General features: G+C 50.1%; 3 protein-coding genes across 6 annotated transcripts in view; 1 reads left to right on the top strand and 2 right to left on the bottom strand.

Annotated features, from left to right (window-relative positions):
* Positions 1–4,382: 4,382 nt before the first annotated feature.
* Positions 4,383–16,926, bottom strand: CDK5 (cyclin dependent kinase 5). The gene is made up of 11 exons (XM_075316895.1): positions 16,841–16,926; positions 12,204–12,292; positions 12,043–12,110; positions 9,117–9,177; positions 7,310–7,366; positions 6,847–6,942; positions 6,524–6,598; positions 6,348–6,444; positions 6,038–6,264; positions 5,440–5,520; positions 4,383–4,919 (listed from the first exon to the last, which is right to left on the bottom strand). The coding sequence occupies exons 1-11, from the start codon at positions 16,875–16,877 to the stop codon at positions 4,833–4,835; spliced, it is 975 nt and encodes a 324-aa protein (XP_075173010.1). The 5' UTR covers positions 16,878–16,926; the 3' UTR covers positions 4,383–4,832.
* A 4,932-nt stretch (positions 16,927–21,858) lies between these two features.
* ABCB8 (ATP binding cassette subfamily B member 8) lies at positions 21,859–31,841 on the bottom strand. The gene is made up of 16 exons (XM_075315771.1): positions 31,603–31,841; positions 30,970–31,264; positions 29,816–29,971; positions 29,248–29,342; positions 28,782–28,887; positions 28,503–28,664; positions 28,343–28,428; positions 28,065–28,162; positions 27,148–27,253; positions 27,027–27,060; positions 26,580–26,710; positions 26,286–26,380; positions 26,048–26,181; positions 23,241–23,388; positions 22,794–23,044; positions 21,859–22,708 (listed from the first exon to the last, which is right to left on the bottom strand). Exons 1-16 carry the CDS (start codon positions 31,653–31,655, stop codon positions 22,616–22,618), a joined length of 2,043 nt encoding a protein of 680 aa, XP_075171886.1. The 5' UTR covers positions 31,656–31,841; the 3' UTR covers positions 21,859–22,615.
* Positions 31,842–41,472: 9,631 nt separating this feature from the next.
* Positions 41,473–60,948, top strand: part of ATG9B (autophagy related 9B) — a 21,000-nt gene continuing 1,524 nt past the window's right edge. The window contains exons 1-14 of one of the 4 annotated variants that reach the window (XM_075315766.1): positions 41,473–41,632; positions 50,933–51,069; positions 51,654–51,699; positions 53,229–53,291; positions 53,531–53,698; positions 54,207–54,348; positions 54,632–55,380; positions 55,470–55,623; positions 56,308–56,487; positions 56,895–57,140; positions 57,232–57,446; positions 57,787–57,895; positions 57,983–58,067; positions 59,702–59,853. In XM_075315766.1, coding sequence (XP_075171881.1) covers positions 50,961–51,069; positions 51,654–51,699; positions 53,229–53,291; positions 53,531–53,698; positions 54,207–54,348; positions 54,632–55,380; positions 55,470–55,623; positions 56,308–56,487; positions 56,895–57,140; positions 57,232–57,446; positions 57,787–57,895; positions 57,983–58,067; positions 59,702–59,841 — 2,406 coding nt within the window. In that variant the 5' untranslated portion in view covers positions 41,473–41,632; positions 50,933–50,960 and the 3' untranslated portion in view covers positions 59,842–59,853. Of the gene's footprint in view, positions 41,633–50,279; positions 50,459–50,854; positions 51,070–51,653; positions 51,700–53,228; positions 53,292–53,530; positions 53,699–54,206; positions 54,349–54,631; positions 55,381–55,469; positions 55,624–56,307; positions 56,488–56,894; positions 57,141–57,231; positions 57,447–57,786; positions 57,896–57,982; positions 58,068–59,701; positions 59,854–60,948 lie in introns of those variants that run through there. The other 3 variants (XM_075315767.1, XM_075315769.1, XM_075315768.1) reach the window with 3 other exon arrangements.

The raw sequence follows: 60,948 nt of genomic DNA, 5'->3' as shown, positions 1-60,948 counted from the left end.
GTTGTGCTCTCCCCGGACGGCTGATGGTGGCTGTCTTTCCCTGCACCCTTAGAATGATGTTCTGACTCCTGTGGTTGCCCACCGGTAGTCCGCTCCCCGACGTATAGGTGCTGTAGGAGCCCGTTTTGCCCGCAGGCGCTGGCCCTTGGATCTCTAGCCTGTGGCGGTGGCTGTATATCCTCTCTGGGTGGACGGTTGCCTTCAAATCGGGACTTGGTTGTTGGGGAACCCCTGGGGTTCCTGACACATTCGGATTTGACTATTGACGGCGGCTCCAAGCCTGGTCAGGGTCTGATGGCCCTGCCTGTGTGCTTAGCTTCACTCCGTTCCCCAGTCCGGTACCGGTGGGCCGACGCCCGACCCCGGTCCTTAGGGCTCTGTGGAGTTCCACCAACTCCTGCAGACGGCCACCACCGTCTGCCAACCTTGCTGTCAGTGCCTGGGCTCCGTCCCAGACACCTAAAGTGTTACTCCTCTCACTTTCACCTCCTGAACTAAACTCACACTTTCCCCGCCTCCAGGCCTGTGAACTCCTCGGTGGGTGGGGCCAACTGCCTGGCTCCGCCCCACCTGGTGTGGACATCAGGCCCTGGAGGGAGGCAACAAGGGTTTTTGGTTGACTGTTGTTACTGTCTAGGGTGGGGGGTGTGTGTGGTGTTATGTCTGTGACTACCTGGCTAGTCCAGTCACACAAGGAACAGCGATTTTAGCATCCACACAATATATGCCGTGCAAAAGATGCAAATTATATAAAAATCTACACGTTGGAGGAGTCGCCTTCCAGGGGGCGGAGGGCATGTGCTTTGGCTTCAGGGCACGGTTTTGCTTTCTTGCCTGCAGTTTTCGCTGTATAGATTTCCTCGTCCTCGCAGAACAGATCCAGAAGGTGATGGAAAATATAAGCACAGAGGAGCCAGTGCGTGAAGAGGGCAGACGTCTCCCCGGCACAATGGACGATGAGCCTCCTGGTGGTGTCCGTGTGGTGACAAACTGGGCGCCCTTCTCCCAAAGACTAAGCATGTGATAATCTCGCGGATGGTGTCCATGCTGGATTGCGCACTAGTTAGATTTTTACCTTATGGTCTCACAGTAATAAATGTTATGCCGCCATATGGTGCAAACACAAAACTGTGCCCTAGTGAGTACATGATACAGGAGATCTGGCATAGGGAAGGAGACAACAATCCAATGGCTGAGCTGCCATTATTGGTGTAATTAAAATAATGTAAGGTCCTAACAAGACCTGGGCTGAGGGGCAGCTGCACCCGATACTCACTGCGCATTAACATGAGGGAAAGCTCGGTCTCCTGTGTAATGCTGGTACCGGCCACGCAGGTGGACCGGGTGTATTTCTGATTTGATCTATACTACATTCAGAAAAGTTGTATATAGTGTCCAGAGCTGTAATATACTATAGATACTCTCATACACACACATTAACATACAGTGCCTACAAGTAGTATTCAACCCCCTGCAGATTTAGCAGGTTTGATGAGATGCAAATAAGTTAGAGCCTGCAAACTTCAAACAAGAGCAGGATTTATTAACAGATGCATAAATCTTACAAACCAACAAGTTATGTTGCTCAGTTAAATTTTAATACATTTTCAACATAAAAGTGTGGGTCAATTATTATTCTACCCCTAGGTTTAATATTTTGTGGAATAACCCTTGTTTGCAATTACAGCTAATAATCGTCTTTTATAAGACCTGATCAGGCCGGCACAGGTCTCTGGAGTTATCTTGGCCCACTCCTCCATGCAGATCTTCTCCAAGTTATCTAGGTTCTTTGGGTGTCTCATGTGGACTTTAATCTTGAGCTCCTTCCACAAGTTTTCAATTGGGTTAAGGTCAGGAGACTGACTAGGCCACTGCAACACCTTGATTTTTTCCCTCTTGAACCAGGCCTTGGTTTTCTTGGCTGTGTGCTTTGGGTCGTTGTCTTGTTGGAAGATGAAATGACGACCCATCTTAAGATCCTTGATGGAGGAGCGGAGGTTCTTGGCCAAAATCTCCAGGTAGGCCGTGCTATCCATCTTCCCATGGATGCGGACCAGATGGCCAGGCCCCTTGGCTGAGAAACAGCCCCACAGCATGATGCTGCCACCACCATGCTTGACTGTAGGGATGGTATTCTTGGGGTCGTATGCAGTGCCATCCAGTCTCCAAACGTCACGTGTGTGGTTGGCACCAAAGATCTCGATCTTGGTCTCATCAGACCAGAGAACCTTGAACCAGTCTGTCTCAGAGTCCTCCAAGTGATCATGAGCAAACTGTAGACAAGCCTTGACATGACTCTTTGAAAGTAAAGGTACCGTACGGGCTCGTCTGGAACGGACACCATTGCGGTGGAGTACGTTACTTATGGTATTGACTGAAAACAATGTCCCCACTGCTATGAGATCTTCCCGGAGCTCCTTCCTTGTTGTCCTTGGGTTAGCCTTGACTCTTCGGACAAGCCTGGCCTCGGCACGGGTGGAAACTTTCAAAGGCTGTCCAGGCCGTGGAAGGCTAACAGTAGTTCCATAAGCCTTCCACTTCCGGATGATGCTCCCAACAGTGGAGACAGGTAGGCCCAACTCCTTGGAAAGGGTTTTGTACCCCTTGCCAGCCTTGTGACCCTCCACGATCTTGTCTCTGATGGCCTTGGAATGCGCCTTGGTCTTTCCCATGTTGACCATGTATGAGTGCTGTTCACAAGTTTGGGGAGGGTCTTAATTAGTCAGAAAAGGCTGGAAAAAGAGATAATCAATCCAAACATGTGAAGCTCATTGTTCTTTGTGCCTGAAATACTTCTTAATACTTTAGGGGAACCAAAAAGAATTCTGGTGGATTGAGGGGTTGAATAATAAATGACCCTCTGAATAAACTTTTCACAATTTAAAAAAAAAAAAAAAAAAAAAAAAAAAAGAAATAACATTCTTTTTTGCTGCATTTCACACTTCCAGGCTGATCTACAGTCCAAATGTCACAATGCCACGTTAATTCTGAATGTGTAAAACTGCAGGGGGTTGAATACTACTTGTAGGCACTGTGTAATATATATATTAGTTTTTTTAGATTAGAAGACGCACTTTTAAGCAAGGAAAAAAAACTTGCTAAAAAGTGTGTGCGTCTTAAAGGCAGAACATGGAAACAACATCATTCCCGATCACAGCTCTGTCCTGACACTGATCTAGGTGATCGGTGCAGGGCAGGAAAGGACGCTGCCAGGATCTGCACACAGGCAAATTTAATGTAGCAGAGCAAGGTGTGCATGTACTGTGTGTGTGTATATACGGTGTATGCAGCAGTGCTGTGCACATGTCTGTGGGCACGGACAAAGACATCCATTACCTCCTATTCTACCAAAGTGCATCTTATCAGAGATTTGGACGTGTCCTCTTCTTTATACCAAGACGTGTTACTTATTTCCTAACTTTTTTTTTTCCTATTTTCTACTGTGGAAAACCAGGATGCATCCTCTAGTCTGAAAATATGTCCAAAGGAGTAATGTCTGCTCTGCAGGATTTCCTTGATGTGACCGTACCTTCAAGGACGCAGCATAACATTCGGGTAAGGAGGACTATACATTTGCATCTTTGCCCCAAAACACTCTGCGGGACATTTATTACTATTGTTGTAAAAGCCTGAATATACATGAGCCTGTCACCTAATTCCACCCGTGCAAGCAGAGTATTTTCCCGGCCGGTGCCTTCACTGTGCAACAAGAATATATTTTTTGGACACATTTTACAGAGTGAATGCCTTATATTAATGTGATTAGCTTCCCTATGCTCCACGGTCAGCGATGGCCGGATCCTGTGTTGCTGGGGAAGACATATAAGGCTGCACAAGAGTCTGCGCCGCAGAAGATGTCGCCCCTAAAAGCCCTGGACCCGTTAAGACGTTGAACATGTCCTTTGGAGGAGTGTTCACACAGGAGATCTTTATGGCGTATCCTCCAGACCACCACCTTCCAATAAGCCCCTGACACCAAATAATCAGGGATCGTGATTTTATCGCTGCGGCTGATGAGTTTTGGTGCTCATCTGATAATCCAGAATATTTTATAATCTCGAAGTCACATTCTAGAGTTAAAGGGTTAATTCCTAATGTGACTCCTCCGAGTAATCACTTTAGGGGATGTATACTCTGCTCTCGCACCGTTCCTGCGATGCCAGTGCTGCTACTGCCATAGGGTAGTATGACCGCTGCAGCCAATCACTTAGACATTTGACCTGATGGTGTATTGATAAGCTGTAATGGTCATATGACCCACCTGAAATAGCGGCGCCAACATCTGAGGCGCATCGCAAGTATGGAGAGACCGGGAAGTGTCTATGAATGGACAAGCCCTTTAAAATTTTTGCAAAAATAATAAAATAAAAGACAAACCACAATTGTTTGTAAAATAAATCTGCATTTCTTCAGGGTGAATGGGAAAAAAAAAATAAATGCACACAAACCATCCAAAATGTACATTAAAATATACAAGTGCATCAGATGAGGTAATGAGAGGGGTACAAATAAATTAGAGGGATGATGATGATGATGATGATGGTATAAGGCTGTATGATTGGAATTCTGGAATGATTTCTCGTGCCTGCCCCCTGCTGGGCTGCACCCGCATATACACTGTCCGGAATTATGAATAGGCCCCTCCCATAATTAAGCCCCACCCATTGTCACTATAGTGGGTGGAGACTGCACCAAAAGTCTCCGCCTACACAGATGCAGCCGGTGGTGTATACGGGGTATCCGGCCATGCAGGGTGGGTAGGTGACCAACAGTATGCATGACTGGGAATAATGACAGGAGTTGGTGGGGGAGGGGGAGGCAGGTTTCGGCGCTTATGGGGGGCAGTAGTCTGCAAAGTACGGGTGCTGAAGAGCTTCATCTGCCGAAATCCTCTGGACCGGGTTACACTTCAGCAAGTTCTGCAAACAAAAGAGAGTCGGCGTGAGGGATCATTAGGGGCTTAATGAGATTCTGGGGGGCTGCCCCTAATCAGTGGATAGGACCCCTACAAGGGACAGGACGACCACAATACGGGGGTAAAATAAAACAATATGGGGTCTCGCCACCTTTGATTAAGTTTATGTTCATAAAAATAAAAAATATCTTCTGGAAACCATCAGCAAGTAGGCTGTTTACTGGTTTAAATGAAAATCACTTGCCTAGATAAATCGAGTTTGGCCCTGTCCTGCTCGCTAATGCCTAAACACCGCGCCCCCAGAGACATGTTATCAGGGCGCAGCCAATGTTGGGTGGGGGAATTCATTTTCGATAACCAGAATCCCCCATCTAATAGGATTCACCAATCTGTCCATTCCAGCTTGCTGATGGTTTCCTGGTAGCAAGAAGACTGAAAACAGACAACTGTTTCTCTATGAATGCTGGGAGTTATAGTCCCACAGCAGTAGTAGAGACCACTGCGGTAACCTGTGGCTGAGATACCTGTAATAAGTCTCTTCCGGTCGCGTTCAGCTTGGGTACAACATTCACTAGAGATGTAGTCGCCGGGTACATGGGGTAAGGCTGGAAAAAAGAAAAAAAAAAAAAAAAAAAAAAAAAAAAAAAAGGACAAGATCAAATCAGGACGACAACGGTGAGAGCGGGGGATGGACATGATCAGACTGCAGTACCGGGTGCAGCCACTATCGATGGCACGGCGCTGTGCACAGTACACAACTCTGCTGCCATCTAGGGGTGAAACAACAAACTGCGTCACGAGAAAAAAAAAAAAAAAAAAAGGAAGAAATGCAGAATTTTTAGATAAAAAAAAAAAATTGAACTCCTTTTCTATGTAAATGGAAGTTTTTTAGTTTACAATCTGGGGCTAAAAGTATATTTTTTAATTTATATATATTTTTTAGCTCCAGATTGTAACTAAAATATTTCCATTTACTTTATTTTTTTTAAGTAATTGGAAATATTTTAGTTTACAGTCTGGGGCTAAAAAAAATATTTTTAAATAATAAGTCCCTATCCTCAGCATGGCCGCTCCCTGTGTCTGTACCTTACGGCCAGCCATCCGCCGAGCCCACCTGCTCACCTTATAGTCGGGAAGCTTCGTCATGGCCTGCCACTGCTCCTCCGTCGGGGTCCCAAGCAATGTGTGCCGCGTTAAGGAACAGTCCAGACTATACTGACAGCGCCCCAAAATCTCCTGCCCTTCCCCCGACACATTTGTGGCGCAAAAAAAAGGATATCGGAAAATCCTTTTCAGTTGGTCATCTACGTCGTTTCCAGGAAAGAGCGGCCGCCCGGCATTGGCCAATTCTGCAAAGGGAGGATGGGACATGTTTAGATAATGTATACACTGGAAACTGCGACAATCGAGAGGGTGAGACACCGACATTTACCTGCAAAGATGCATCCGGCCGACCACATGTCTATAGAAGTGGAGTAAAGTTTGGCACCAAAGAGCACATCAGGAGGGCGATACCAAAGTGTCACCACCTAGAGGGATGATACATGGGTGTAAGTGGGGGCAGGGAGGTCCGGGGTGCAACGTATAGGAGATCAATGCCAGGCTCACCTCCGCTGAGTAGCACCGAACCGGGATCCCAAACGCCCGCGCCAGGCCAAAGTCTGCCAGCTTCAGCTCCCCGTTCTGTGCAGACAGCAGGCACATAGGTCAGGATGATGTACAAATGGCCCCGATGGGGCATTACCAGATTGTGCCGACTACAGTATGAATCACATGGTGGTCGGGAAACAAAACAAATATCACTCGACTCCTAAAGTTTTATACCTAGAAGCCAAAAGTGACTTTTACAGTCTGGAGTCGACTACAGAGACAGATCTCCCCCCCGCGGGGCGGTTCGCACGTCTCATTCACCCTATCCATTATTTTCTTACCCGGTTGATGAGCAGGTTCTGGGGCTTCAGGTCTCGGTGCAGAACGTTGCGACTGTGGCAGAAGGCCAGACCCTTCAGCAGCTGATACATGAAGGACTGAAAAAGACAGGAGAAGAGAGTCTCATATACAGATGGAGGGATGGAAACCAATAGCAAGGAGGCCTGTGCCAAGCGAGGTCATAGGACACCCTGCAAAGCCGCAGCAGTAATGACGATGCCAGACTACACCGACTATGGACCGCAATACATTGCAGCCATCCAGACTATGGCACCGAGGCACGGCAGTACATGATGGTGGCACCAGATGTCTTGGGGGGCTGCCATAAAACAGAAAACACCCTGGCTTGTGTTTTCAAAATGGCTGAACCCCAAGGATCATATTCATACACCCCAAATAGAGACAACCCCACATACAATGATGGAAGCCGCTCACACGAGACCAGCGCTGATAGAATGATTTTACCTTCACGATTTCTGGATCCAAGTCTCCATTACAGCTGTCAAAGTATTTCTTCAGGTCCTGAAACAGCAAGAAGAGAAATAAGAAGCAAAAGACACAAATCCAAAAGAACACAGCCCCCCAATACTAATCCTCTGAAGTCGGCTGGATTTGTCCGATTTATATCACAATCACCGCTATCAGGAAGGAGCAAAACTCCCATCAATATCAAAGCAAAACACACAGATTTAGGCAGAAAGAGAGGATTTTTGTGACTTTTATTCTAGTGAATTTGGTGGCATAGAAGACTGCGGGATGTCCCAAACCAGACCCCCCCGGGAGAGGCAGAACCAATCTTTCCAGGAGGAGGTAAAGTGTGCCCTTGTGAGGGGAAGTCAAGAAACTGGGACGCAACGGCCGACAGATTAGAGCAAGAAAGTGGTGGCGAGAAAACGGCCATTAAACCGGTCACTGCTGCGGATGCCAAATAGGTGATCTGGATCAGAACAGGTGTTGTGGACTGGCGGCTATGAAGATTTCAAAGAAGAGTTGGGGTGAACCCCAAGGACGCTCAGTAAGGTCTTCTAGAAAATAAACCAAGGACGTCTGCAAAATTCCTCATGGGGGGAGACAAGACCAGAAGGGTCTCCTGTAGGAGAGAGAGAGATGAAGCACTGGAGGGATCCCGGTGAATCAGGAAAAGACGTACATGGACCGAAGAACAGATCTGGTGCCTGTACCCAGAAACCGGACACAGAGCCGGTACATTACCCTGAATGAGGTGGACCCTGTCGTAAAGGACATGACATATCCTACCGAGGTAGTATAGGGCCGGGGTCAGCAGCAAATCACACCACAGTCAGAAGGACACCCTGGATGGGAACAACAACCCCAAAGAACTGAAGGGGTGCTGTCACTAACATGAGGGAAACGTCCTCCCAAAAAACTGAGAGTTGTGATATTTAGAAGACTTGGCTCAGGGAAAGGACCATGAAGATCAGAACTCGCTGGGGAGGAGGGAAACTAAAAGGTTCATTGTGCCCCAGACAGTGCTCCCCAATATTGGGGGTGTAAGCCTGGCGCTAATCTTCCCCAGTACCCGCAGGTCTCCCCCCCTTCAGTGACTGCCCCATGGTTAAATTAGGAAATTGGGATTTGAGGGAAGAGGGCAGAAACAATGAGGTACTCCATGGCTGTCAGGAATCGGATGAGCTGGGTGGGTCGTTTCCAGGGTGGTCCGCCACCGACCATCACCAGGTCGAAACGAGAGGTGCACACACCGCGCTGGAGGGACGTGTTTTTTGTTATTTTTCTCCTACCAGCCTCCTACAGGCAGCAGAATTATACGTGATGATCTGAGCCCCCAAAAACACAACCGAGGATTGTAAAAAAAAAAAAAAAAATAATATTATCCTGGAAAGAACCAGCCAGGACCTTCCTCCTGTGCTTCATTATTGATGGCTGTGAAGACCCCCCACATAACCCAAGCCATGCGCTGTATCATTACGATGTATTAATCTACACCCTCTACAGGGGAGCGGTCAGTATGGGGGTGGCATGTCGCAGATCAGCTGAAGAAGACCCTGTGGGGTCTACGTCTATTAACAGGGAACAATTGAATGTATTCCTGAGATCTGCCAAATTTTAAAGTAAAGTGAATAAAATACTCCTCCCTGTTATCAGCCATTAGCAGCCCAGACAGTACAAGCTACTGCTCTCAGTTATCAGCCACTTCAGGTTAGGGAAGAGCCAGACCACAGTACATGACACTATGATGCCCTTAGGCTCCTGTATAATAATCCCCGGTCTCGGAGCCGCGGCCTCCACTCACCTGATCACAATATTCGAAGACGAGCGTCAGCTTCTTGTCACTGTGCAGAACGTCGTGTAACCTGCGGAGAGGATGACACCGATAAGTGACGGGAGGCTCCGGCACCACAAGACCACATTCTTCTCTTGTGATTTTTTTTTTCCCCTCTGTTCTTCTAAAAGCCTTAACTTTTTTTTTTTTTTTCTATTAAATATTTCCTTTGTCTCTGAACTCAGAACTTTTTTTTTCCCTCTTACGTGGGGTGAGATGATTTTTTTTTTTTTTAAATTACCACTTTGGGGTAAATAACACATTTTGGTCACTTTTTATTACGCTCCACGTGGAAGGTGCAGCCACTAATTCCAGCCTTTACTCTGCCGGTTGAATAGCTGTATATTTCCAGAGGACGTTCATAAACGCGTTGAGACTGAATTTTCCAATTAGTTTTATTTCTTTTTTAGTTGGGAAAAAAGTGATGAGATTGAAACTTTTTTTTACTTTGTAATATTTTTTAAATACTTTCCCCCCCACTTTTGACTTTAAGTTGCCTAAGGGGCGTGAACCTGCAATTAATTGATCACTTGTCCTATATGTTGCAATATTACAGGACTGGAAAAGAAAAATAAATAAATATTCCAAATTTCCTAGTTCTACTTCACAGGATCACCAAGATTGTGGCTACAGGAGCCCCAGCAGGATTGAGCCACTGAAATGCGGCGGTCACATTGGTGCCGGCAAATAAACGGTTAAACAGCAGCAGCTGGTGCCGGGTTAGAAGCAGGTGTCGGTCTTATACCAGCCCCTGAGCCTGCTGCGTACACCCGCTACACCACTGATATACAGTGCCTACAAGTAGTATTCAACCCCCTGCAGATTTAGCAGGTTTACACATTCGGAATAACTTGGCATTGTGACATTTGGACTGTAGATCAGCCTGGAAGTGTGAAATGCAGCAAAAAAGAATGTGATTTCTTATTTTATTTTTTTGTTAAATTGTGAAGAGTTTTTTCAGAGGGTCATTTATTATTCAACCCCTCAAACCACCAGAATTATGTTTGGTTCCCCTAAAGTATTAAGAAGTATTTCAGGCACAAAGAACAATGAGCTTCACATGTTTGGATTAATTATCTCTTTTTCCAGCCTTTTCTGACTAATTAAGACCCTCCCCAAACTTGTGAACAGCACTCATACTTGGTCAACATGGGAAAGACAAAAGGAGCATCCCAAGGCCATCAGAGACAAGATCGTGGAGGGTCACAAGGCTGGCAAGGGGTACAAAACCCTTTCCAAGGAGTTGGGCCTACCTGTCTCCACTGTTGGGAGCATCATCCGGAAGTGGAAGGCTTATGGAACTACCGTTAGCCATCCACGGCGTGGACAGCCTTTGAAAGTTACCACCCGTGCCGAGGCCAGGCTTGTCCGAAGAGTCAAGGCTAACCCAAGGACAACAAGGAAGGAGCTCCGGGAAGATCTCATGGCAGTGGGGACATTGGTTTCAGTCAATACCATAAGTAACGTACTCCACCGCAATGGTCTCCGTTCCAGACGTGCCCGTAAGGTACCTTTACTTTCAAAGCGTCATGTCAAGGCTCGTCTACAGTTTGCTCATGATCACTTGGAGGACTCTGAGACAGACTGGTTCAAGGTTCTCTGGTCTGATGAGACCAAGATCGAGATCTTTGGTGCCAACCACACATGTGACGTTTGGAGACTGGATGGCACTGCATACGACCCCAAGAATACCATCCCTACAGTCAAGCATGGTGGTGGCAGCATCATGCTGTGGGGCTGTTTCTCAGCCAAGGGGCCTGGCCATCTGGTCCGCATCCATGGGAAGATGGATAGCACGGCCTACCTGGAGATTTTGGCCAAGAACCTGCGCTCCTCCATCAAGGATCTTAAGATGGGTCGTCATTTCATCTTCCAACAAGACAACGACCCAAAGCACACAGCCAAGAAAACCAAGGCCTGGTTCAAGAGGGAAAAAAATCAAGGTGTTGCAGTGGCCTAGTCAGCCTCCTGACCTTAACCCAATTGAAAACTTGTGGAAGGAGCTCAAGATTAAAGTCCACATGAGACACCCAAAGAACCTAGATAACTTGGAGAAGATCTGCATGGAGGAGTGGGCCAAGATAACTCCAGAGACCTGTGCCGGCCTGATCAGGTCTTATAAAAGACGAGTATTAGCTGTAATTGCAAACAAGGGTTATTCCACAAAATATTAAACCTAGGGGTTGAATAATAATTGACCCACACTTTTATGTTGAAAATTTATTAAAATTTCACTGAGCAACATAACTTGTTGGTTTGTAAGATTTATGCATCTGTTAATAAATCCTGCTCTTGTTTGAAGTTTGCAGCCTCTAACTTATTTGCATCTTATCAAACCTGCTAAATCTGCAGGGGGTTGAATACTACTTTTAGGCACTGTATACATCATGAAAAAGGGGTTCAACAAGTTTAATACCCAAAACGCCTTCATGTCCACAGGTTAAGAAATCGGGAAGAGTGTCCTAATATCACAGACCGGGGGGCAGCGCCAGGGGAGGCCAGCGCCAGGGGAGGGCAGGGGCGGCCAGCGCCAGGGGAGGGCAGGGGCGGCCAGCGCCAGGGGAGGGCAGGGGCGGCCAGCTCCACGGGAGGGCAGGGGCGGCCAGCTCCACGGGAGGGCAGGGGAGGCCAGCTCCACGGGAGGGCAGGGGAGGCCAGCTCCACGGGAGGGCAGGGGAGGCCAGCGCCAGAGGAGGGCAGGGGAGGCCAGCGCCAGGGGAGGGCAGGGGAGGCCAGCTCCAGGGGAGGGCAGGGGAGGCCAGCTCCAGGGGAGGGCAGGGGAGGCCAGCTCCAGGGGAGGGCAGGGAAGGCCAGCTCCAGGGGAGGGCAGCGATACTGACGGGTATTAGAAATCCCTTATAGAGGGCAGAGATATGTGATCACCAGCGGCCGTTACCTGACGATGTTCTTGTGCTTCAGCTCCTTCAGTAGACAGATCTCCCGTAGAGCGGAGCTGGGGACGCCCTGTAGAGACAGACAAGGGGGTGACATAGGACAGATCCCTCCCCCCCCCATATACAGTACAGGACCCCCCACATACAGGTCAGCGGCTCTCACCTCATCGTCATCATCCAGCCTCACGCGTTTCAGAGCCACAATTTCATGGGTCTCGCGGTTCTTTGCTTTGAACACGGTGCCGTACGTTCCTGCGGGAGAATATAAAGGGTTAATCTGGGAGGACAATTAGATGAGGACCTGAGGCCCTCCTGGGGGATGGAGAGTGATGATGGGAGACACCGGGGCTGCGTCTGCTGCCCCCCGACATCATCATCCTCCACACGACCGCGCCAACCACCACGACATCATCATCCTCCACAGGACCGCGCCAACAACCCCAACATCATGCAGCAAAGCTCTAGATATCACCATGGTATGGAGGAGGATGAGGGGAGTAGTCTGTGCCTATAATAATACAGAGGAGGGGGATGAGGGGAGTAGTCTGTGCCTATAATAATACAGAGGAGGAGGATGAGGGGAGTAGTCTGTGCCTATAATAATACAGAGGAGGAGGATGAGGGGAGTAGTCTGTGCCTATAATAATACAGAGGAGGGGGATGAGGGGAGTAGTCTGTGCCTATAATAATACAGAGGAGGAGGATGAGGGGAGAAGTCTGTGCCTATAATAATACAGAGGAGGATGAGGGGAGTAGTCTGTGCCTATAATAATACAGAGGAGGAGGATGAGGGGAGTAGTCTGTACCTATAATAATACAGAGGAGGAGGATGAGGGGAGTAGTCTGTACCTATAATAATACAGAGGAGGAGGATGAGGGGAGTAGTCTGTACCTATAATAATACAGAGGAGGAGGATGAGGGGAGTAGTCTGCGCCTATAATAATACAGAGGAGGGGGATGAGGGGAGTAGTCTGCGCCTATAATAATACAGAGGAGGGGGATGAGGGGAGTAGTCTGTGCCTATAATAATACAGAGGAGGGGGATGAGGGGAGTAGTCTGCACCTATAATAATACAGAGGAGGGGGATGAGGGGAGTAGTCTGTACCTATAATAATACAGAGGAGGGGGATGAGGGGAGTAGTCTGCGCCTATAATAATACAGAGGAAGAGGATGAGGGGAGTAGTCTGTGCCTATAATAATACAGAGGAGGGGGATGAGGGGAGTAGTCTGTGCCTATAATAATACAGAGGAGGAGGATGAGGGGCGTAGTCTGTGCCTATAATAATACAGAGGAGGGGGATGAGGGGAGTAGTCTGTGCCTATAATAATACAGAGGAGGAGGATGAGGGGAGTAGTCTGTACCTATAATAATACAGAGGAGGGGGATGAGGGGAGTAGTCTGTGCCTATAATAATACAGAGGAGGAGGATGAGGGGAGTAGTCTGTACCTATAATAATACAGAGGAGGAGGATGAGGGGAGTAGTCTGTACCTATAATAATACAGAGGAGGAGGATGAGGGGAGTAGTCTGCACCTATAATAATACAGAGGAGGGGGATGAGGGGAGTAGTCTGTACCTATAATAATACAGAGGAGGGGGATGAGGGGAGTAGTCTGTGCCTATAATAATACAGAGGAAGAGGATGAGGGGAGTAGTCTGTGCCTATAATAATACAGAGGAGGGGGATGAGGGGAGTAGTCTGTGCCTATAATAATACAGAGGAGGGGGATGAGGGGAGTAGTCTGTACCTATAATAATACAGAGGAGGAGGATGAGGGGAGTAGTCTGTACCTATAATAATACAGAGGAGGGGGATGAGGGGAGTAGTCTGTGCCTATAATAATACAGAGGAGGGGGATGAGGGGAGTAGTCTGTGCCTATAATAATACAGAGGAGGGGGATGAGGGGAGTAGTCTGTGCCTATAATAATACAGAGGAGGAGGATGAGGGGAGTAGTCTGCACCTATAATAATACAGAGGAGGGGGATGAGGGGAGTAGTCTGTACCTATAATAATACAGAGGAGGGGGATGAGGGGAGTAGTCTGTGCCTATAATAATACAGAGGAAGAGGATGAGGGGAGTAGTCTGTGCCTATAATAATACAGAGGAGGGGGATGAGGGGAGTAGTCTGTGCCTATAATAATACAGAGGAGGAGGATGAGGGGAGTAGTCTGTGCCTATAATAATACAGAGGAGGGGGATGAGGGGAGTAGTCTGTACCTATAATAATACAGAGGAGGGGGATGAGGGGAGTAGTCTGTACCTATAATAATACAGAGGAGGGGGATGAGGGGAGTAGTCTGTACCTATAATAATACAGAGGAGGGGGATGAGGGGAGTAGTCTGTACCTATAATAATACAGAGGAGGAGGATGAGGGGAGTAGTCTGTACCTATAATAATACAGAGGAGGAGGAGGAGGGGAGAAGTCTGTGCCTATAATAATACAGAGGAGGAGGATGAGGGGAGTAGTCTGTGCCTATAATAATACAGAGGAGGGGGATGAGGGGAGTAGTCTGTACCTATAATAATACAGAGGAGGAGGATGAGGGGAGTAGTCTGTACCTATAATAATACAGAGGAGGGGGATGAGGGGAGTAGTCTGTGCCTATAATAATACAGAGGAGGAGGATGAGGGGAGTAGTCTGTGCCTATAATAATACAGAGGAGGAGGATGAGGGGAGTAGTCTGTACCTATAATAATACAGAGGAGGAGGATGAGGGGAGTAGTCTGTACCTATAATAATACAGAGGAGGGGGATGAGGGGAGTAGTCTGTGCCTATAATAATACAGAGGAGGGGGATGAGGGGAGTAGTCTGTGCCTATAATAATACAGAGGAGGAGGATGAGGGGAGTAGTCTGTGCCTATAATAATACAGAGGAGGAGGATGAGGGGAGTAGTCTGTGCCTATAATAATACAGAGGAGGGGGATGAGGGGAGTAGTCTGTGCCTATAATAATACAGAGGAGGAGGATGAGGGGAGTAGTCTGTGCCTATAATAATACAGAGGAGGGGGATGAGGGGAGTAGTCTGTGCCTATAATAATACAGAGGAGGGGGATGAGGGGAGTAGTCTGTGCCTATAATAATACAGAGGAGGGGGATGAGGGGAGTAGTCTGTGCCTATAATAATACAGAGGAGGAGGATGAGGGGAGTAGTCTGTGCCTATAATAATACAGAGGAGGAGGATGAGGGGAGTAGTCTGTGCCTATAATAATACAGAGGAGGGGGATGAGGGGAGTAGTCTGTGCCTATAATAATACAGAGGAGGAGGATGAGGGGAGTAGTCTGTGCCTATAATAATACAGAGGAGGGGGATGAGGGGAGTAGTCTGTGCCTATAATAATACAGAGGAGGGGGATGAGGGGAGTAGTCTGTGCCTATAATAATACAGAGGAGGAGGATGAGGGGAGTAGTCTGTGCCTATAATAATACAGAGGAGGAGGATGAGGGGAGTAGTCTGTGCCTATAATAATACAGAGGAGGAGGATGAGGGGAGTAGTCTGTGCCTATAATAATACAGAGGAGGAGGATGAGGGGAGTAGTCTGTGCCTATAATAATACAGAGGAGGAGGATGAGGGGAGTAGTCTGTGCCTATAATAATACAGAGGAGGGGGATGAGGGGAGTAGTCTGTGCCTATAATAATACAGAGGAGGAGGATGAGGGGAGTAGTCTGTGCCTATAATAATACAGAGGAGGAGGATGAGGGGAGTAGTCTGTGCCTATAATAATACAGAGGAGGAGGATGAGGGGAGTAGTCTGTGCCTATAATAATACAGAGGAGGGGGATGAGGGGAGTAGTCTGTGCCTATAATAATACAGAGGAGGAGGATGAGGGGAGTAGTCTGTGCCTATAATAATACAGAGGAGGAGGATGAGGGGAGTAGTCTGTGCCTATAATAATACAGAGGAGGGGGATGAGGGGAGTAGTCTGTGCCTATAATAATACAGAGGAGGGGGATGAGGGGAGTAGTCTGTGCCTATAATAATACAGAGGAGGAGGATGAGGGGAGTAGTCTGTGCCTATAATAATACAGAGGAGGGGGATGAGGGGAGTAGTCTGTACCTATAATAATACAGAGGAGGGGGATGAGGGGAGTAGTCTGTGCCTATAATAATACAGAGGAGGGGGATGAGGGGAGTAGTCTGTGCCTATAATAATACAGAGGAGGAGGATGAGGGGAGTAGTCTGTGCCTATAATAATACAGAGGAGGAGGATGAGGGGAGTAGTCTGTGCCTATAATAATACAGAGGAGGGGGATGAGGGGAGTAGTCTGTGCCTATAATAATACAGAGGAGGAGGATGAGGGGAGTAGTCTGTGCCTATAATAATACAGAGGAGGGGGATGAGGGGAGTAGTCTGTGCCTATAATAATACAGAGGAGGAGGATGAGGGGAGTAGTCTGTGCCTATAATAATACAGAGGAGGAGGATGAGGGGAGTAGTCTGTGCCTATAATAATACAGAGGAGGAGGATGAGGGGAGTAGTCTGTGCCTATAATAATACAGAGGAGGGGGATGAGGGGAGTAGTCTGTGCCTATAATAATACAGAGGAGGAGGATGAGGGGAGTAGTCTGTGCCTATAATAATACAGAGGAGGGGGATGAGGGGAGTAGTCTGTGCCTATAATAATACAGAGGAGGAGGATGAGGGGAGTAGTCTGTGCCTATAATAATACAGAGGAGGAGGGTTGTGTCCCGCATAACAGTCCGCAGCCCCCGCCCCGCCGGTCGCACACTCCCGCAGGCCGCACACTCCCGGTCTCCTCCGCCGTGTTCCCGGTTTCTCACCTTCTCCAATCTTTTCCAGCTTCTCGTATTTCTGCATCTTGCCGCTGTCAGGCCTCTCTCGGAATGCGCATGCGCGGAGATCAAGTCCCGCCCAACCAGTAATCTATGCAGAAAGCCTGCGGTAAAAACCGCTCTTCTGGCCAATAGGATTCGACTAATAGGTGACGTCACGGCAGAAGTCATTCCCATGGAAATAAGCTGACGCTAAACCCACCCAGCCTTATTAGGTGCACTGTTGTCATGGATATTTGGGCGGAGTCTTCCCTATTGGTTTCTTAGCTGCCATTTGTGTACACCCGACTAGAGGAGCAACATGGCGGCTGCACCTTTATCATTAGGTTACGTTCCTACCATGAGGTTTTTTTGCGGCAAATTTTCGCTGCAGTTTTATTTCAAATTTGGTTTACCAAAAAGAGACAAAAAAATGCGATAAAAACAAAGATCATCTATATTAACTAATAGGAGCAGAAAATCTGCAGCATGAAAACGTGAACCATAGTACAGGCGCAGTGATGATACTGACTCCATGTTTTCCTGAAAGAAGAAGCAATGGATGTTGCAGAGTGAAAATGCAAATTTGCCAATGTAGTGCCCGTACATTGTAGTGCCCAGTGCATTGTAGTGTCTGTACATTGTAGTGCCCAGTGCATTGTAGTGTCTGTACATTGTAGTGCCCAGTGCATTGTAGTGTCTGTACATTGTAGTGCTCAATGTATTGCAGTGTCCATAAATTGTAGTGCCCAGTACATGGTAGTGCCCGTACATTGTAATGTCCAGTACATTCTAGTGTCTGTACATTGAAATGTCTGTACTTTGTTGTGCTCAGTACATTGTAGTGCCCAGAACATTGCAGAACTCAGTACATTGTAGTGCTTGTATGTTGTAGTGGCCAGTACATTGTAGAGCCCCGTCCATTGTACTGTCTGTACATTGTAGTGCCTATATAGAGTGCTTAGAACACTGTAGGTCCCAGTACATTGTAGCATCCGTACATTGTAGTGCCCAATACATTGTAGAACATTGCAGAACTCAGTACATTGTAAAGCCCAGTCCATTGTACTGTCCGTACATTGTAGTGGCTGTATAGTGTAGTTCCTAGAACACTGTAGAGCCCAGTACATTGTAGTATTCGTACATTGTAGTGCCCAATACATTGTAATGTCTGTACATTATTGTAGTGCCCAGAACATTTCAGAACTCAGTACATTGTAGAGCCCAGTCCATTGTACTGTCCGTACATTGTAGTGCCTGTATAGTGTAGTTCCTAGAATACTGTAGAGCCCAGTACATTGTAGCATCCGTACATTGTAGTGCCCAATACATTGTAATGTCCATACATTGTAGTGCCCAGTACATTGTAGTGCCCATACATTGTGGAGCCCAGGATTGTCAGTGCTGCACAAAACTGTGGCCAACCACGCTTTAGTGTGTCCCTAAGAAGACGGACACAGCAGGATCATTGTCCAAAGTGACTCCATCTGCCTCATTAGAGTGAATCTTTCATTAGCGGTTTAGGCTCAATCATGTTTTTTGAGATTTAGATGGCAATCCTGGTGTAAGCGCTCAGCGTAGAGCACCGGATAAATGTGAGCTGAGTCTTACTATGATCTTGGGAGGCAGAATGAACAAATCAACAGCAGTTAGTTGTTAAGCTGTTCATTGTGCGGTATAAGCGGTGATTAGGCGGCTTTATTTCTTAAGCAAGTACGATTACAGCCATACGAGGTTTATATGGTTTCTTTTAGGATTTGTTACTATCACATCCTATAGAAAAATGTGTGTGGGGGAGGGGGTTATCACCATATTGGGAAGAACTATAAGTTTTCCATTTTTCTGCTGATGGAGTGCGGTGACAGCTTGTTCTCTGCGGGATGAGTTGACATTTTCATTAGCACCATTTTGGGGTGCATCACAGTTTTGGATCACTTTCAATTCTCAGTATAGTAAAAGTGATGAGACGCCTTTATTCTTCAGATTAGTACGATCACAGCGATCATACCTATCCTGAAGATCCAAAACGCCCTATCTTCTGCTCCATGCACTCACACTATGCGGGGCGGCGGGCAAGAGCTAATTGGCATACGGACCCCCACTATAGTACCTTACTACCGACAATGTAAAGGTACAAATGGTCTGGCCACGTCGACGGGAGAAGATACGGACTGAACAATTACTGGTATAGTCTGCCGTATAGGAGCCAATGTTATTTAGATGCAGTAACAGCGTCAGCCTCCAGGTGGCAGCACTGTCCCATGGATCTGTGTCCCCCAATGAGACTAATGAGAAATAGAGAGCCGTCACTTATGGGGCTTTGTTTGTGGGACAAGATAACATTTTCAGGGATACCATTCCTATTCACATACCATGTTTTCATTGCGATTTATTACTTTTTTGTTGGGCGGTATTTACTTTTTTATTTAGTCTCTCTTTGGGGCGATAACATTTATTACTGTCAGTTTACACTTAAACAATGCCTGTTAGACACTGCCTAAGGCTGGTACTAACAGGCCACCAGGGGGTCATTGTTAGACTTCCAGATGCCATACCAGCCATTGGCTTCCTATAATTGAGTTGTGGGGGTGCCAAAGGGAACCCCTTCCCTCTTACAACCTTTTAAATGCTACGATCATGCCACCTGAAGGGTTAATCAGCCAGTATAATCAGACCCTGGGTGTTAGGGCAGGAGCTCGACTGTCAGCACCTCCTGCTGATCACAGCAATCAGAGAGCGGGGATAACTCCTTGCACTACCAGCCGTGTCGGTCAGCGCCAGCCGTGTCGGTCAGCGCCAGCCGCGTCGGTCAGCGCCAGCCGCGTCGGTCAGCGCCAGCAGTCTCGGTCAGCACCAGCCGCGTCGGTCAGCGTCAGCCGCGTCGGTCAGCGTCAGCTGTGTCGGTCAGCGTCAGCCGCGTCGGTCAGCGTCAGCCGCGTCGGTGAGCGTCAGCTGTGTCGGTCAGCGCCAGCCGTGTCGGTCAGCGCCAGCAGTCTCGGTCAGCACCAGCCGCGTCGGTCAGCGTCAGCCGCGTCGGTCAGCGCCAGCAGTCTCGGTCAGCACCAGCCGCGTCGGTCAGCGTCAGCCGCGTCGGTCAGCGTCAGCTGTGTCGGTCAGCGTCAGCCGCGTCGGTCAGCGTCAGCCGCGTCGGTCAGCGCCAGCAGTGTCGGTCAGCGTCAGCAGTGTCGGTCAGCGTAAGCCGCGTCGGTCAGCGTCAGCCGTGTCGGTCAGCTGTCAGTGACTGCAGCGGCTCGGAGCTGCCTCTGTTTGTTTACACACAGTGACAGCTTAATCCCATGATGGGTACAGACGTCATAGTGCGGGAACTGACACCCGCTCATTATCTGCTAGAACCGTCATCAGGAGCTAAACGGTTAATAAGAAATCACCGCAGTATAAATATATACAAAACCCAGGGACGAGTCACCTCTAATGTTCTATTTCTGGGGCAAAAACTCAAAGGTGGAGAATGTCTACATTGTGCAAAATATAGTGATATAGAATGACGAGGACTAAAACTGTCACTGACTGCACCCGCAGAATAGTGAGTGCAGCTCTGGGGTATAATAGAGGAGGTAACTCAGGATCAGTAATGTAATGTATATACACAGTGACTGCACCAGCAGAATAGTGAGTGCAGCTCTGGAGTATAATACAGGAGGTAACTCAGGATCAGTAATGTAATGTATGTACACAGTGACTGCACCAGCAGAATAGTGAGTGCAGCTCTGGAGTATAATACAGGAGGTAACTCAGGATCAGTAATGTAATGTATGTACACAGTGACTGCACCAGCAGAATAGTGAGTACAGCTCTGGAGTATAATACAGGAGGTAACTCAGGATCAGTAATGTATGTACACAGTGACTGCACCAGCAGAATAGTGAGTGCAGCTCTGGAGGATAATACAGGAGGTAACTCAGGATCAGTAATGTAATGTATGTACACAGTGACTGCACCAGCAGAATAGTGAGTGCAGCTCTGGAGTATAATAATACAGGAGGTAACTCAGGATCAGTAATGTATGTACACAGTGACTGCACCAGTAGAATAGTGAGTGCAGCTCTGGAGTATAATACAGGAGGTAACTCAGGATCAGTAATGTAATGTATGTACACAGTGACTGCACCCGCAGAATAGTGAGTGCAGCTCTGGAGTATAATACAGGAGGTAACTCAGGATCAGTAATGTAATGTATGTACACAGTGACTGCACCAGCAGAATAGTGAGTGCGGCTCTGGAGTATAATACAGGAGGTAACTCAGGATCAGTAATGTAATGTATGTACACAGTGACTGCACCAGCAGAATAGTGAGTGCAGCTCTGGAGTATAATACAGGAGGTAACTCAGGATCAGTAATGTAATGTATGTACACAGTGTCTGCACCAGCAGAATAGTGAGTGCAGCTCTGGAGTATAATACAGGAGGTAACTCAGGATCAGTAATGTAATGTATGTACACAGTGACTGCACCAGCAGAATAGTGAGTGCAGCTCTGGAGTATAATACAGGAGGTAACTCAGGATCAGTAATGTAATGTATGTACACAGTGACTGCAGCTCTGGAGTATAATGCAGGAGGTAACTCAGGATCAGTGATGTAATGTATGTACACAGTGACTGCACCAGCAGAATAGTGAGTGCAGCTCTGGAGTATAATACAGGAGGTAACTCAGGATCAGTAATGTAATGTATGTACACAATGACTGCACCAGCAGAATAGTGAGTGCAGCTCTGGAGTATAATACAGGAGGTAACTCCGGATCAGTAATGTAATGTATGTACACAATGACTGCACCAGCAAAATAGTGAGTGCAGCTCTGGAGTATAATACAGGAGGTAACTCAGGATCAGTGATGTATGTATACAGTGACTGCACCAGCAGAATAGTGAGTGCAGCTCTGGAGTATAATACAGGAGGTAACTCAGGATCAGTGATCTATGTACACAGTGACTGCCCCAGCAGAATAGTGAGTGCAGCTCTGGAGTATAATACAGGATGTTTGTACACAGTGACTGCACCAGTGGAACAGTAATACATATTTTATTAAATTATCTGTGCAGTGAATAATGTGTAGATTTTATTATGATGCGGCTTCAGACCCCGCTGTATACTTGGTATTTGTGTGACATACATACATACATACATACATTACAGATACACGCTATATGAGGTGAGAGGATCAGTCTGCACCTGCAGATCCAGTGCTGAGATTCTCTGATAAATCCTCTTTTTGTGGGCCATGTGGCGAGTAGGAGCCGCACTTTGCTCCTGACCTCGGCGCGCAGCTCCTCTCCTTTATATTGCAGCTCATACACCACATACTGGGATCAGCATCTGACCTCTACAAGGAGATTCTCTCCGATCTTCCCAGATCCAAGACTTCGGACGTTTCTACAACTTGTAAAAAGTTGTTTTTTTTCTTTAGAAATATTCTTTAGAAAAAAAAAAACCTGCAACAACTGAATAAGAAAAATATATCCCCAACATGTAACACGCGAGTGACATCAGCGTGGAGCTCCTCTCCTCTGTACATTAAATATTAGAATGTCCGTCCTATTTGGAAATATAAGAATGTCGTAATAAATGCTATAACCCCCTCATGCGTGAGGATGTGACCGCGATCTGGAGTGTCGTCCTGTATGGAGTGTGCAGCTCCTCTCCAGTATGTAATGATTGACAGCTGGTATCAGCCAGGATGTACGCTCCTGTATCCAGGAGGGAGGATCTGCAGCAGACGGTTTTGGTTTTCTGTACTTTTGGAGGGGGGGGACATGAGGTATTCTATGTGTCGCGTCCCGGGGGGTCCTGGCTTTGTCTCCGGATGAGCTCGGCGTACAGACCACCCTTCCTCAGCAGCTCGCGGTGCGTCCCGCTCTGAGAATAAAAGACGAGACTCGGCGTCATTACTGCAGCCCACCCCGGCAATGACCACCCCTTTAATTAAGGACTCCGTACTCACCTCCGCGATTCGGCCCTTTGATAAAACAACGATGATATCGGCATCCGCAATAGTGCTGAGGCGGTGGGCAATGACCAGCACGGTGCGGCCGGAGGAGGCGCGATCCAGCGCCATCTGCACCGTCCGCTCAGACTCGGCGTCCAGCGCGCTCGTAGCTTCGTCCAGGATTAGGATCCGGGGGTCTTTGAGGAGAGCGCGGGCGATGGCCACCCGCTGCTTCTGACCTCCGGAGAGGGTGACCCCGCGCTCACCTGCCGGGGAAGACACACGGGACCGAAAAAGAAATGATGTGCCAGCTATCCAAGTCTGAGGGTACGGGGACATTTCTCCATATTATCACCCCTGTTACCAATTACAGAGGGTATGTACATATAGGGGTGGGCCGTGCATATATCGGGGGCTGCGCTTACAATGGGGGTCTCGCTCAGAGGCTGGGGAACGACTCACCTAGCAGTGTATTATATCCATCTGGAAAGTTCCGGATAAAGTCATCGGCATTCGCCAGTTTTGCAGCTTCTTGGACCTCGGCGTCGCTGGCGTCCGGTCGCCCAAAGCGAATATTTTCCATGACGCTTGTTCCAAAGAGAACAGGTTCCTGAATAACGGGAGGAAACGGACAATAACAAAATATATGTCGTGTCTCCGCCACCTTATTACAGACCAGTCGGCCCCTCCGTCACCTTATTACAGACCAGTCAGCCCCTCCGTCACCTTATTACAGACCAGTCAGCCCCTCCATCACCTTATTACAGACCAGTGAGCTGCTCCGTCACCTTATTACAGACAGGTCAGCCCCTCCGTCACCTTATTACAGACCAGTCGGCTCCTCCGTCACCTTATTACAGACCAGTCAGCCCCTCCATCACCTTATTACAGACCAGTCGGCTCCTCCGTCACCTTATTACAGATCAGTCGGCTTCTCCGTCACCTTATTACAGACAGGTCAGCCCCTCCGTCACCTTATTACAGACCAGTCGGCTCCTCCGTCACCTTATTACAGACCAGTCAGCCCCTCCATCACCTTATTACAGACCAGTCAGCCCCTCCATCACCTTATTACAGACCAGTCAGCCCCTCCATCACCTTATTACAGACCAGTCGGCTCCTCCGTCACCTTATTACAGACCAGTCAGCCCCTCCGTCACCTTATTACAGACCAGTCAGCCCCTCCATCACCTTATTACAGACCAGTCAGCCCCTCCATCACCTTATTACAGACCAGTCGGCTCCTCCGTCACCTTATTACAGATCAGTCGGCTCCTCCGTCACCTTATTACAGACCAGTCGGCTCCTCCGTCACCTTATTACAGATCAGTCGGCTCCTCCGTCACCTTATTACAGACCAGTCGGCTCCTCCGTCACCTTATTACAGACCAGTCAGCCCCTCCATCACCTTATTACAGACCAGTCGGCTCCTCCGTCACCTTATTACAGACCAGTCAGCCCCTCCGTCACCTTATTACAGACCAGTCAGCCCCTCCATCACCTTATTACAGACCAGTCAGCCCCTCCATCACCTTATTACAGACCAGTCAGCCCCTCCGTCACCTTATTACAGACCAGTCAGCCCCTCCGTCACCTTATTACAGACCAGTCAGCCCCTCCATCACCTTATTACAGACCAGTCGGCTCCTCCGTCACCTTATTACAGACCCGTCGGCTCCTCCGTCACCTTATTACAGACCAGTCAGCCCCTCCATCACCTTATTACAGACCAGTCGGCTCCTCCGTCACCTTATTACAGATCAGTCGGCCCCTCCGTCACCTTATTACAGACCAGTCGGCTCCTCCGTCACCTTATTACAGACCAGTCGGCTTCTCCGTCACCTTATTACAGACCAGTCGGCTCCTCCGTCACCTTATTACAGACCCGTCGGCTCCTCCGTCACCTTATTACAGACCAGTCGGCTCCTCCGTCACCTTATTACAGACCAGTCGGCTCCTCCGTCACCTTATTACAGACCAGTCGGCTCCTCCGTCACCTTATTACAGACCAGTCGGCTCCTCCGTCACCTTATTACAGACCAGTCGGCTCCTCCGTCACCTTATTACAGACCCGTCGGCTCCTCCGTCACCTTATTACAGACCAGTGAGCTGCTCCGTCACCTTATTACAGACCAGTCGGCTTCTCCGTCACCTTATTACAGACCAGTCGGCTTCTCCGTCACCTTATTACAGATCAGTCGGCTCCTCCGTCACCTTATTACAGACCAGTCGGCTCCTCCGTCACCTTATTACAGACCAGTCGGCTCCTCCGTCACCTTATTACAGACCAGTCGGCTTCTCCGTCACCTTATTACAGACCAGTCGGCTTCTCCGTCACCTTATTACAGACCAGTCGGCTTCTCCGTCACCTTATTACAGACCCGTCGGCCCCTCCGTCACCTTATTACAGACCAGTCGGCTTCTCCGTCACCTTATTACAGACCAGTCGGCTTCTCCGTCACCTTATTACAGACCAGTCGGCTCCTCCGTCACCTTATTACAGACCAGTCGGCTTCTCCGTCACCTTATTACAGACCAGTCGGCTTCTCCGTCACCTTATTACAGACCAGTCGGCTTCTCCGTCACCTTATTACAGACCAGTCGGCTTCTCCGTCACCTTATTACAGACCAGTCGACTCCTCCCTCACCTTATTACAGACCAGTCGGCTTCTCCGTCACCCTTTTACAGACCAGTCGGCTTCTCCGTCACCTTATTACAGACCAGTCGGCTCCTCCATCACCTTATTACAGACCAGTCGGCTCCTCCCTCACCTTATTACAGACTCGTCGGCTCCTCCGTCACCTTATTACAGACCAGTCGACTCCTCCCTCAAATAATTACAGACCAGTCGGCTTCTCCGTCACCTTATTACAGACCAGTCGACTCCTCCCTCACCTTATTACAGACCAGTCGGCTTCTCCGTCACCTTATTACAGACCAGTCGGCTTCTCCGTCACCTTATTACAGACCAGTTGGCTTCTCCGTCACCTTATTACAGACCAGTTGGCTCCTCCGTCACCTTATTACAGACTAGTCGGCTCCTCCGTCACCTTATTACAGACCAGTCGGCTCCTCCGTCACCTTATTACAGACAGGTCGGCTCCTTGGAGATGTTATTACAGACCAGAGACCTCCACTCTCACAGGTCAGTTGGATCCAATATCTCCTTACTGCCGATCAGGGGAACTTCTTGGTCACCTCCAGCCATCAGGGGAAGGCTAAAATGTACCGGCTTGACCTGCCGGGTAAGTCAGGATCTGTCACTTGCCTGATTAATGAATCCGATGACCTCTCCTCTTAGCCACGATGGGTCAAGTAACCGGATGTCGACTCCGTCCAGCTGCACCGCACCCTTGCTGGGGTCGTAGAATCGCTCCACCAGCGCAGCCACCGTGGACTTTCCTAAATCCCAGCACAGACAATGATCGGAACGAATATCATACAGCGGGAAAGAAACTGTGCGACCTTCCGAAAAAAACTCGTCTCTTTCACTTGTATGCCCTTACCTCCCCCGGATTGTCCCACGATGGCCACCGTCTTACCAGGAGGAACGTACAGGTCAAAACCATTCAAGACTTCTTGTCCCGGCCGAGTGGGATAACTGGAGAAACAGAGCGGTATTATTGTGCGGCCTGATCAGTGTCACACCTGCCCTCAGGAATAGAAAGTAAAGGCAACAGCGCCGCACCTGTCCGCAGGTTGTGTGTGGTATTGCAGGTCCATCCACATCCAGAGCCTTCCCCAGCTTTGTGTATGAATCCCCCTCACTGCCGATATTGCTAAATCCCCCCAGATCTTACCTGAAGGAGACATTTCTGAAGTGTATTTCTCCCGTCAGCTGAGACAGTTTCTTCCCTCCTCTCAATGGGATCTCTGGCTGTAAACGCATGAACTCGAAGACTCGACCCCCCGCACTGAGACCCCGGACCACCTAAGAGACAGAAACGCACCCTGTAGATGGGGGGGGGTTACTAAAAAGTAATGCAAGTATGAAAGTAGCAGTTCCTCTATTGATTAGCCGGCCTGGCACGACTTCAGGCGGCTAATCGAAAAAAGAGCAGCGGAAGCCATCAGGTCCGAGGCGGCTCTCAGGACCCCCGTCCAGCGGCCAGATTACGGACGTGACCTCTGGACCGGATCCTCCATCTCTTGAATGATGTGATGTTATGGGATCAGTGATCCTTCGGTTTTTTTCTTTTTCCCACCTTTATAGACCCCAATCATCTCTCAGTCCCGATCACGCTCACCTGTCCAAACAGCACCGAGGTGTTTGCCATAGACCTGTGTATAATAGAAATCGCGGTCAGGGGGTGGCACCGTCGCTGCACTTATCCCCCCCCGGATTATACCGAGCACCAGGCGACAAACCTCTGCACGGTCTGAGAAGCCACCAAGAAGGACATGAGGTCCCCGGCTGAGAGCTCATTGCCTGCCATTAGTGATCCGCCGGCAAATATGGTTCCCAGTACAATACCTGGAGCAAAAGAAGGACGGTCAGTACCGGACGGGGGCGATCGTATAATGCGCTCTGCAGACCCTACACTGACACCTGTGCGCATCACATTATCCTCGGGGTTGTTCAGCTTCTCTGACTCCCATATCTGAAGGTGACGGGCGCTGCTGACGTGGCATCGATGGCCGCTTGTCAGGTCCTAAGTAATAGGAAATGGGAAGGACTGAAGATACCTCATCAGCAGCGCCTCCCACCACCTACGGTCCATGCCGTGCCCCCGAAATGTAACCTACAGCACTTACGGTCCATGCCGTGCCCCCGAATGTAACTTACAGTGCCTCCCACCGCCTACGGTACGTGCCGTGCCCCCGAATGTAACTTACAGTGTCTCTCACCGCCTACGGTCCATGCTGTGCCCCCGAATGTAACTTACAGTGCCTCCCACCGCCTATGGTACGTGCCGTGCCCTCGAATGTAACTTACAGTGCCTCCCACCGCCTACGGTCCATGCCATGCCCCCGAATGTAACTTACAGTGTCTCTCACCACCTACGGTACATGCCGTGCCCCCGAATTTAACTTACAGTGCCTCCCACTGCCTATGGTCCATGCCGTGCCCCAGAGTGTAATTTACAGCACCTCCCACCACCTACAGTACATGCCGTCCCCCGAATGTAACTTACAGCTCTTCCCACCACCTACGAACCATGCTGTGCCCCCGAATGTAACTTACAGTGCCTCCCACCGCCTACGGTCCATACCGTGCCCCCAAATGTAACTTACAGCGCTTACCACCACCTACGGTCCAGGCCGTGCCCCCGAGTGTAACTTACAGTTCAGAGCGACGTTGGAGAGACCCTGGAACACGGCTATGCCGACACCCAGGACTTCATTCATCTGAGCCGACTTGTCCACCTCGGCGGAGTACAACCTGCATCGAAGACACACATATGTCAGAAGACACCAGGACCAGAGCAAAAATCCCATCATACATCATTATATCCTTATCTGGGAAAGTTGGGTGACTACTGGCCACGGGCGGTGACCCAGCACCTGGAATCCTGAGGGTTAAGCAGATAATTAGTGTAACGCTGCGCTCTCCGACACTCACCCCACCTCGCGGTCTTCCATGGCGAATGCTCGCACCGTGCGCACGTTTCCTATCGCCTCGTCGGCCACACCGGTCGCTTTAGCAATCTGCAAATAATAACACTGATCAAGCGACGGATCTCACAAAATGCAGGATTGTACCTACAGAGGGGCTCGCTCACCTGCTCCTGGGCCCGGCGGGACAATCTGCGCAGAAAGGAGCCAATGACGGCCCCAGCACCCACCAGCAGCGGCATCACGACCACCAGGAGACCGGTCAGTTTTGGGGAGATGTAATAGAGGGATACGAAGCAGCCGAACGTCTGGGTGATGTTCCTGAGGCCCTAAAAGTCAATAAAGTAGCCATTAAGGACACCAGACGGCTTTCTAAGGACCCTGAATGGCACGCAGATCTGCTTTTGATATATACAGATTGGGACAAGACCCCCCCACCGGCTCACCTGGGATATCACCTGCTTGAAGGCCGACTTGAACTCTTGGACGTCAGAGGTGAGACGATTTACCAAAAGCCCCGTCTTCTGAGCGTCAAAGAAAGCTACATCCTGACTGTGGCGGGAAGAAGATCAGAGGAGGAGGGTCGTTACAATGTATCAGTCTATATAAGAGCCCGGGGCAGGAGAGAGGAAGCCATCTTTGTGCTGCTGCTGTGTATACGCCGACACATTGTAACAAACCCTCAGCCGAGAATGGAAGCCTTCAGAAGGTCCTGAAATTTTATGGTGACCCATCTACAATCTGCGATCATGTAACATGGGGGCAGAGGAGCTCTGCAGTGACGGCCGCCATGTTGGATACCAAATAATGTCTACTGGAGTAGTGCACCCGAGAACGGCGGAGCTGACCGAGCCCTGGACATATTGATTGATAATGTGCCGGACACAGGACCGGCCCGCGGAGAATACTCACTGTAGAAGAGACGTGAATAGAGCCTTCCTCATACCCCCGGCCACTTGCTCCCCGACTCGAGACAGGAGGATGATATAACCGCACGTCAGTAAGCCCTGAGGGAAGATACAGGAGTCAGTAATGTACATAATCACACAAAAATGTCGCCCTCTACTGGCCAAAAAGGAAAAGGACTACAAACAGCGATGACAATTATCAGAATACGCTCATGGAATAAACACAAGAGCAAGACGTAATAACAGTAGAATAGTATAATGCATAAGTATACATAACAGACATGCTGGGAGTTGTAGTTTCACAACAGTGAAGGTGAATACAGGGGGAAATCCCATTCATTCTCATTATAGTGAAGGTTCCTGCAGTGCTCTCACTGACCACTAGAGGTCACACCAGCCTATGGTCACAGGTTACAGTCTGTAGGGGACATTGGGGGACACTCAGGTGCAGAGAGACCCCCGCAGGATAAAGGGGCTCTATGGGAAGAGCACACCCTGCAGATTGTCAGCTCTTCGGTCAGCCTGCAGGACCGGTCCAGGGAGACGTTCGCCGGCCACACATTAGTTCTCACCTGAGCAGCATACAAGGACAGCAGCTTCAGCGCCGGAGCCCGGACTTCCCGCAGGTAGTTCCCAGCATGCTCCCTGGTGTACCGGGCGACGACATTCACCAGCTCCCCGAGAATTAGCGGGATCTGAATATTCAGCAACGCCGCCCCGAAAGCCAGCTGAGAAAAGAAGACAGAGGCGGCTGAAACCAGAGAAGACGAACAGGTAAAAGATGGATCCAGCAAAACTGGCTGATAAAGGAGGAAAATAACTGCACAAAGGCAACCGGAGAAGCATGTGCTAACACCTCACCATTGTACAGACTGTGCAGAAGTATAGACTAATCCTGAGTTACCTCCTGTATTATACTCCAGAGCTGCACTCACTATTCTACTGGTGCAATCACTGTGTACATACATTACATTACTGATCCTGAGTTACCTCCTGTATTATACTCCAGAGCTGCACTCACTATTCTGCTGGTGCAGTCACTGTGTACATACATTACATTACTGATCCTGAGTTACCTCCTGTATTATCTCCAGAGCTGCACTCACTATTCTACTGGTGCAATCACTGTGTACATACATTACATATCCTGAGTTACCTCCTGCATTATACTCCTGAGCTGCACTCACTATTCTGCTGGTGCAGTCACTGTATACATATATTACTGATCCTAAGTTACCTCCTGTATTATACTCCAGAGCTGCACTCACTATTCTGCTGGTGCAGTCACTGTGTACATACATTACTGATCCTGAGTTACCTCCTATATTATACTCCAGAGCTGCACTCACTATTCTGCTGGTGCAGTCACTGTGTACATACATTACTGATCCTGAGTTACCTCCTATATTATACTCCAGAGCTGCGCTCACTATTCTGCTGGTGCAGTCACTGTGTACATACATTACTGATCCTGTACTGATCCTGAGTTACCTCCTGTATTATACTCCAGAGCTGCACTCACTATTCTGCTGGTGCAGTCACTGTGTACATACATTACTGATCCTGAGTTACCTCCTGTATTATACTCCAGAGCTGCACTCACTATTCTGCTGGTGCAGTCACTGTGTACATACATTACTGATTCTGAGTTACCTCCTGTATTATACTCCGGAGCTGCGCTCACTGTTCTGCCTCGCTATACACACATTACATGATACTTTCTTACAATGACAGCTGACATTAGCGCCAGTAGCTGCGGCCTCAGAAGTTTCCAGAACTCGCTCCAGCAGAACTCGGGCTCCGGTTTCTGCCTCTCGGACAGGACGGGCGGTCGGCGCTGCCCCTCCAGCTGGCACAGGGCGACCTTCCCCCCCAGCCCCGCGAGGGCCGGGCCCAGCAGCAGCGCCAGTGTCCTGCCCTTGTTGGAGGGATGGCGGGCGACACCTCGGAGGCGGGCGGCATCTCGGAGGCGGGCAGACAGCTGCAGGCGCGGTGCTGACAGAGGAGACTGGGACAGGAGCCTGGAAGAGAAGGCACAGCGTCACCCAACACCCATATTTGCTACATTTGTGCAGGAAATTCATTCACTAGCAGCAAGCAGAGGCTCTATACAGTAAACAGAGACCTTGCTGGGTCTTGTAGTTCTTATAACCCCTATTGTAGTCCCACAAGTAGCCAGGGCTGCAGGTAGTAATACTATAGAGGCCATGATGGGGCTTGTAGTTCTGTCTGTCACTGTCTGGGTCACATGGAAGGACACAGTCCCCGACCTCCTCTGTGCATGCCGGGAGTTGTAGTCTATAACTCTCCGACGAAACTACAGTTCCCGGCGTGCTGTGCGTGTGACGTCACTTCATACCTGACGGTGCCCGGGCAGCGCCGGAACCCGGCCTGCAACACGTGCAGCAGCATGACCGGCAGCGGACACCGGCAGCCTCCACGTAGCTCCGCCCTCACCGGCAACAAACCCGCCCCCGGCTCACACTGATTGGCTGGAGTTTGATCATGTGACCACCGGGGAAGGGATTAGTGGCGGAAATAATGGCCGCTGTGTCCGGTCACGGTGACTGGCACCAGGTGCTGTGGAGAGGTCCGTGTAAGGGCCACAGAGCCCGACGAAGTATAGACCAATGAGAAGTCGCGGTGGAGGTCACGTGATCTCAGAGCGGGAAGTTTGAGGTGAAGATTTCTGAGGCAGAATCATCTCTGACAGGAAAATAGCGGCATTCGTGTGTGGTGACTGTATCAGTGCCACGCGGACATGGCGCGGAAGACGGCTTCTTATAACCCTGCTTGTATCAGTAACAGGAGTGGCCATTACCCTCTTCTTCTGCTCTGTGAGGGTCTCTGTGTATCTCCACACAGCCCAGTGCCGCCATGACGCTTCCTCCAGTTATCACTTGTGTCTGTGGTGTCGTAACACATCGGACATGTCCCCAGAGATGGCGACTACAGCCCAGAAAATACCCAGCGCCCTGACAGTAAATAACACAGGGGCGTCCATATTAATAATACTCCACTAAAGTGCCCATACCAGGAATAATACTCCTCTAGAGTGCCCCTACCAGTAATAATACTCCTCTAGAGTGCCCCTACCAGTAATAATACTCCTATAGAGTGCCCCTACCAGTAATAATGCTCCTCGAGAGTGCCCCTACCAGTAATAATGCTCCTCGAGAGTGCCCCTACCAGTAATAATGCTCCTCTAGAGTGCCCCTACCAGTAATAATGCTCCTCTAGAGTGCCCATACCAGGAATAATACTCCTCTAGAGTGCCCATACCAGTAATAATGCTCCTCTAGAGTGCCCATACCAGGAATAATACTCCTCTAGAGTGCCCCTACCAGTAATAATGCTCCTCTAGAGTGCCCCTACCAGTAATAATGCTCCTCGAGAGTGCCCCTACCAGGAATAATGCTCCTCTAGAGTGCCCATACCAGGAATAATACTCCTCTAGAGTGCCCATACCAGTAATAATGCTCCTCTAGAGTGCCCCTACCAGTAATAATGCTCCTCTAGAGTGCCCCTACCAGTAATAATGCTCCTCGAGAGTGCCCATACCAGGAATAATACTCCTATAGAATGCCCCTACCAGTAATAATACTCCTCTAGAGTGCCCCTACCAGTAATAATACTCCTCTAGAGTGCCCCTACCAGTAATAATACTCCTCTAGAGTGCCCCTACCAGTAATAATGCTCATCGAGAGTGCCCCTACCAGGAATAATACTCCTCTAGAATGCCCCTACCAGTAATAATACTCCTCTAGAGTGCCCACACCAGGAATAATACTCCTCTAGAGTGCCCACACCAGGAATAATACTCCTATAGAATGCCCCTACCAGTAATAATACTCCTCTAGAGTGCCCATACCAGTAATAATGCTCCTCGAGAGTGCCCACACCAGGAATAATACTCCTATAGAATGCCCCTACCAGTAATAATACTCCTCTAGAGTGCCCATACCAGGAATAATACTCCTATAGAATGCCCCTACCAGTAATAATGCTCCTCTAGAGTGCCCCTACCAGTAATAATACTCCTCTAGAGTGCCCCTACCAGTAATAATACTCCTCTAGAGTGCCCCTACCAGTAATAATGCTCATCGAGAGTGCCCCTACCAGGAATAATACTCCTCTAGAGTGCCCACACCAGGAATAATACTCCTATAGAATGCCCCTACCAGTAATAATACTCCTCTAGAGTGCCCATACCAGTAATAATGCTCCTCGAGAGTGCCCACACCAGGAATAATACTCCTATACAATGCCCCTACCAGTAATAATACTCCTCTAGAGTGCCCATACCAGTAATAATGCTCCTCGAGAGTGCCCATACCAGGAATAATACTCCTATAGAATGCCCCTACCAGTAATAATACTCCTCTAGAGTGCCCCTACCAGTAATAATACTCCTCTAGAGTGCCCATACCAGTAATAATGCTCCTCGAGAGTGCCCATACCAGTAATAATACTCCTATAGAATGCCTATACCAGTAATAATACTCCTATAGAGTGCCCCTACCAGTAATAATTCTCCTCGAGTGCCCATACCAGTAATAATACTCCTCTAGAGTGCCCATACCAGTAATACTCCTCTAGAGTGCACATATAAGTAATAATACTCCTATAGAGTGCCCATACCAGTAATAATGCTCCTCGAGAGTGCCCATACCAGTAATAATACTCCTATAGAATGCCTATACCAGTAATAATACTCCTATAGAGTGCCCCTACCAGTAATAATTCTCCTCGAGTGCCCATACCAGTAATAATACTCCTCTAGAGTGCCCATACCAGTAATACTCCTCTAGAGTGCACATATAAGTAATAATACTCCTATAGAGTGCCCATACCAGTAATAATACTCTAGAGTGCCCATAACAGACAGTAAATAACATCTTGCAGGGGCGTCCAAATTAATAATGCTCCTGTAGAGTGCCAATACCAGTAATAACTCTCCTGTACACTGTGTTCCAAATTATTATGCAAAAAGAGTTTAGGAGTGATAAGGTTAGAAATGTTTTGTTTGTCATGTAAACTCATTGCTGGTGATGGTGTCAGGGCTCTTTATATCACTTTATATCATTGCTGGTGATGTGTGTCAGGGCTCTTTATAGCACTTTATATCATTGCTGGTGATGGTGTCAGGGCTCTTTATATCACTTTATATCATTGCTGGTGATGGTGTCCAGGCTCTTTATATCATTGCTGGTGATGGTGTCAGGGCTCTTTATTTCACTGAAAGCAGTTGCAGATACCTGTGCACATTAGTTTGGCGTTAGATGTGTCCAAATAAAGGTAAGACTACGTAAGAAGGCTGATCCACATTATTAAGCAGCTACATTTTTTGCCAAAATGGAAAAGAAAAAGCATGTGTCGGCTGCTGAGAAGCAACAAATTGTGGAGTATTTAGGCCGAGGCATGACTACAATCAACATTGCCAAGACACTTAATCGTGATCATCGCACAATCAAGAAGTATGTAGCTGATTCACAGCACACGCGTGTGCGTGCTGATAAGGAGAAATTGAGGACTCTTTCCAACAGGCAATTGTATCAGGTTAAAAGAGCATTTGCTAAAATGCCTTGTCATAGCAGCAGACAAGTTTTTGAAGCTGCTGGTGCCTCCAAGGTCCCCCGAACAACAAGATGCAGGGTCCTTCAGAGGTTTGCAGCTGTGCGTAAACCATCCTGTCGACCATCTCTATCCACTGCACACAAGCAGAAACGGCTCCAGTGGGCCAAACCATACATGAAGACTGACTTCCAAACTGTTTTGTTCACCGATGACTTCTGTGCAACGCTCGATGGTCCGGATGGATGGCGTGGAGGATGGCTGGGTGATGGACACCCCATGAAAACACAGCTAAGGCGCCAACAAGGAGGAGGTGGAGTAATGTTTTGGGCTGGAATCATGGGGAGAGAGATTGTCGGCCCCTTTAGGATCCCTGAAGTGGTAAAGATGAACTCCATAATCTATGTGGAGTTTCTAAAACAGCACTTCCTGCCATGGTTCAGGAGGAAGAACCGTGCATTCCGCAGCAAGATCATTTTCATGCATGATAATGCACCGTCTCATGCTGCAAATAACACATCTGCATCTCTGGCTGCTATGGGCATAAAAGAGGACAAACTTATGGTGTGGCCACCATCTTCCCCTGACCTCAACCCCATTGAGAACCTCTGGAGCATCATCAAAAGGAGTGTCTATGATGGCGGGAGGCAGTTCACATCTAAGCAACAGCTCTGGGAGGGTATTCTGTCCACATGCAAAACAATTGAAGCACAAACCATCCAAAACCTGACATATTCAATGGACGAGAGAGTTCAGAAGCTTCTTTCAAACAAGGGGTCCTATGTGCAAATGTAACATCACCTAGAATTAAGTTTTGACTTGAAAACTGTTTGATTTCATTTTGGAATAAGCTGATAATGCTTAGAATTACACAATTCACCATTTTGTTTTTCAAAATAAAAAGGTTGAAAACTCTGCTCTGCATAATACTTTGGAACATGCATTTTGACTGTTTATTATTTTTAAAAATATACTGTTTTCATCGGTAGTTTGATCAAAAACATTTCAATTATACGCGAATAGTAGATGACTGGAAAATAACAATGACTGCAATTCATAAAGTTAATTTAGGAAAATGAGAAAATATTTTTTGCATAATAATTTGGAACACAGTGTAGAGTGCCCATGCCATTAATAATTCTCCTGTAGAGTGCCCATACCAGACAGTAAATAACATCTCACAGGGGCCTCAATAGTAATATTCCTCTAGAGTGCCCATATCAGTAACTATACTTTACTAGAGTGCCCATATCCATAATAATACTCCAATTCTGTGCCAATATCCATAATAATACTCCTCTAGAGTGCCCATACCAGACAGTAAATAACATCTCACAGGGGCATCCATAGTAATAATACTCCTCTAGAGTGCACATATCCGTAATAAAACTCCTCAGAGTACCCATTTCAGTAAAAAAATATATATATATATATATATATATATCAGTAATAATACTCCTCTAGTGACCATATTCGTAATAATACTCCTCCAGAGTGCTGCATAGTAATAATACTCCTCTAGAGTGCCTATAGTAATAATACTCCCATTACCTCCATGTATATTAGTATTTAAGCTGCCTTTCAGTGCCCGCTTCCATAGTAATAATATTTTTCCACAGTGCCCCCCCCATTACTGCTCTCCCATTGTACAGTCGGGGCCAAATGTTTTGAGACTGGCACCCATTTTTGTTTTCACATTTCATAGATTGTGTTTTTTCTTCTTTATTCATCTGTTTCTATGGTAACTGACGTAGAATTCTAAACATTATCAGTTTTTACATTTTTATTGACAAATCCATGAAGTTGAATGCACATGTTTCTTTAGAGATAAACATGGTTATCAAAAAAAGACATTGACTTCAAGCCTCCAGTGCTCTTATAATTCAATCACATGACCGAGTGATATCAGCTGCTTTGTCCTCGTTAGCACTTTCTTCTCAGCAAACGTTCAAGATCACTGAAATGAAGAAAGCAGATTTTTTTTGTGGCAGGTCTGAAATTCAGTGGAAATGCAGAATTCCCAACTTTCCTAGAAGAAAAAGATAGAGCGACCTTGTGGCACGTGGTTTTGACCAACCGCCTAGTGACACCCATTTACGACTTCATTCTACTCTGCCTACATAAAGAAAACGTTAGAAAGTGATCAATGAACACAATGAACAATGGCGGAGTAGCATATAATATATATATATATATATATATATATATATATATATTTTACCATTTAATTCAACATGGAAATTTCTTATTTTATGACACATTCCACGGACATCATGGTCAGAAAAATAGAAGGAGCAAGGCAAAGCGAAAGACAAGCAACTTGAGAAGACCCTGGTGAACTCATGTAGGCGTAGAAAACCCTGATGAACCCATCTAAGTGGAAAAGACCCTGGTGAACCCATCTAGGTGAAGACCCTGGTGAACCCATCTAGGTGGAGAGTACCCTGGTGAACCCATCTAGGTGGAGAGTACCCTGGTGAACCCATCTAGGTGGAGAGTACCCTGGTGAACCTATCTAGGTGGAGAAGACCTGGTTGAACCCATCTAGGTGGAAAAGACCCTGTTGAACCCATCTAGGTGGAAAAGACCCTGTTGAACCCATCTAGGTGGAAAAGACCCTGTTGAACCCATCTAGGTGGAAAAGACCCTGTTGAACCCATCTAGGTGGAAAAGACCCTGTTGAACCCATCTAGGTGGAAAACACCCTGTTGAACCCATCTAGGTGGAAAGACCCTGTTGAACCCATCTAGGTGGAGAAGACCCTGTTGAACCCATCTAGGTGGAGAAGACCCTGTTGAACCCATCTAGGTGGAGAAGACCCTGTGGAACCCATCTAGGTTGAGAAGACCCTGTTGAATCCATCTAGGTGGAGAGTACCCAGGTGGACCTATCTAGGCTGCACAAGATTGATCTTCCCACAGAGCGTTCATCCATCAAGTCGCCATGGCTTGAGATTGAGCTGAAGGCCATTAAATAATTGTCATAGGTGCATCACTGGTGACAGACAGTCCTGTGGTGTCCGGCTATAGAAGGCTGCAGTGTTTGGCTGTGTAAACTGCTCCCTGACTTTCTATTATTCCTGCTTGGTGAATATGGCATTTTATATATCTTCTTGTATTTCATCTGCTTAGTTTTTATCGCTTTCCATTTAGCACCCTGCGGAGTTCCTCACCCTTTCAGCTGTTTTCATCAGCACTTCTCTTTGTGTCCTTTAAGTATTCTCATTCCCTTCTTGTCTGTGCTGGTGATAGCTCTAACTCTACAGATCCTGAGTGCAAGCAGTCAGCTTGCATTCATTTGGATCAACATTGTTGAATTTCACAGTTCCTCGCCCTGTTGTGGTGAACCTCTCAGTGGGTCCATAATTCCTAACCTTAAAGGTGCGTCGAACACTGCTGGGGCGCCCTGGCAGCTAGCACCCCAAAGCACCCTTAGGGTAAGGCAAAGCACCCAACCCTACAGGCCCAACAGCAATGGCCACCACACAGCGACATCATCACCTCGACAGAAAAATAATAAAAGTTATGGTTTTTGCAAGAAGAGGAAGAAAAATTTAAACTGTAAAAACGAAAATCGTCTTCGGAGCCGAGGGGTGAAAAGAGTCGTCCAGGTTTGAGACAAAAGTCAACAGGCTGTCCTGTGTGATTGCTGAATGGGGACCGTGTGCAGTGCAATGTGCCTGTAATGAAGAAGAATATCAGATATCTAACAGAGAAACTTCTCCTATATTCTTGGCTGAGCAGCCTCTGTCTCAAAGCGAAAGATGCTTACACAGGAGGCCGTGAGTGTGAACTGTATATGACAAAACTTCAAGTATAGCAAAGAATTAATTAGCATTTACATTGGCCAATAATCAAATTCTCACATTAACGACCCATCGTTTACCATAATTGTGAGCGACTGAACAACGTATCCAAAACGTTCCATCATTATACATGAAATCATTTAGGATAGCAAAATATTCTCGTCCAACTTTAGAAAATTGTGTAAAGTTAATGGAGATTCTTCACTCATTAGCGTTTGACCGGCGAAAAGGAGGAACGGAAATTCAAGTCCTAAATGCGGCTGATCGAGTTCCAGGGGAATAAGTAATTCAGGAGCATTGGAATGAGAACATATTCGTGGATATTTTTTTGGATCCGTTAATTCCTTGTACAAGATCAATGGAAATAATTGTACAATACCTTATGGACGTGTGTACAGAATATATAGTATCATTAACAGGAGATCTGTGTGATCCCTGCACTGTCAGTGTTACAATGTAACAATTGCTATTCAAACATTTCATTCACGAATTTCATCCTCTATAAATACCTGTCTTTTATTGTTTGTCGTAACAATCACATCGTTCAAACCACTGCTCAAATAACTGAACCTTTAATAAGTGAATGTACCGAGCACAGCAGAGTCTGAGCCTGCACCCCACATCACCGTGCTGCCGAGCCAAGGAAGGGACGAAGCGCTGCACCCCAGTACAGTGCCCCCTAATTTGGGGCAGTCTCAGTGGATCTGCGATGTACGGAAATAGTTCTTTTGTGATTGCGGTAATTTTTATGGGCAGGAATGATTTCCCAGTTCATCCGATCACTTTTCATACCAATCTGTCATTTGCAAATTGCTGCTCCGAAAACTGAAGCCGCAAAATGTGAAAACCAAAATTTGTGTCGATCTCAATATTTTGACCACAGTAAATATAGAAGAAAGGAAAAATCTAATAAAAACGGCCCTTCCAACCAATGAGCCCTGCTGCTGTGCAGCCCCTGCAAATGTGATGACTGGTCTCTGACCGACGGTATCACACAGGAGAGGAATAGATACACAGCTCAGCAGACAGCATCACACAGGATAGGATTAGATACACAGCTCAGCAGACAGCATCACACAGGAGAGGAATAGATACACAGCTCAGCAGACAGCATCACACAGGATAGGATTAGATACACAGCTCAGCAGACGGTATCACACAGGAGAGGATTAGATACACGGCTCAGCAGACAGTATCACACAGGAGAGGATTAGATACACAGCTCAGCAGACGGTATCACACAGGAGAGGATTAGATACACAGCTCAGCAGACAGTATCACACAAGAGAGGATTAGATACACAGCTCAGCAGACTGTATCACACAGGATAGGATTAGATACACAGCTCAGCAGACAGCATCACACAGGATAGGATTAGATACACAGCTCAGCAGACGGTATCACACAGGAGAGGATTAGATACACGGCTCAGCAGACAGTATCACACAGGATAGGATTAGATACACAGCTCAGCAGACGGTATCACACAGGAGAGGATTAGATACACAGCTCAGCAGACAGCATCACACAGGAGAGGATTAGATACACAGCTCAGCAGACGGTATCACACAGGAGAGGATTAGATACACGGCTCAGCAGACAGTATCACACAGGATAGGATTAGATACACAGCTCAGCAGACGGTATCACACAGGAGAGGATTAGATACACAGCTCAGCAGACAGTATCACACAGGAGAGGATTAGATACACAGCTCAGCAGACGGTATCACACAGGAGAGGATTAGATACACAGCTCAGCAGACAGTATCACACAAGAGAGGATTAGATACACAGCTCAGCAGACTGTATCACACAGGATAGGATTAGATACACAGCTCAGCAGACAGTATCACACAGGATGGGATTAGATACACAGCTCAGCAGACAGTATCACACAGGAGAGGATTAGATACATGGCTCAGCAGACAGTATCACACATGATAGGATTGGATACACAGCTCATCAGACAGTATCACACATGATAGGATTAGATACACAGCTCAGCAGACAGTATCACACAGGAAAGGATTAGATACACAGCTCAGCAGACAGTATCACACAGGATAGGATTAGATACACAGCTCAGCAGACAGTATCACACAGGAGAGGATTAGATACACAGCTCAGCAGACAGTATCACACAGGAGAGGAATAGATACACAGCTCAGCAGACAGTATCACACAGGAGAGGATTAGATACACAGCTCAGCAGACAGTATCACACAGGAGAGGATTAGATACACAGCTCAGCAGACGGTATCACACAGGAGAGGATTAGATACACAGCTCAGCAGACAGTATCACACAGGAGAGGATTAGATACACAGCTCAGCAGACAGTATCACACAAGAGAGGATTAGATACACAGCTCAACAGACTGTATCACACAGGATAGGATTAGATACACAGCTCAGCAGACAGTATCACACAGGATGGGATTAGATACACAGCTCAGCAGACAGTATCACACAGGAGAGGATTAGATACATGGCTCAGCAGACAGTATCACACATGATAGGATTGGATACACAGCTCATCAGACAGTATCACACAGGAGAGGAATAGATACACAGCTCAGCAGACAGTATCACACAGGAGAGGAATAGATACACAGCTCAGCAGACAGTATCACACAGGATAGGATTAGATACACAGCTCAGCAGACAGTATCACACATGATAGGATTAGATACAAGGCTCAGCAGTAGACGCAGGACTGGTCAGGTGACACAGGGGCGGCCATGTCTTGTTCCATGCTATAAGTACTCGGGCCGGCAGTGAGGGGGTTACAGTTGTTGTCCTCTCTGGTCTTGTGTATGACACCGAGAGTAGCCAATCAGGACGCAGGGAGCTCAACGCCCCGCCCCCAATCCCTGCACTCAGCAGCTGGGTCACCACAATAGCATAGATTCGGGGCCCAGCAGGAGCCGGGGCCACAGCCAAGGCCGGGACGCAAGTGAGATCTGCAGGCTGCAATGAGAAGGGGCTCCCCGTACAGCCTGGGACAAGGTGAGAGCCCACCCTGTGCTGTCTGCGGGCAGAGGGGCCCTGGACATGGCGATCCCAGGCAGAGGGGCCCTGTACATGGGGATCTCAGGCAGAGGGGCCCTGTACATGGGGATCCCAGGCAGAGGGGCCCTGTACATGGGGATCTCAGGCAGAGGGGCCCTGTACATGGGGATCCCAGGCAGAGGGGCCCTGTACATGGGGATCTCAGGCAGAGGGGCCCTGTACATGGGGATCCCAGGCAGAGGGGCCCTGCACATAGCGATCCCAGGCAGAGGGGCCCTGTACATGGGGATCCCAGGCAGAGGGGCCCTGTACATGGCGATCCCAGGCAGAGGGGCCCTGCACATAGCGATCCCAGGCAGAGGGGCCCTGTACATGGGGATCCCAGGCAGAGGGGCCCTGTACATGGCGATCCCAGGCGGAGGGGCCCTGCACATAGCGATCCCAGGCAGAAGGGCCCTGTACATGGGGATCCCAGGCAGAGGGGTCCTATACATGGTGATCCCAGGCAGAGGGGCCCTGTACATGGGGATCCCAGGCAGAGGGGCCCTGCACATGGCGATCCCAGGCAGAGGGGCCCTGTACATGGCGATCCCAGGCAGAGGGGCCCTGTACATGGCGATCCCAGGCAGAGGGGCCCTGTACATGGCGATCCCAGGCAGAGGGGCCCTGTACATGGCGATCCCAGGCAGAGGGGCCCTGTACATGGCGATCCCAGGCAGAGGGGCCCTGCACATAGCGATCCCAGGCAGAGGGGCCCTGTACATGGCGATCCCAGGCAGAGGGGCCCTGCACATAGCGATCCCAGGCAGAGGGGCCCTGTACATGGCGATCCCAGGCAGAAGGGCCCTGTACATGGGGATCCCAGGCAGAGGGGTCCTATACATGGTGATCCCAGGCAGAGGGGCCCTGTACATAGCGATCCCAGGCAGAAGGGCCCTGTACATGGGGATCCCAGGCAGAGGGGCCCTGTACATGGGGATCCCAGGCAGAGGGGCCCTGTACATGGGGATCCCAGGCAGAGGGGCCCTGTACATGGGGATCCCAGGCAGAGGGGCCCTGTACATGGGGATCCCAGGCAGAGGGGTCCTATACATGGTGATCCCAGGCAGAGGGGCCCTGTACATAGCGATCCCAGGCAGAGGGGCCCTGTACATGGGGATCCCAGGCAGAGGGGCCCTGTACATGGGGATCCCAGGCAGAGGGGCCCTGTACATGGGGATCCCAGGCAGAGGGGCCCTGTACATGGCGATCTCAGGCAGAGGGGCCCTGTACATGGGGATCCCAGGCAGAGGGGCCCTGTACATGGGGATCCCAGGCAGAGGGGCCCTGTTCATGGCGATCCCAGGCAGAGGGGCTCTGTACATGGTGATCCCAGGCGGAGGGGCCCTGTACATGTGGATCCCAGGCAGAAGGGCCCTGTATATGGGGATCCCAGGCGGAGGGGCCCTGGACATAGCGATTCCAGGCAGAGGGGCCCTGTACATAGCGATCCCAGGCGGAGGGGCCCTGTACATGGCGATCCCAGGCGGGGTGGCCCTGTTCATGGCGATCCCAGGCGGAGGGGCCCTGTACATGGCGATCCCAGGCGGAGGGGCCCTGTACATGGCGATCCCAGGCGGAGGGGCCCTGTACATGGCGATCCCAGGCGGAGGGGCCCTGGTCATGGCGATCCCAGGCGGAGGGGCCCTGGTCATGGCGATCCCAGGCGGAGGGGCCCTGGTCATGGCGATCCCAGGCGGAGGGGCCCTGGTCATGGCGATCCCAGGCGGAGGGGCCCTGGTCATGGCGATCCCAGGCGGAGGGGCCCTGGTCATGGCGATCCCAGGCGGAGGGGCCCTGGGCATGGCGATCCCAGGCGGAGGGGCCCTGGGCATGGCGATCCCAGGCGGAGGGGCCCTGGGCATGGCGATCCCAGGCGGAGGGGCCCTGGTCATGGCGATCCCAGGCGGAGGGGCCCTGGGCATGGTGGTCACAGGGGTCCGCAGAGTGCACAGGACCTGATGCTGCCAACTCTAATATCTATACCTGTGTAATGACCGGTCATTATATAATTATAAATACTCGGGTCCCTGAGCTGACGCTGTCCGGTCATTATAACACGGGCAGGGCGGCCTCATATCTATTACATGTGACAAAGTCCTGTCCTCCTGCAGCAGGGTCACCGGCCCCGGACGTTACCAGGCCGAGAAAGTGGCAGAAAAATCCCTTTACCGGGAACGACGTGAAACAGCCGCATAATATAAAGCAATGTAGATTAGGAGGGAATAAATTATACCAGAAACGGCTTCTTTTGCCATTTTCTTTTCAGTCATCAGGTTCTTCTCCTTTATTAGAGGTGCGAGGAGGACTCCTGTCCATGAGCAACGTCTCTCCAATCAGCGCTGCAGACCGCTGAGATTTAATCATAGTCATTACAGGACATTGTGTTATACTCCAGAGCAGCACTCATAGTACATCCATTATCTGCACCAGCAGAATGGTGAGTGCAGCTCTGGAGTATAATACAGGAGGTAACTCAGGATCAGTAATGTAATGTATGTACACAGTGACTGCACCAGCAGAATAGTGAGTGCAGCTCTGGAGTAGAATACAGGAGGTAACTCAGGATCAGTAATGTAATGTATGTATACAGTGATTGCACCAGCAGAATAGTGAGTGCAGCTCTGGAGTATAATACAGGAGGTAACTCAGGATCAGTAATGTAATGTATGTATACAGTGACTGCACCAGCAGAATAGTGAGTGCAGCTCTGGAGTATAATACAGGAGGTAACTCAGGATCAGTAATGTAATGTATGTGCATAGTGACTGCACCAGCAGAATAGTGAGTGCAGCTCTGGGGTATAATACAGTATGATAAGTAATGTATGGTGATATTTCGTTATTGTGTGTCACTGTAGTTGTCATCATATTGGGGCACTGTATAGCGGTATAATGCTTGGCTTCTGTGTCCATTTTCTGATGTCAGCTGAGAAGCCTTAAAGCTGATTTTTTTGCCATCAGTCACAATTCGTTGAATTTTGAATAAAATTGATGTCGCTGAATCCGTTTTTTTCTTATCGACTTGTATTAGCGCCTGATGGCCTCACGTTTCATCCGTCGTTCGATGGATCCGTCGAAAATTGTTTGTCCGTTGGACGGAGACAACGGACAAAGTAACGTTTTTTGTATACGTTGTAAAAAAACGGACAGTGATGGATCTTTTGCCATTTGTGTTGAATGGAAGCCTATGGGCGCAGGATCCGTCGGAATCCGTCAAATGACGGAATCCGTCGACGGATTCCGTTTTTTTAAACTGAGCATGCTCCAATTATTATTTAGCGCCCAGCTAGTCGGATCCGTCGCATCAGTTGTGCCACAATCTGCGACGGATCCGTCGAGAAAACGGATTGTGACTGACGGCAAAAAACTGATGTGTGAAAGGGGCCTAAGGAATAAGTGTATGTACATGCATCAGGCTGCTGAGCTGCTGTATCTAGGGCGGTTGGATACGTTGTGCCCCTTTAGGCGGTTGGCAGTTTATTTTGGTCTCGTTCTCGTGATCCTGGGAGCATCTGTATGATTAGAGGCTTGGGCCGGGAGCGCTGTCTTCTCTCCTGTGTGGATGTGTCGGGATGAGACATGAGGCAGCGCACGTCTGCGCTCAGTGCTGTCACCAGCAGGGACGGCTGCGGGAGGCTGGGACCTCGGACGGCAGCAGTGATGGGTGCTGCTGGGCCACGCTGCCCCCACAGCTGTGCCGCTGAGGTATGCGTCCCCCACAATAGTGCCGCTGAGCCACATGGCCCCCACAATAGTGCCGCTGAGCCACATGGCCCCCACAGCTGTGCCGCTGAGGTATGCGGCCCCCACAATAGTGCCGCTGAGCCACATGGCCCCCACAGCGGTACCACTGAGATATGCGGCCCCCACAGCGGTACCACTGAGATATGCGGCCCCCACAGCGGTACCGTCATTAGAGCCACACGCCGCTATGGCTATATGGCTATATTGTCCCCTGGTACTGTAGTTTCATTTCTCTTTTTAGAAGGCCAAGGGAGCCACTGAGCCACACAGTCCCCACAGTGATGCCACTTTACCCCAGTCCACACTGCCTGTGGGGGGCGCTGGTGACAGTAATCCGTGAGCTCCAGCCGGGGGGTGGGGGGCGTGGAGGAACGCACATAATTAGGGAAGGCCTCCTCCAGCGCCTGCCTTCTGTCTATTCCCTCAGTATTTGTCTCTAACCCCTGATACAATATAAGGTTTTGTTCACACGTTGCTTTTTTTTTCTGCAGCAAAACTTGTTTTCTTGGCAGTAAAAAAGCTGCTTCCAAAAAGCAGGTTCTGCTGCGTATTTGGTGCAATTTGTCTACATTTCATGTTTAAATAAAGTTAGTTTCATTCACCATAAAAGCGGCAAAAAAGGCAAAGAAATCCAGGCCTCTGTAACAGCCGCAAGAGAAGCCAGCACAAGTGGGTATTTGGGGTCTCTAAAAGTGACATTAGGAATTTGGGAATCAAATCTGATATTTTTGGGTTTAGATTATTTGGAGGATCGGAGGCTCATCTCCCCCCCCCGCCCCGCACTTACAGATGGACCCTTCAGCTGCTGCGGGATAAGACCTTTCAGTATTCCTGACCTCTGGCCACCCGCGGTCCCTGAGCTGGGGCTGCCATTCTTCTCGTGGTCTCCTCCGCTTGGCACCAGGCTCTGTAGCTGCAGTTGTTTGCCTGTACGGTGATGACGGCATTGTCCAATGCTCAGATAATTGAGTCACTTGCTCATTATGAGTCACTTGCTCATTATCAGTGAAGTGCTCCCTGAGCTATGTATGAATGCAGTCACCCCACATACCACGGGAGGTGGCCTGACGGACGACACTGACACAACACGTGAAGTCAGTGCCCCGGTACCGTCCCCAGCGTTCACCATCGCACATGTTGTATATATAATGCTAGGGACTTATTGGGGGGTTTGTGTGAGGACGCTGACGAGAGTGCTCATCCTGTGCCTTATGGTTGGTCTTTGTGACAGGATAGTCGTACCAGAGGCATGTCTTCTGGTGGCAGCTGTCTCTGTCCATAAGTCCATCGTCTAAGGCTGACCTTGTGGTGGTTTTCACCTTTGTTGCCTCCTATTAATTTTTGTTTATGTCAGAGGGGATAGTGCTGTGATGGCCTTTGTGGCTGAGGATAGCCTCGTGGGTGTGTTTCTTGTCTTGGTGGCAGAGGATAGTCAACTTTCATCCCCAGTCACTTTCCTGGGACAAACTGAGTAATAGGCCCAATTATTGCCGGAGGACCACAGATGACCATTTATTCTGCCTCTGTCAGGAAGGATAGCCTCTGGTTGGTTTTGCCATTCTCACACAGATCAGTTTTGCAGTGGATATTGGCCTGACGAGGGGGCTGGCCTTCCGGCGTACCTCGGCCTGACGAGGGGGCTGGCCTTCCGGCGTACCTCGGCCTGACGAGGGGGCTGGCCTTCCGGCGTACCTCGGCCTGACGAGGGGGCTGGCCTTCCGGCGTACCTCGGCCTGACGAGGGGGCTGGCCTTCCGGCGTACCTCGGCCTGACGAGGGGGCTGGCCTTCCGGCGTACCTCGGCCTGACGAGGGGGCTGGCCTTCCGGCGTACCTCGGCCTGACGAGGGGGCTGGCCTTCCGGCGTACCTCGGCCTGACGAGGGGGCTGGCCTTCCGGCGTACCTCGGCCTGACGAGGGGGCTGGCCTTCCGGCGTACCTCGGCCTGACGAGGCGGCTGGCCTTCCGGCGTACCTCGGCCTGACGAGGGGGCTGGCCTTCCGGCGTACCTCGGCCTGACGAGGGGGCTGGCCTTCCGGCGTACCTCGGCCTGACGAGGGGGCTGGCCTTCCGGCGTACCTCGGCCTGACGAGGGGGCTGGCCTTCCGGCGTACCTCGGCCTGACGAGGGGGCTGGCCTTCCGGCGTACCTCGGCCTGACGAGGGGGCTGGCTTTCCGGCGTACCTCGGCCTGACGAGGGGGCTGGCCTTGCGGCGTACCTCGGCCTGACGAGGGGGCTGGCCTTGCGGCGTACCTCGGCCTGACGAGGGGGCTGGCCTTGCGGCGTACCTCGGCCTGACGAGGGGGCTGGCCTTGCGGTAGGCCTCGGCCTGGCGAGGGGGCTGGCCTTGCGGTGGGGCTCGGCCTTGTGGAGGGCCTTGGCCTGGTGATGGGGCCTTGCTGGTTTATTATCCCGGCACAAGGCGGACAGGCTCTCCCGTCACTATAGTGGAAGGATAGTCTATTATTCCCATCTTTCCTCCAGTTCTGGTAACCAGTTTGCAGTAAACCCTGTGGTTCCTTAACCGTTTGATTGACGTGTGTATGTATATATATATATATATATATATATATATAATCTATATCTCTTACGCACATGCACTGTGTGCAATAAACAGGGAATACCTGTCGGATTATTTCCGGTGCCTCTGGCTGGTTAATTACACCCCGTGCTGTCGGTCGCTGTGATCCGGGTGGAGCTTCGTGTGTTTTCTGGATTGTAGTCACTCGGACGCGGTGCAGACAGGTGAGATCAGCGGGAGGACGACACCGCCTGACACTGGCAGGTAAAGCCGGGCTGATAACCGGGGGAACATGGTGGATCCTAATGGGGAGCGAATCGCAAATTGATCTGTAACTTTATAAGAACGTGAAAGGGTTAAGGCTGTTACCTTGTGCTGTGTTGGATCCTTTGCATAGTCTCTGGTTAGGTTTTGCTTAACTGGTTTATAAGGTTTTTATTATTTATTGTTTTGGAGGAAGGTTTTACCAACGATTCTTCAAATCTCCATCCGGGCCCTGGTCTATTCAGTAATCTGCATAGCCTTATGGACATTCCCTTTAAGGGCTCCTCTCGGTGGTGACCGCCATTGGATGTGTGACTCTGGGCCGTGTGATGGAGCCGGGGTGACACTTAATACGTCGCCTCTTGCGCTTGTTTATCCGGAGGTGCACGTGGCTTGTGTTACTGTGTCACTAGGCTGCCGGCCAGGACACCGTGTGCCTCCGCCGGGAAGAGCCGCTGCTGCCCGTCTCCAGGAAAAGCTAAGAATAACCCTGTTTATATCGGCTTATCAGCGGGATCAGGCGGGCGCAGCGGGGCTCCGCTCTGATTTCAGGGCCTAATCGGACACTACAATCTGTGCGTCGCCCCCGGGTCACCACAGTGCAAGGTCCAATATCACGGCTCGCATCCCCCAGTATCACCTGCTGGTCAGGGTTCGTTCTCAGATCCAGTCATTTCCCAAACTGCCCGAAGAAATTTACTTTTTTTTTCACTTATGTCATAACTCTGCGTCTCCTCTCCTCCTTTTTTGTGCCTCCTCTCCCCCTTCTTTCTCTTTCTCCTTCTTCTCCCCTCCTCCCTTCCTTTCCCCTTCTCCTCTCCTCCTCCCTTTCTTTCTCCTTTTTCTCCTCCTCCCTTTCTTTTTCCTTCTTCCCTCTCCTCCCTTTCTTTCTCCTTCTTCTCCTCTCCTCCTCTCTTTCTCCTTCTTCTCCTCTCATCCTCCCTTTCTTTCTCCTTCTCCTTCTCCTCCTCCCTTTCTTTTTCCTTCTTCCCTCTCCTCCTCCCTTTCTTTCTCCTTCTTCCCTCTCCTTCTCTCTTTCTCCTTCTTTTCCTCTCATCCTCCTTTTCTTTCTCCTTCTCCTTCTCCTCCTCCCTTTCTTTTTCCTTCTTCCCTCTCCTCCTCCCTTTCTTTCTCCTTCTTCCCTCTCCTCCCTTTTTTTTCTCCTTCTCTCCTCCTCCCTTTTTTTCTCCTTCTTCTCTCCTCCTCCCTTTCTTTCTCCTTCTTCCCTCTCCTCCTCCCTTTCTTTCTCCTTCTTCTCCTCTCCTCCTCCCTTTCTTTCTCCTTCTTCTCCTCTCCTCCTCCCTTTCTTTCTCCTTCTTCTCCTCTCCTCCTCCCTTTCTTTCTCCTTCTTCTCCTCTCCTCCTCCCTTTCTTTCTCCTTCTTCTCCTCTCCTCCTCCCTTTCTTTCTCCTTCTTCTCCTCTCCTCCTCCCTTTCTTTCTCCTTCTTCTCCTCTCTTCCTCCCTTTTCTTTCTCCTTCTTCTTCTCCTCTCCTCCTCCCTTTCTTTCTCCTTCTTCTTCTCCTCTCCTCCTCCCTTTCTTTCTCCTTCTTCTCCTCTCCTTCTTTCTTTCTTTCTTTCTCCTTTTCCTCTCCTACCTTTCTTTCCCCCTTTCTTTCCCCCTTTCTTTCCCCCTTTCTTTCCCCTTCCTTTCTTCCCCCCTTTCTTCTCCCCCTTTTCTTTCCCCCTTTCTTTCCTTTCTTTCCCCCCTTTCTTTCTTTCTTTCTTTCTTTCTCCCTTTCTTTCTCTCTTTCTTTCTCCCTTTCTCTCTTTCTTTCTTTCTCCCTTTCTTTCTCTCTTTCTTTCTCCCTTTCTTTCTCTCTTTCTTTCTCCTTTTCTTTCTTTCTTTCTTTCTTTCTTCTTTCTTTCTTTCTCCCTTTCTTTCTTTCTTTCTCCTTTTCTTTCTTTCTCTCTTTCTTTCTCCCTTTCTTTCTTTCTCCCTTTCTTTCTCTCTTTCTTTCTCCCTTTCTTTCTTTCTTTCTCCTTTTCTTTCTTTCTCTCTTTCTTTCTCCCTTTCTCCCTTTCTTTCTTTCTTTCTCTCTTTCTTTCTCCCTTTCTTTCTCCCTTTCTTTCTTTTTCTTTCTTTCTTTCTCTTTTTCTTTCTCCCTTTCTTTCTTTCTCCCTGTCTCGCTCTCTTCTCTGATGTCACTGTCTTCACTATTCTCTGCTGGTTCAGCGTCCTCCAGGAACATCAGTAATCGCTCAGACCTTATACATCAGGTTATTGTCTGATGTAATCACATCTGCAGCTTTGGATGTGAGTGGAGCAAAGTGTAACTAAAATCCATGAGAAAGTGGAGCAATGTGGCTACAATGTTACCAGTGCATTTATTAGTTACTGTGAAGTTATGTTACAGTGTCGGCTCCTTTCTTTGTATTTTTGTGTGAAAAATGCCATATTTTTACAAACCTTTTTTTTTTATGTGTGCACACGTGTATTATTTTCTTGTATTTTACCCCTTACTCACCACTAATATGTAAACCGGTGGAAGAAAAATCCCACCTAGAACATGTGCTGCTTGTGGAAAAAAAGTGTCAGGGACCCTAAAATGCGGTAAAGGTGTTAAATGACAGCGCTGCTTGTAGGACGTTACACATTTCCCCGCTGACATCTGGCGGCATCATTTATTTTAATTTTTCTTTATTTTTGCAGTGAAAAAGGTATCATCCCCCCCCCCGTGCGCTCCTCCTCGGGGCACCGGGATAACCTGCTGACACTTTGTGTTCTCAGCTGAGCTGCGGAGGGCGATGTCGTGAGGATGGAGCCGCAGGAGCAATTCCGAGAGTATCAGAGGTTAGAAGACTTTGAGGAGGATTCGCCCCCGGGGGAAGAGGATTTACTGGTGCACGTTCCAGAGGCCGTGAAAGGTAAGAGCCCGAGCAGCCGCAAAAATCGAATACCGAAGACCAGCTGAGAGGGGATTTTCTCGTCTTTGATATGGATGACCACTCTTATGGTCATCCATATCAGATTGGTGGGAGTGTGACGCCCCGCACCCTCACGAGCAGTGTCGGGGGGATGTTACCAGTGGACCCTGCAGATCAGCTTCAGCCCTCACAACCTATATACAGGGGCATTCAAAGGGATCTGGCAAAACATGGCCGCCTTTGTCCTTAGCTTTGTCTGATATAGCAGCTCGGCTCCATTCACCTCATTTTGGCTGAATTGCAATAATAGACACAACCTGTGGACAGGGGCGGCGCTGTTCTTGGCAGACCGCAACTATTTATTCCCAGACAACCCCTTTCAGACTCATGGGGGAATATATTACATGACAAAAGTGAAAAAGTATCAAGTCGTATTCAGGGGCACAGAGGTAGTGGTCACATCCCAAGATTCATCCCCCACAAGACCCCAGTGATATAAAGGGCACATGGTAGATAAGGGGCCATGGTGCAGATTTTTGCACTATATTTTGAGTTCTCCAATCTTTCTTTTTATCTCCCTCCAGACTCCTGGCATCACATTAAGAACTTGGACAATTTCTTCACCAAGATATCCTTTTCAATGAAATAACAAAAGCTGCAAATGAAGTGCTGATGACTGGAGAGAGGGTAGGCTAGGGAGGGAGAGGGGAAGGCTAGGGAGGGAGAGAGGGTAGGCTAGGGAGGGAGAGAGGGTAGGCTAGGGAGGGAGAGAGGGTAGGCTAGGGAGGGAGAGGGGAAGGCTAGGGAGGGAGAGAGGGTAGGCTAGGGAGGGAGAGAGGGTAGGCTAGGGAGGGAGAGAGGGTAGGCTAGGGAGGGAGAGTGGAAGGCTAGGGAGGGAGGGAGGGTAGGCTAGGGAGGGAGAGAGGGTAGGCTAGGGAGGGAGAGGGGAAGGCTAGGGAGGGAGAGGGGAAGGCTAGGGAGGGAGAGGGGAAGGCTAGGGAGGGAGAGAGGGGAAGGGCCAGGGAGGGAGAGGGGAAGGGCCAGGGAGGGAGAGGGGAAGGGCCAGGGAGGGAGAGGGGAAGGGCCAGGGAGGGAGAGGGGAAGGCTAGGGAGGGAGAGAGGGGAAGGGCCAGGGAGGGAGAGGGGAAGGGCCAGGGAGGGAGAGGGGAAGGGCCAGGGAGGGAGAGGGGAAGGGCCAGGGTGGGAGAGGGGAAGGGCCAGGGAGGGAGAGGGGAAGGGCTAGGGAGGGAGAGGGAAAGGGCTATTGAGGGAGAGGGAAAGGGCTATTGAGGGAGAGGGGAAGGGCTATTGAGGGAGAGGGGAAGGGCTATTGAGGGAGAGGGGAAGGGCTATTGAGGGAGAGGGGAAGGGCTATTGAGGGAGAGGGGAAGGGCTATTGAGGGAGAGGGGAAGGGCTATTGAGGGAGAGGGGAAGGGCTAGGGAGGGAGAGGGGAAGGGCTAGGGAGGGAGAGGGGAAGGGCTAGGGAGGGAGAGGGGAAGGGCTAGGGAGGGAGAGGGGAAGGGCTATTGAGGGAGAGGGGAAGGGCTATTGAGGGAGAGGGGAAGGGCTATTGAGGGAGAGGGGAAGGCTATTGAGGGAGAGGGGAAGGCTATTGAGGGAGAGGGGAAGGGCTATTGAGGGAGAGGGAAAGGGCTATTGAGGGAGAGGGAAAGGGCTATTGAGGGAGAGGGAAAGGGCTATTGAGGGAGAGGGGAAGGGCTATTGAGGGAGAGGGGAAGGGCTATTGAGGGAGAGGGGAAGGGCTATTGAGGGAGAGGGGAAGGGCTAGGGAGGGAGAGGGGAAGGGCTAGGGAGGGAGAGGGGAAGGGCTAGGGAGGGAGAGGGGAAGGGCTAGGGAGGGAGAGGGGAAGGGCTAGGGAGGGAGAGGGGAAGGGCTAGGGAGGGAGAGGGGAAGGGCTAGGGAGGGAGAGGGGAAGGGCTAGGGAGGGAGAGGGGAAGGGCTATTGAGGGAGAGGGGAAGGCTATTGAGGGAGAGGGGAAGGGCTAGGGAGGGAGAGGGGAAGGGCTAGGGAGTGAGAGGCTATTCAGCAACCTCTCAGTTGTATCATAGCTCAGTCAAACCCCCACCGGTCACTGCCCCCATCCCCCCGGTCACTGCCCCTCTCTAATACTTTTCCTTGACCGCTCGCTGCACATTTACCATTTTCACCAGAAGAATGGCTTCGCCTGCATGCTGCTTTCCGACTTCTTCGAACTTGTGTAAGTAGAAAACGTGTCTGAAATTGCTGTATCTAATCATATTTTATGTGACACGGTCTGCAGATCCATGCATCTGAGCCTCTTCTGTGTGATACTGTGTGCTGAGCTGCTTTCATTCTCCATTAATCTTCCCTCTCTGACATTCATGGATCTGTGCCCTTACTCTTGTGGCTGGTATAGATTGTAGGCTCTTGGGACTTCATTTGGAATCACATTTGCCCGTTTTACCTCCTTTGCAGCCAGTTCCTGTTCGTCGTTACGTTCACCACCTTCCTATTTCACTGTGTGGAATATGACGTCCTATTTGCCAACATACCCGTCAACCACACGCATACAGGGGTCAATCCTGACCGAAACAAGGTGACCCTCGCCGACGCCATCCTGACTGCCCAGCAATGTGCCCTCAGGTATGTGCCAGGCTGAGAAATATGTAAAATCGCCTCCTTCAGCAGAATAGTGAGTGCAGCTCTGGAGTGTAATATAGGAGGTAACCCAGGATCAGTACAAGATAAGTGAGAATAGTGAGTGCAGCTCTGGAGGATAATACAGGAGGTAACTCAGGATTAGTAATGTAATGTATGTACACAGTGACTGCACCAGCAGAATAGTGAGTGCAGCTCTGGAGGATAATACGGGAGGTAACTCAGGATCAGTAATGTAATGTATGGACACAGTGACTGCACAAGCAGAATAGTGAGTGCAGCTCTGGAGTATAATACAGGAGGTAACTCAGGATCAGTAATGTAATGTATGTACACAGTGACTCCACCAGCAGAATAGGGAGTGCAGCTCTGGAGGATAATACGGGAGGTAACTCAGGATCAGTAATGTATGTACACAGTGACTGGACCAGCAGAATAGTGAGTGCAGCTCTGGAGTATAATGTGATTTGAGTATTTCTTGTCTCATGAACAGGATACAGCAGAGCGGCTGGATCATCTTCCTCCTGGTCATGGCGGCCATATTTTGGGTTTATCGCCTGATCAAGATGTTCTGTAACTTGCTGAGTTACTGGGAGATCCGAAAATTTTTCATCCGAGCCCTGAAAATCCCCTCGGTGAGTAGTCGGGAGTTGTCGCTGGGTAATGTGCTCCTGGCTGTATGAGAGGGGGCAGATTACCACAGCACATACATGCACCAGCGCAGGACGTCTTGGGCCCACCCCGGTCATGCTGGGCCAGGCTTATCCTGCTGGGCCAGTGCAGGACTGGGCTGAGGTAAGATGGGTCAGGCTCGTTACTAGTTGGCAGTGCCTGGGGCTTTCTGACCTCAGACCTAATGCATCGCCGAATCTGATCTGTACCCCTAATTGTCAGTGTGTCCCCCTCCACTTCTTGCAGGACGAGCTGTGTAACTTCACGTGGCAGGAGCTGAAGGCCCGGCTCATCCTCCTGCAGAGAGAGCAGCCCATGTGCGTCCACAAGAAGGAGCTGACCGAGCTGGACATCTACCACCGCATCCTGCGCTTCAAGAACTACATGGTGGCCATGGTCAACAAGAGCCTCCTCCCGGTCCGCTTCCGCCTCCCTCTGGTCGGGGAGGTCACGTTCCTCAGCCAGGGCCTTAAGTACAACCTGGAGTTTCTCTTCTTCTGGGGTCCCGGGTCTCTTTTCCAAAACAAATGGAACCTGCAGCCCAAGTACAAGCGTCCAGGGCAGAGGCTGGAGCTGGCGCAGGAGCTGAGCCGCACCATTGTCCTTCTGGGACTGGCAAACCTCATCCTGTGCCCGTTTATACTGGTGTGGCAGATTCTCTATGCCTTCTTCAGCTACACCGAAGTCATCAAGAGGGAGCCGGGCAGCCTGGGCGCCAGACGCTGGTCCCTGTACGGCCGACTTTACCTGCGCCATTTTAACGAGCTGACGCACGAGCTGCAGGCGCGGCTGAGTCGCGGTTATAAGCCGGCTACAAAGTACATGAACTCTTTTGCATCGCCGATGTTGGCCATCACTGCCAAGAATGTGGGCTTCTTCGCGGGGTCCCTGCTGGCGGTCCTTATCGCTCTGACCGTGTACGACGAAGATGTGTTAACCGTCCAGCACATACTGACCGCCATTACTGTCCTGGGAGTATTGGTCACTATAGCCAGGTGAGTGACCGTCCGTGAAAAGAAAGGCTCCTCCAGCAGGTGGAGTATAATGAGGTGTCTCTTCACGATTAATATTCCTCTGTCTGCAGGTCATTTATCCCTGATGAGCACATGGTGTGGTGCCCGGAGCAGCTGCTGCAATGTGTCTTAGCCCACATCCACTACATGCCGGACCACTGGCAGGGGCACGCTCATAAGTCGGAAACCCGCGATGAGTTGGCACAGCTCTTCCAGTACAAGGCTGTAAGTAGTCCCTGCACCTATAATCTATATAGTTGGGTATTGCATTACTGTATTGTGTGGGAACCGCAGACGTGCTGTGCTGGGTCTGTAGTGGTGTGGTGCTGGTTCTGTAGTGGTGGGTTGCTTGGTCTGTATTGATGTGGTGCTATGTCTGTAGTGGTGCTGGGTCTGTAGTGGTGTGGTGCTGGTTCTGTAGTGGTGCGTTGCTTGGTCTCTATTGATGTGGTGCTGTGTCTGTGTGGCGGCGCTGTGTCTGTGGCGGCGCTGTGTCTGTGTAGCAGCACTGCATGTCTAGCAGCGCAGCGCTGGTTCTGCAGTGGTGTTGGTTCTGTAGTGGTGTGGTGCTGGTTCTGTAGTGGTGTGGTGCTGTGTCTGTGTGGCGGCGCTGTGTCTGTGTGGCGGCGCTGGGTCTATATAGCAGCGCTGTGTCTGTAGTGGCGCTGTGTCTCTAGCGGCGTGGCACTGCATCTAGCAGCGCTGGATCTAGTGCTTGTGTGCTGGTTCTGTAGTGGTGCGGTGCTGGTTCTGTAGTGGTGTTGGATCTGTAGTGGTGCGGTGCTGGTTCTGTAGTGGTGTGGTGCTGCGTCTGTAGTTATACACTGTCTGTTGCAGAGTTTCTGTGGGTTCTGTGGCCTGCGTTATTTCGGGGTGCCTTACATTTTGCTCTTGTTTGTGCTATCGTAGGTCTTTATTCTAGAAGAACTTCTCAGCCCCATCATCACCCCCTTCATCCTGATCTTCTCCCTGCGTCACAAGTCCCTGGAGATCATCGATTTCTTCCGTAATTTTTCGGTGGAGGTCGTGGGAGTCGGTGATATTTGCTCATTCGCTCAAATGGACATCAGGAAGCATGGAAACCCCCAGGTGACCTGCGCAGGGCCGGGCGGAGGAGCTGGCACTTCTAAAGGGTGTTTTGAACATTTTTGCAGCCAATTGTTTCTTGATCCAATGCAGCTAACATTGAATTGATGCAACTTTGCAAGTAGCGTAACATCTCCGGACACTTTGTGTACGCAGCTCCCGTGCAGACCTATGAGACTGTAAGCATAAAAATACTACAAAAAAAACTGTAACTTTGCAGACACATAGTTTTGCATTGGAGCTGTAAACACAAAACGTTGGAGGTTTTCTTCTTCTTAGGTAGAATACATTCAAGGAATCTTGCAAAAATGAGGCAAAGACCCTATTTAACCCTGCGATTCCTGCAGACGAGGGGCTTGTATACAGTAACATTGCTTTAATCCCCTTGCACGGTTTTGTGCTCCCCACAGTGGATGTCGGAGGGGCAGACGCAGGCCTCCGTGTACCAACAGGCCGAGAATGGGAAGACGGAGTTGTCTTTGATGCATTTTGCCATCACGAACCCTCAGTGGCACCCCCCGCTGGAGAGCTCGATGTTTATCGGCCACGTGAAAGAGAAAGTTCAGCAAGATGCAGCGCACGCGCCCCCTGCCCGGCAGATCCTGAGCGATGCCCCCATCTGCAGCTCCATCCTGTCCAATGAGTCTGGCACTGTGGTCAGTACTGTCATGTCCTCCCGCATTGTATATTTATCACTTGTTACTTCTTCCCGGTGCTGACGCTGCGGCGCCATCCTTTTTTTTTCAGCCTGATAATTTGCTGGCAAGCGTTCTGGTTCATCCGGTCTTGACCGCCAGCGGGTTGCCCACCCGAGACCGCCGCTTTGCTCAGCCCAGTACAACGGCATCTGTTGCAGCAAGTGTGTTGGCGTCCATGTCCGCTTCGCAGATCTCCAGTCGACCACAAGGGATGCACTCCAATACTTCACTGTACAACAGCGACCGGACGCTCCTGCAGCAGAGGTCGGTGACCGAGCGCACAATTCTGCTCATTTATTAACTGCATTTCTGCTCTTTAAGTCAATGGGCGCTAAAATGTGGAGCATCACTTCAGATGTTGGTGTTTGTCTCATCTGTAATTGACACGTTCATCACAGCATGCCATAAAGTGAGATCTTCTGAAATCTGTGTACACAGCACCACCTTGAGGCCATACACTTGTACTACATGGATGGCTTCAAATGTACAAATCATTGAAGTCCATCTTCTTGGCGCTAGTTATTTTTTTCTCCATGTCCGCTGTAGTTTGATGGATGTTAGGGGTAGTAGTCCCTGCCATTAATGATCCTGTCTCCTCTCTCAGCACCATGTCCCCCTGTGATTCCCAGATCCAGAGCGTCTCCCGCTTGTCCCTGCTCGCCTCTGAATTTGCATCTGCGGAGATGAGCTTACATGCCATTTACATGCATGAGGTAAGAATACACGGCTGTGTCCATACATGATGCGAGTCCATGCACCGCTCCGGCGCAGACTGATAAATGCTGGGGCTGTCATTCCAGGTACACCAGAATCAGGGCTCGTCACAGCGCCCTCTAGGGATGTGGCAGGCGTCTGACATGTCACCGCATCAAAGACAAGCACCAGGTATGTCCATGTACAGTGATAAAAGAATTACAGGGATAGGATCTACTGGTATGTATGGGATCATACCGGAACCTCTGACCGTTGTGGGATCCTCTCCTCTGACCGCTGTGGGATCCTTTTCTCTGACTTCTGTGGGATCCTTTTCTCTGACTTCTGTGGGATCCTTTCCTCTGACCGCTGTGGGATTCTCTCCTCTGACTCCTATTGGGATCTTCTCCTCTGACCCCTGTGGGATCTTCTCCTCTGACCCCTGTTGGGATCTTCTCCTCTGACTGACCCCTGTTGGGATCTTCTCCTGTGGGATCTTCTCCTCTGACCCCTGTTGGATTTTGACCCCTGGGAGATCCTTAGCTCTAACCACTGGGGATTCAATTCCCCTGTTAACCCTTGGGCAATAGTCCCCTCCCCCGCTGACCTCTGGGCGATAGCCCCCTCCCCCGCTGACCTCTGGGCGATAGCCCCCTCCCCCGCTGACCTCTGGGCGATAGCCCCCTCCCCCGCTGACCTCTGGGCGATAGCCCCCTCCCCCGCTGACCTCTGGGCGATAGCCCCCTCCCCCGCTGACCTCTGGGCGATAGCCCCCTCCCCCGCTGACCTCTGGGCGATAGCCCCCTCCCCCGCTGACCTCTGGGCGATAGCCCCCCCTTCACCCGCTGACCTCTGGGCGATAGCCCCCCCTTCACCCGCTGACCTCTGGGCGATAGCCCCCCCTCCCCCGCTGACCTCTGGGCGATAGTTCACCACCGCTGACCTCTGGGCGATAGTTCCCCCCTGCTGACCTCTGGGCACTCTCCATTCCCCCCTGCTGACCTCTGGGCACTCTCCATTCCCCCCTGCTGACCTCTGGGCACTCTCCATTCCCCCCTGCTGACCTCTGGGCACTCTCCATTCCCCCCTGCTGACCTCTGGGCCTCACCATTCCCCACTGCTGACCTCTGGGCGCTCTCCATTCCCCCTGCTGACCTCTGGGCGCTCTCCATTCCCCCCTGCTGACCTCTGGGCCTCTCCATTCCCCCCTGCTGACCTCTGGGCCTCTCCATTCCCCCCTGCTGACCTCTGGGCGCGCTCCATTCCCCCCTGCTGACCTCTGGGCGCGCTCCATTCCCCCCTGCTGACCTCTGGGCGCTCTCCATTCCCCCCTGCTGACCTCTGGGCGCTCTCCATTCCCCCCTGCTGACCTCTGGGCGCTCTCCATTCCCCCCTGCTGACCTCTGGGCGCTCTCCATTCCCCCCTGCTGACCTCTGGGCGCTCTCCATTCCCCCCTGCTGACCTCTGGGCGCTCTCCATTCCCCCCTGCTGACCTCTGGGCGCTCTCCATTCCCCCCTGCTGACCTCTGGGCGCTCTCCATTCCCCCCTGCTGACCTCTGGGCGCTCTCCATTCCCCCCTGCTGACCTCTGGGCGCTCTCCATTCCCCCCTGCTGACCTCTGGGCGCTCTCCATTCCCCCCTGCTGACCTCTGGGCGCTCTCCATTCCCCCCTGCTGACCTCTGGGCGCTCTCCATTCCCCCCTGCTGACCTCTGGGCGCTCTCCATTCCCCCCTGCTGACCTCTGGGCGCTCTCCATTCCCCCCTGCTGACCTCTGGGCGCTCTCCATTCCCCCCTGCTGACCTCTGATGTGTCCACACTACAGGCAGCAGGTCTGGTCAGCGCTCCGGCTATCGTGGTCTGCCGCTCGGTGGATGGGAGGAGGAGGAACAAGAGGCTGAAGAAAGGACCCCCCTGCAGCCGGGATCCTCCGCACACAGCACAAGCAGCAGCGGGAGCAGCTAGCACATGACTCCTGTGAGTTGGGTCTATGGGGAGGGTTATTATAAAGTAATATGGACAGGACGAGCGCTCATAATTAGTCGGGGTCCGAGGGCAGAGTTATGAGGTTCTGTGTAATACACACCTGGATACATATACTGCTCCGCAGCGCGGTATTACAGGACGTGAGATTAGATGCACGGCTCAGCAGCGTATCTCAGGTGACTGGATTAGATGCCCAGCTCTGCAGCAGCGTATCTCAGGTGATTGGATTAGATGCCCGGCTCATCAGTAGCATATTTCAGGTGACTGGATTAGATGCCCAGCTCTGCAGCAGCGTATCTCAGGTGACTGGATTAGATGCCCAGCTCTGCAGCAGCGTATCTCAGGTGACTGGATTAGATGCCCAGCTCTGCAGCAGCGTATCTCAGGTGGCTGGATTAGATGCCCAGCTCTGCAGCAGCGTATCTCAGGTGGCTGGATTAGATGCCCAGCTCTGCAGCAGCGTATCTCAGGTGGCTGGATTAGATGCCCAGCTCTGCAGCAGCGTATCTCAGGTGGCTGGATTAGATGCCCAGCTCTGCAGCAGCGTATCTCAGGTGGCTGGATTAGATGCCCAGCTCTGCAGCAGCGTATCTCAGGTGGCTGGATTAGATGCCCAGCTCTGCAACAGCGTATCTCAGGTGAATGGATTAGATGCCCGGCTCATCAGTAGCATATTGCAGGTGACTGGATTAGATGCCCAGCTCTGCAGCAGCGTATCTCAGGTGACTGGATTAGATGCCCAGCTCTGCAGCAGCGTATCTCAGGTGACTGGATTAGATGCCCAGCTCTGCAGCAGCGTATCTCAGGTGATTGGATTAGATGCCCGGCTCATCAGTAGCAGCGTATCTCAGGTGACTGGATTAGATGCGTATCTCAGGTGACTGGATTAGATGCCTGGCTCATCAGTAGCAGCGTATCTCAGGTGACTGGATTAGATGCGTATCTCAGGTGACTGGATTAGATGCCCGGCTCATCAGTAGCAGCGTATCTCAGGTGATTGGATTAGATGCCCGGCTCATCAGTAGCATATTTCAGGTGACTGGATTAGATGCCCAGCTCTGCAGCAGCGTATCTCAGGTGATTGGA

Source organism: Anomaloglossus baeobatrachus, chromosome 6, assembly GCF_048569485.1.
Source record: "Anomaloglossus baeobatrachus isolate aAnoBae1 chromosome 6, aAnoBae1.hap1, whole genome shotgun sequence".
Classification (NCBI taxonomy): Eukaryota; Metazoa; Chordata; class Amphibia; order Anura; family Aromobatidae; genus Anomaloglossus; species Anomaloglossus baeobatrachus.
Note: the sequence above shows the minus strand (reverse complement) of the source record. Positions and strands in the feature narration are given on the sequence as shown.

Coding starts and splice junctions, on each gene's coding strand:
- CDK5 (XM_075316895.1), bottom strand. CDS start 16,877: ATGCAGAAATACGAGAAGCTGGAAAAGATTGGAGAAG. Junction 12,293..16,840: donor GCTGGAAAAGATTGGAGAAG/GTGAGAAACCGG, acceptor ATTCTCCCGCAG/GAACGTACGGCACCGTGTTC. Junction 12,111..12,203: donor GGCTGGATGATGACGATGAG/GTGAGAGCCGCT, acceptor CTGTCTCTACAG/GGCGTCCCCAGCTCCGCTCT.
- ABCB8 (XM_075315771.1), bottom strand. CDS start 31,655: ATGCTGCTGCACGTGTTGCAGGCCGGGTTCCGGCGCTGCCCGGGCACC. Junction 28,163..28,342: donor ATGGAAGACCGCGAGGTGGG/GTGAGTGTCGGA, acceptor TCTTCGATGCAG/GTTGTACTCCGCCGAGGTGG. Junction 26,711..27,026: donor CCTCGGTGCTGTTTGGACAG/GTGAGCGTGATC, acceptor TCTGTCTCTTAG/GTGGTCCGGGGTCTCAGTGC.